Source organism: Xenopus laevis, chromosome 4L, assembly GCF_017654675.1.
Source record: "Xenopus laevis strain J_2021 chromosome 4L, Xenopus_laevis_v10.1, whole genome shotgun sequence".
NCBI classification, from domain to species: Eukaryota; Metazoa; Chordata; class Amphibia; order Anura; family Pipidae; genus Xenopus; species Xenopus laevis.
The window spans coordinates 66,624,827-66,696,915 of record NC_054377.1 but is presented as its reverse complement, the minus strand read 5'-3'; the positions used below and the strand labels follow the sequence as shown (position 1 = coordinate 66,696,915).

Here is a 72,089-nt window from a genome sequence, read left to right as displayed (position 1 = left end):
GAAGTGTTTTTTGGGCTACTTCGACCATCGAATGGGCTAGTTCGACCTTCGACTACTACTTCGACTTCGAATCGAACGATTCGAACTAAAAATCGTTCGACTATTCGACCATTCGATAATCGAAGTACTGTCTCTTTAAGAAAAACTTCGACCCCCTACTTCGGCAGCTAAAAGCTACCGAACTCAATGTTAGCCTATGGGGAAGGTCCCCATAGGCTTGCCTGCGTTTTTTTGATCGAAGGATATTCCTTCGATCGTTGGATTAAAATCCTTCGAATCGTTCGATTCGAAGGATTTAATCGTTCGATCGAACGAATAATCCTTTGATCGTTCGATCGTAGGATTAGCGCTAAATCGTTCCACTTCGATATTCGAAGTCGAACGATTTTAGTTCCTGGTCGAATATCGAGGGTTAATTAACCCTCGATATTCGACCCTTAGTAAATCTGCCCCTAAATGTCTGTTGAACACAATAGGCAATATTTTTAAATATAGTATATTTTATTTGCAATGGATTTGCCATGGCAGAAGATAAACTTGCTTTAGTGGTTGTGATCCTTATTAAAATGCGCTTGGTACAAAGGTAATATGTTTGTATGTTTTATTTAACTGTTTTAACATCAATTATGAATACTGTGACATGAAGATGAGTGAAAGCAACAATGAAGACAGATCTTTGCATTGGCAGAAGATTGTGGAATACTATTGTTACAGCAATTATTTTAAAGTAACCACATGAGGACCCTACCTCAAGCCTGGATGGAGAATGTGGGAGCAAGTGAATTGAATTAAAGGTGGACTTCTATGCTACATACAATAACTGAGGGGTGGGGGCTCTCAAATGATTCACATGTGTACTGTAGGTTTGCTTTCATTTGTACTTTTAATCACCAAATAGTTGTTTGCTTTTAAAACAGAACATTTACAAAGAAAAGGACAGTGTTTAGAACTACTGTACATAGTGGTCACATGGAGACATGTAGTGCATAAGCTGATCAGGTACTCATTCTCTCTCTATCAGATCTCTGTATGACACTTCTAAAGTGGATACACATTTCTCAGCTTTACTCCTTTCAAACAGTTCCGTAGATACAACGTCTTTTGGGAAAGTTGATATCTCTTTATGAAGCACAGCCCTGACACAAATTTTCTGGTGAGGTCCCTCTTCCCCTCTTTCAATCTTCAGATTAACATACCACCATCCATAGTTGTGGGTGTTTAAATAATATTAATGGCATTTTGTGTGCACAGTAAGGCAAGGTTTTCAAAGAAGGAGCAACGGTTCGTTTCCTCACATTTACACAATGGGAGAAAGACTTTTGGTCTTGGAAAATAAGTGATTCACTGATTAAAGGGAACCCATCACCCAAAAAAATTATTCCAAATCCTATTTTATCAGATTAGTGAAGGAAAATGAACTTTAATTACACTATATAAATTATTTGAATCTTGTTTCCTTCAGTCTGGGATTTCAAAATTATAACAAGCAGGCAGCAGCCATTTTGTGGAGACTGTTATTAAGACGAGCCTTGTATCATCTCAGAATCTTGTTTGTGCACCAGAATGAGGGACCCGATGTCCATCCACATGCCCTGGCCACACAGTTATATGGTAAAGAGAACTGGGGGAATGTGTGGAGAGCAGTGACATCTAGGAAGTGCTGAATTGAAAGTGAAAGTAATTGTCTGCCCCGCCTCTATGCCACGGGCATAGAGGAGGGGCAGACAATATTTGATTGACAGCTGAGATTTTTAAATGAGCTTACAACAGCTATGAATGCTTAAATAAAAACTAGAAATTGGATTTCATGTTTAATTTGAAAAGGACTTTTATTATACAGATTTTTGTGTCTGGGTGACAGGTCCACTTTAAGAATAGAACAACACCTTTGCAAGTGAAACCACATAATGCTTGACTTTACCATATAAAGTATGCAGGTTGGAGTATGTAACCTTCCTGGGAGTTGGACAAGTGACTTCTGCCTGGACTTGACAGTGATTGTTTATGTTGGAATCACTGCTGAGCCACTGTGGAGAGTTCCTCCGCTTCTCTGCTAAATATCAATAAATCACTTATTGTCTTTAACTCATTGTATGTGTGGTCAGTCTCAATAACTTCACAGAACTCAAAAGAACCCTTTCCAATACAGCCCTTATTTAACAGTCACAGTTAGTCTTGACCTGGATCTTGCACACAATTGTGCTCAGACCTGCCACGGTTTTTTACTAGATACTAGAAACTTTTATTAAAATGTCTTATCATCAACTCAAATTTTGTTATTTGCCACTACTGCATGTATCACAATATTAGTCATGGTCTAAATGATGTCTCACTATTTGGCAATCATGATTGTGCCTGAAGTCAACAAGGACTTTTGTCTTGATTAGTGATGGGTATTCATTCATTTTCAGTTAGACTTGGATTTAAACCAGTTAAGTCTTAGTACTGATTTGGCCTTAAAGTGGTCTTGTCCCAAAGGCTACCTGATGGCTTACTGTTAACATTAAGGATGGTGTTTTAATTATTTGCCCAGATGAAGTCATAACTCAGGTGCTAGACCTTATGTACATTTGTGACTTCTTTTTTGAGAGTTCTTTGCAGTACATTAGTTATTTTGATAATATTTGGTATTCAATACCAAATAACGTTAGTAAAAAGAGTACTAATAGATATGGGAGACTGTTTCATTCATCCAGTATTGGGATGGCCTGACAAAATTATTTTTACATGGCTGACTATTAAATATAAACAGATTATTGTACAGAATATGCTTATCTTTTATTTTACCCTCTTCATTTAGCGCCATCAGTTACCTGCTTCTTGTTATGAATCCATTTGTAGAGTGTGCTGAAAGGTTCTAATACAGAACAGAAATGGTTGTCCTTTAAAATTATATTAAATCATTACTGTTCTCAATTTATTCCCTTAAGGACTAAACGTAGAAGCTCTAAGAATCATCCTGTGTGGCTTAATACAGAGGTAAAGATGTTAATGGGAAAGAAGAGAAAGGCATTTAAAAACTACAAATCTGTAGGGACAGAAGCTGCATTTAATGAATATAAACACTGTAATAAATGTTGTAAATCAGCAATCCGGAAGGCTAAGAAAAGAAATGAAGAGTTAATTGCGGTGGAGGTGAAAACTAACCCTAAAAAGTTTTTTAAATATATTAATAGTAAAAAGATGCAGGTTGAGAGTGTTGCTCCATTAAATAATGGTATCAGTATGGTTGTAACAGATACAGATAAGGCAAATGTGTTAAATCAGTTCTTTTCTTCAGTGTATACAATAGAGGAGTCTGGGTTCACAGGCTCACTTAATAACTGCACGAATGGTTCAGCTCAATCTAGTCAGTGGCTGACTCAGGATATGATTCAAAAAGCTTTAATACAAATTAATGTAAACAAGGCTCCAGGGCCTGATGGCATACACCCCCGGGTTCTAAGAGAGCTTAGTTCAGTTTTAGACCAGCCCTTATTTCTGATTTTCTCAGATTCACTGTCATCTGGTATGGTGCCTATGGATTGGAGAAAAGCTGATGTTATTCCAATATTTAAAAAGGGATTACGATCTCAGCCTGGCAATTATAGGCCAGTAAGCTTGACATCTGTGGTGGGCAAATTATTTGAAGGCTTGTTAAGGGATCACATACAAAATTTTGTCCTAATGAATGACATTATGAGCAACAATCAGCATGGCTTTATGAAGGATAGGTCATGTCAGACGAATTTGATTGCATTTTATGATGTGGTAAGTAAGATTCTGGATAGTGGGGGGGCAGTAGATGTGATCTATTTGGATTTTGCCAAAGCGTTTGATACTGTGCCCCACAAACGACTGCTTTCTAAACTAAGGTCTGTTGGGCTTAATGAAGTCGTTTGCACATGGATAGGAAACTGGCTACAGGATCGGGTACAGAGGGTGGTTGTTAATGGGACATTCTCTACTTGGAGTAAGGTTCTTAGTGGGGTCCCCCAGGGCTCAGTATTGGGTCCACTTTTATTTAACTTGTTCATTAATGACTTAGGGGAGGGTGTTGTAAGTAATGTATCAGTGTTTGCAGATGACACAAAATTATCCAGCCCAATTAATTCCATCCAGGATGTGGCATCCTTGCAACAGGATCTTGACAAACTGGCAATCTGGGCAGCTAAGTGGTAAATGAGATTCAATGTTGATAAATGTAAAGTCATGCACCTGGGATGTAAAAATATCCAAGCCACTTATACCCTTAATGGGACTGCACTAGGCAAATCCATTATGGAAAAGGACCTTGGAGTCCTTGTAGATGATAAACTTGGCTGTAGCAAGCAATGCCAGTCAGCAGCATCAAGGGCAAATAAGGTCTTGAGCTGTATTAAAAGGGGCATAGAGTCACGGGAGGAGGGGGTCATTCTTCCACTGTATAGAGCACTTGTAAGGCCCCATCTAGAATATGCCGTACAGTTTTGGTCTCCATCACTCAAACAGGACATTATTGTATAAGAGAGGGTACAGAGAAGGGCAACTAAGCTGGTAAAAGGTATTGAAAATCTTAGCTATGAGGAAAGACTGGCCAAATTGGGGATGTTCACGCTGGAGAAGAGGCGCTTAAGGGGTGATATGATGACTATGTATAAATATATAAGGGGATCATACAACAATCTCTCTAATGCTTTATTTACCAGTAGGTCTTTCCAGCTGACACGAGGTCACCCATTCCGATTAGAAGAAAAGAGGTTCCGCCTAAATATTCGGAAGGGGTTTTTTACAGTGAGAGCTGTGAAGATGTGGAATTCTCTCCCTGAATCAGTTGTACAGGCTGATACATTAGATAGCTTTAAGAAGGGGTTGGATGGTTTTTTAGCAAGTAAGGGAATACAGGGTTATGGGAAATAGCTCATAGTCCAAGTTGATCCAGGGACTAGTCCGATTGCCATTTTGGAGTCAGGAAGGAATTTTTCCCCCTCTAAGGCAAATTGGAGAGGCTTCAGATGGGTTTTTTTGCCTTCCTCTGGATCAACTGGCAGATAGGTAGTTAATAAACAAAAAAAAAAAAAAAAAGGTTGAACTCGATGGACATGTGTCTTTTTTCAACCTTACTTACTATGTTACTATGTTACTATGTTATAAATGTCATGTAAAGAACTGTACAGTATTTGTTTTAAATTATTCAGACTTTTCTTTGTTGAAAAATATGTCTTGATACAGCTCCCCTCACCCACAATTGTAACGAGAAACGATAATTCATAAGCATTTTAAAAGGAGTGCTAGCATTACAGAGCATTCAAACATTTACACAGAGGGCAGTTCCAGTAACCCTGGCACTAATTATACCAACTGTAACAATTAATTGCCATTCCATTCCATAGTTTCTTATTTACACTTTGCAACTTTAAATTCCTACTAACCTACTGTATATTCAGCTACTGTATTCTTTTCTTTTCCAAGTGAAATTTTCACTGGCTTGCTCCAAAACCATATGCTTCTGCTTCATGATTGCATTTCTTCTTTTTTTCTGTTATATACTGTATACCCTTAACAGAGTTATTTCTTTCTCTTGTGTGCATATGGAAAAGAGGTATTTTTATACTCACCGATAAATCCTTTTCTCTTCTCCTACATTGGGGGACACAGGCACCATGGAGAAAGGACAATAAAAGGTTAAAAGTGAATCCTCCTCCTGCCCAGGGCTACATCCCCTGCCTGCTTCCCTTGGCTTCAGTTTTGTTGCATGACCAAAGAAGGGAGGACATGATTATAGGGTCCAAGGAACAACAGACCCAACTATGTAGAAGTACAACTAACCAACACTATATCAAGTGCTGTATGCAAAACAAATTCCAGGGAGGAAAGGCTTGTGTCCCCCAATGTATGAGGAGAGAAAAGGATTTATCAGTGAGTATAATTGGGGGGACACAGGCACCATGGGCATGTCCTAAAGCATCCCATGAGGGTGGGTCAAACAATTGAAGAGCTTAGACCACAGCTTCTTGAAGCACCTTTCTCTCGCACCCGGCTTTTAGTGTGCACCCTGTAAAACATTGAAAATGTATGTATGTATATAAGGAAGACCATGTGGCTGCCCTGCGGACTTGTTCTGCTGATAGCTCACTGCCCAGGATGTACTGAGGGATGTAGTAATGAGCTTGGATCTGAAATGGCAGCAGTTGGCCCTTAACCATGTAGACCCTGATGATGCTGGATTAAATCCACTTGGCCCAGGTAGTCTTAGCAGCCTTCAGACCCTTTTTTGTCCCTCTGGCAGAATGAAGAGTGAGTCAGACGTTCTGATAAGCTTGGTCACTCAAATGTAGGCTCGGAGTGACCTAACCATGTCAAGACTGCTGCTCCTTTGGATGACTGGGCTCTGGGCAAAATGAGGGCCCAATTATGTCCTGGTTCAAGTGGAACTCAGAAACCACCTTGGTCAAGAACTCTGGGACTGGATGAAGGACAGCCTTGTCGAAATTAAATATTAAGAAAGTTCAAAGTTCACCCAAAGTTTTTTATTTGTTGGTCAGCATCAGTCAGACCATTGTTTGTATCTTTTGAGCACTTTTATGTGACTCTAGAAATTTGCCAGTACACTAACAAAAGATAAGACAGTTTATCCTACTATTTTGATACTGTTTCTAGGTATCAAAATAGATATAAACAGGCATGAATTTAAGCTTCCACAAGAGAAACTAAATTGTCTGAAAGTTTAATAGATGCTGCCTTAGCAACCAGGAAGTTAAAGTTAAAATAAATTCAATGTTCGGTGGGTCATTTCCATTTCACCACATAAATCATACCTATTGGCAGAGTTTTTAATAGACGATTAATGTTCAACCCAAACTGTCACATTAGGATCCCACAAGAGGTTATCTGGCAACAATTTACAAGAATTCAAAGGTAGCTCATTGTTGCATCTTTATTCAGATGTAGCTGCAGCGGCCATTGGTGCGTAGATACCTGGCCCGTTAGTTGACATGAGCAGAAACTTATGAGTAATATTGTATTATTGGAGTTCTTCCTCATTCTGGTAGTTTTGGAAATATGGGGCAAGCAGTTATCTAATAAAAGGATACTGTGGCATACAGATAACATGGGTGTCGTTCATGTTTTGAGCAACTTATCTTTCTTAGATCTGTCCTTAGATTGTTGAGACAAGTGGTATTTAGGGCTCTTAAGAATAATGTAGCCGATGCTTTATCTCGGTTACAGTTCGATTTATTCTGGAGGATTGAAGACAACCCAGATACTTACAGTGTGCCTTGCCCAGATTACCTTTGGGGGCTTGTCCTGCCAAAGCATGTCAAATTGTAAAGAATGCCCTGTACGAAAATACTTGGAATGATTATTCTGCAATTTGGTGGAACTGTTATGTTTTCAAAGCCAACAACAATGACCTGATATAGTTGATCATAAGCTGGAAAAACCCAAGCTGACGTTTATTGTCTATTTCCCCCTGGCTCTACAATGGAGGAAGAGTCCTCCACACTCCTCTTGGATGAGACCCTCAACCTCTCGCTGTGATCTGGGAGTCTCAGCATCTGTCTTTGATTCCACTGAAAAAACTTGCTTCCTCTTCCGATTCAAGGACCTGTTCCTCGGGGGCCCCAGAAGGGGAAAGGGGTCTTTTGGGGTTGTATGGGGTCAGGACTCGGTGTGTCTGTAGTGGGTTTGAGAGCCGTTCAAACACTCTCTCCAGACCCTCTGGTGTGCGAGCATGGCTCTGTAATCCCACTAGAGACTTTCAGGGGTCCAAGTTCACCTGACACACCAGAGCTGCCATGGAGCTGGGAGGTATGGTTGCAGGGAGAAGACCAATCACGTTGCGGAGAACAGTGTGCCCCAAGGAGTCAGAGTGACACGTGTCCTGCGGGATGGATCTTCAGGATAGCGTCACAGAGCAGAGTTCGGGAAGGTGCCACATTACAGAGAGAGGTGCCATCGGTGGTAGCATCACGAGGGAGACCGAGTCTCACGAGAGTCCCAGGAAGAGTTATTGCGATAAAGGAAGTGAAGGCAGGCGGTTGCTGGGAGGGGGGATATGTGTATAAGGTATTCACTTGCCGTCCACATCGATCCACTGCCCCATCCTGCTGTGGAGGGGTTCACCGGTGCTGACCTCTGGGAAGCAGGTACCAGGAGCCCTCCAGGGTGGGAGCTGCAGCCTGCAGCCTCCATGGAGTGAGAAGGCAGGGAAGGATCGGTAGGATACTGGTGTTCTGTGGGCTGAGAGGGCATTGAATAGAAATTTGTGGCCCTGTGGTGACAGGGCTGTGAACTGTAGCCCTAATCATAGCTCCCTGTTGTCTCCTCCTTCTGAGGACACTAAAAAGAAACTGAAGCCATGGGAAACAAGCTGGGGATGTAGCCCTGGAAAGGAGGAGGAGTCACTTTTAAGTATCTGCCAATTAGAGGCCCCAAAATAAAGTTATCACATACAAATAGTCCTGTAGATCATGTCAGCTAATGAAAAATCAACACATTTACTGCATTTTTTGTGGGATAAAAACACAGAAAACTATGTTTACCTCCAAAACCATATATTTTTGGAAATACACATTCTGCCAAATCTAAAATGGGTACCCATGCCTTTCTGCTCCAAACTACTGAGTTGCAAGGCTTTCCCAAATTTGGTGGTTTTGGTGAAATCCCTGAAAATTACTACTTTTTACCTCTTTGCTCCCCACTGGAAATTTTTCTGCGGATACCCATGATTACGTACCAAGAAAAAACATCCTAAATATGATTGCATGGGATCCTCCAAACAATTTGATGCCTATTGTGCATAGGGTTACCATAGTATCTGCCATTTAACCTTGAACCTTTTAGTGTCCTTTCTCCAGCTGCAGGATCTATGTCCCCATGGTGCCTGTGTCCCCCAATCTAGGGAAGAGAAATAATTATTTCTTGGTTATCTACAAAAGTTTGAATTCTTGATACACACAATGAGACAACCACTCAAGTTTTTAAGGAGCCTAGTAAAGAGGATCTTAGCCTTACATATATGTGTAGAGGTTTTGGCTGCTGTGGATCTGTAGCTAAACTGCCCGCAATATTTTCTCAGTTCCGTTTCCCAAACCTGACGTTCTTTCCCCAGCAGATAATTAGCTGCAGTTGAAGTAGAAATGTCAGATTGATATAACAAAACAGAATCTGTTTGCCTGGAAACAAATTTCCTGCAGCAGTGTTACAGCGCCCGCTGTTACACATATCACCTTAGCATATTTTGCTAGAGGATTTATGAAAACATATTAATTAATAGAAGCAAGTCATAAAGTTTTTTCGTTCCCACCTCAATCCCCCCCACTTACCAAAAAGAGTAATAATCAGCCAGCTGCTGGCAAGATCCTTTGCACTGGAAAAAATGTTTTCCGACACATTGGCTCCTGCTGCTTCTGGCACAGCTACTGCTGCTGTATAATAGTTAATTATCACTTTTGACAAGATACATACAGTAGAGTGCATATTATTTAATTTCACATAACAAGGACATTTTTTTTCCATTTGATTTGCCAGCAGAAAAAGTAAGTAGCCATGGAAACAGTTGAACAGGTATTTTTTTAAGGAGTTGATTTCCTATAGAACTAGACCCCCTTTTTCATTGTCCTTCTTTACCGTACTACAGGTATGGGATCTGTTATCCAGAAACCCATTATCCCAAAAACTCTGAATTACAGAAAGGCCGTCTCCCATAGAATCCATTTTATCCAAAGAAACCACATTTTTAACAATGATTTCCTTTTTCTCTGTAATAATAAAACAGTATCTTGTAATTGATCCAAACTGAGATATAATTAATCCTGATTGGAAGCAAAATCAGCCTATTGGGTTTATTTAATGTTTACATGATTTTCTAGTAGACTTAAGGTATGAAATTCAAATTAAGGAAAGATCCCTTATTCAGAAAACCCCAGGTCCCAAGCATTCTGAATAACAGGTCCCATACCTGTATTTAAATTCCGCTTTTGGCCAAACAAAATAAGCATGGGAATGTAACACTGTATATAGTGTATATGTATTGCAAAATGTGCCCCTGTATGCACAATATAGATTAAATATGTTATTTCTGCATTTCTAGAATATAATCATAATGAACTGGATATACCAGTGGAATGTATTAAGCAGATGTCCAGTATCCTGGAGAAATATTCTGAAGTTAAACAGCTGGGGGCGGTTTACTGTTTAATGAACAAATCTTGCCTTGAAACAATGCCCAATGCCAAGTGAATTAGAGCTTGCCTATAATTATGCTTGATGGTTTGTTCTCACTGAATATTTTGCACACATTTATTTAGTGAATACATGAAATATCTTCAATGCCTTCCTAAAATATTGCCAGTACGACGGCCATTTGTTATATTGCTTTACAGCTTTGCATTGGGTTCGTTTATAAACATAAGTACAAACAGTTACCAACAACAACCAAAAAGCAGTTATCTTTGACTCTGTCTACACAGACAGATAGTGGCTATTATGTATGTTGCAGCATTGCTGCTATTTAGCACCCGTGTTAGTAAATTTGCACACATTTTGTGTTCACAATTCTCAAACATCTTCTTTACACTGCAATTTTTTGAAATTATTAAAAACCTAGCATGGTTCTGCAATCATTTTTTTCAATCACAAGCCTCATATCTGGGCTAGTTCTTAACCATGTAATAAAAGGCAGGGCACGTTACTGCTAAATCTTGGGCTACATAAGCACCTGCTGTGTTTTGAGGGGGGAAAAAAGAGAAAGTGTAAACTTGTACCAAGGACAATTTTGCTGAAAAACCTGAGCAGGTTTCCTCTAAAAGAAGGTTACATAGTTACATTGTTAAATTGGGTTGAAAAAAGACAAGTCCATCAAGTTCAACCCCTCCAAATGAAAACCCAGCATCCATACACACACCCCTCCCTACTTTTAATTAAATTCTATATACCCATACCTATACTAACTATAGAGCTTAGTATCACAATAGCCTTTGATATTATGTCTGTCCAAGAAATCATCCAAGCCATTCTTAAAGGCATTAACTGAATCAGCCATCACAACATCACCCGGCAGTGCATTCCACAACCTCACTGTCCTGACTGTGAAGAACCCCCTACGTTGCTTCAAATGAAAGTTCTTTTCTTCTAGTCTAAAGGGGTGGCCTCTGGTACGGTGATTTACTTTATGGGTAAAAAGGTCCCCTGCTATTTGTCTATAATGTCCTCTAATGTACTTGTAAAGTGTAATCATGTCCCCTCACAAGCGCCTTTTTTCCAGAGAAAACAACCCCAACCTTGACAGTCTACCCTCATAATTTGTCTTCCATCCCTCTAACCAATTTAGTTGCACGTCTCTGCACTCTCTCCAGCTCATTTATATCCCTCTTAAGGACTGGAGTCCAAAACTGAACTGCATACTCCAGATGAGGCCTTACCAGGGACCTATAAAGAGGCATAATTATGTTTTCATCCCTTGAGTTAATGCCCTTTTTTATGCAAGACAGAACTTTATTTGCTTTAGTAGCCACAGAATGACACTGCCCACAATTGGACAACTTGTTATCTACAAAAACTCCTAGATCCTTCTCATATAAGGAAACTCCCAGCTAGGAATGCTCCAACTTTTTGTCACAAAACAAGGAAGTAAAAAATGTTTTTCCCTTATATGCAAATTAGGATTCGATTTGGTATTCGGCTGAATCTTTCGCGAAGGATTCAGGGGTTCGGCCGAATCCAAAATAGTGGATTCGGTGCATCCCTACTCCCAACACACTGCCATTTAGTGTTGTTGGAATGAATTTTGTTTTGTTGGAATGAAAATAACTTTTGCACATAAGGTTACAGATCCAAAAGAAACTTAAAGAAATAAAACCCATAAGTTAAAATTTTTTACTTTCTTCATAAGACCTGAGAGTTCTTGCTGACTACATATTGTAATTTTGGATACTGCACCTAGGCAAGCTGAAATATATTTTCGAGAGTGCTGGCTATTTTGTGAACTATATATAAATATATATATATATATATATATATATATATATATATATATATATATATATATAACCTGCCTAATTGCTAGTTTATCCAGAGGAAGGCAAAAAAAAAGTTCTGAAGCCTCTGAAGAAATTCCTTCCTGACTCCAAGATGACAATCTGCCCTGAAGCTACTTTGTACTATGAGCTTTCTTCAATAACCCTGGATTTTCTCACTTCATAAAAAGCCATCCAACCCCTTCTTGAAGCTATTAAATGAATCGAAATGAAGTGTCGGACTGGGGTACCTGCCGCCCACCAAAAATCTCTGTCAGTGCCCTACACAGCTTTTGGTAGCCCCCTCCCCATGAACACAAGCATGAAGGGCTGTTTTAGCATATTAACCCCAGACATACCAGTTAGAAATGTCCAATCAGCATATTAACTCCAGACATCGCAGTAAGAAATGGGCAATTGGAAAATTAACCCCAAGCATGACAGTAAGAAATGACCAATCAGCATATTAACCCCAGACATGGCAGTAAGAAATGGCCAATCAGAATATTAACCCCAAGCATGACAGTAAGAAATGGCCAATCGGAATATTAAAGGAGAAGTAAAGGCATATTTAATTGGGTATGCCAAAAGTTACGCACCCCCAAGTGATTATATATACTTATGCCGGGGCCAGTACTCAGGAGAAAACTGCACTGGTCCGGGGATTCTTCCATCAAGCACCACAGAGCTATCGGTTTCCATCATCTTTCTTCAAATTTTCCGGGGCACTAGAATAAAATAGGCGACTTCTTTGTGAAAGTTTGGCTTTTCTCGCATGCGAAATGAAAGAAGAAGCCAGGAGCCGATCTCTTCGTGGTGCTCCCTGGAATAACTACGTTGTGTACTGTCACTTAAAAAAAGCAGCACATAAATAAATGTTTTTGGCTTTTAAAGAACATCAACAAAAGTCCATTTTGCAAATTTAACATATTTATGCAGTAGTGACATTTAGTGACATAGGAGAACCAATGGCTGATGCATTCTTTATTTTAATAGTTCTTTTTCTGAAACCATAAGGCAATATTATTTGTAGGCACAATCCTTGTTGCTCTTACATACACATAACTAGGAAATCTCTAGTCACATGAAGCAGTGTCGCTCAAGTTCACGTTATCACGAGTGTAATGATCTCCATATCTCATTATTAGTAGAAAGGTTACAGTAACCACTGCAGTCTTATTACATATATAATCTATAAGGAAACCAATCCTGTTGGTTCTTCTCCAAAATAAGACACTGCATTACAATTACAATTCATCCAGGTCCCTAACAATAGCATCTCAAATCCATCATATTTCCCTCAGTCCCAGCGATGCCTCGGAACAGATTGCAGTAGCCATTTTCTACGCACTTAATTAAAATTATAAATCAAAATCTGCTACTTGTGTGGATTTGCTGGTGGGGCCAGGAAGAGCAAATGAGAACAATAATTGGTCATTGCGTCGGCTTGTACTCCTGTCATTTTCTACAAGTGTTTTATGCTGAATGAATTAGCTGAAATAAAACAGCAACGGAGACAAAAAAAAAAAAAAAAACGGCCTTGGGCTGTGCCATTTTCATGCTCTTTTCAAAAGTTAGGCTTTCGGGAAGCCTCTAGAAATTCATCAAGGTTCCTTATCACCTCTGAGATTTGGACGTGACTCAAGGCCAGCTTTCCAGATTTTATTAAGTACACACGACTTTTAACAGAATCATTCACTAGCACCTGCAGTGTTTTATGCCTGTAATAAAAATGGAGGTATATCTAATTTGTAAGAAGATAATTTATGGCAGGTTGTAATTGGATTCACTTTTTAAAAATTAGCTCCGAAATTTGGCAGAGGCAGATGCATAAAGGGCGCAGTACATTTCAGCCACAATGCTAACAGTTTAATAAGTGACACAGCAAATGATTCATTCATAAACAAAGAGGGAAAGTGCACGAAACCTCAGAGGGCTTGTTATCTACATTAATACTGGCAAAAATGCAACAGAGAAAAAGACAGATAAGGCTAGATCTATTTTACTTACTGCAGCCACTTACTATGATATAATTATCATTAGAAGATATTATTGGGATACAACTCATTTATTGGCGGTTTTAAACAGTGTTAATGTGTCATTTCTGTGGTTTTAATGCTTATAATTGTTAAATGCTATTCAAATTCTCCCCTATAGCATTTTCCATTTGTCTATCTATGACCTGGCAAAGAAATCCTTTTTTTTCCAGTGACAGTTCCTGCAGCTATCAAGGATGACTGCAGGGTTGGCAATTCAGGGAGCAATATCTTACACAGGGGCGTCTCTAATTAGAAGTCTTTGTGTATGTGCCCTACATGCTTTTGCTGATATGCCACGCGCTGTGGAAGTTTAAGTACAATGCCAAGTCAGATCACTGACAGTAATAGGAGACGGCCACAATACTTTATTACTCTTAAAGGGGTTATTCACCTTTGAGTTAACTTTTAGTATGATGTAGAGCAGGGGTCCCCAACCTTTTTTACCCGTGAGTCACATTCAAAAATAAAAAGAGTTGGGGAGCAACACAAGCATGCAAAAACTTCATAGGGTTCCAAAGAAGTGCTGTAATTGGCTACTTGATGGCCCCTCTGCGACCCCCCCCCCTGCAGCCTACAAGAGGTTCTGTATGACAGTACATCTGGTTTTTATACAACCAAAACTTGCCTCCAAGCCTGGAATTCAAAAATAAGCACCTGCTTTGAGGCCACTGGGAGCAACATCCAAGGGGTTGGAGAGCAACATGTTGCTCACGAGCTACTGGTGGGGGATCACGGATGTAGAAAGTGATATTCTGAGACAATTTGCAATAGGTTTTCATTTTTTATTTGTGGTTTTTGAATTATTTAGCTTTTTATTCAGCAGCTCTCCAGTCTGAAGTGTCAGCAATCTTGTTGCTAGCAACCTTGCATTGATTTGAATGAGAACACGAAATATCAATAGGGGTGGGTTGGAACAGAAAAATGAGTAATAAAAAGTAGCAACAACAATAAGGGGCAGATTTATCAAAGGTCGAAGTTAAAAAAAAAAAAAACTTCGAATTCAAAAAGACCAATCGAATGGAGGTCAAAGTGGGCCTACTTTGAATCTTACTTAGATCGAAGTTTTTTTAACTTCGATCTCCCAAACTCCGCCAATTGCCTCTATACAGGTTCTAGGAGGTCCGGCATAGGCTTAAACAGCACTTTGGCAGCTTTTAGGGGGCAAATGGTCGAAGTTTTAAAAAGACAGTACTTCAAAAAAAAAATACACATTTTCAACTTCGAATCGAAGTTGGACTGTTTGATGGTCGAAGTACCCAAAAATGACTTTGAAATTCGAAGCTTTCAACTTCGAACCTTGACGTCGACCTTTGATAAATCTGCCCTCAAATGTGTAGCTTTAGAGAGGATTTGTTTTTAGAGGTGTCAGTGATCCCCTTTTGAAAGCTAGAAAGAGTCAGTGGAGGAAGAAGGCATATAATTCATAAACTATAACAAATAAATAATGAAGACCTATTGAAAAGTTGTTTCGAATTGGCCATTCTATACTAAAAGTGAACCTGAAGGTGAACCACAACTTTAATGAATTAGCAGCTTAATATTTTCAACCATAAAGCTCCCAACTGGAAATTGAACCTATTATCTTATAATTGCCCATTTGTGTTTCATTTACAGCACAAGCTGAAACAGCACAGTGATATCTTTGGTCACATACAAGTCAGTTTTTATACAGTTGAGGAGTCCTGTTTAATACAACAATCCCCGCCATAAAGTAAAATACAGTCTTCAAACCAAGTAACTTTTTCAGAACTGAATCATATTTATACCCACAGAACTATTTCAATGATTCAATGATTTTATAAAAGCCATTCAGATTAAAAAAAGTTTATCAATAGTATCAAATACATATTTCAGCTTAATTCAAAAGTATAAATGGCTTGGTGGCAGGATATAACTTTAGTTTGAGAATGAATGCCGGGATAGAGAGGGGGAAAAAGTCCTCCAGTCCAAGTCAGCGATGAGCAGAGAATATAGTGAATAAAGTACCCCCCTTTGTAAATAATAAGGATAATATAATTACCGAGGAGTTCCATGACCGTATAAAAGCACGAGGCTAAAGGCAGAGTGCTTTTATACAGGTCATGGAACTCCGAGGTTACTTCTAATGTCCTCATATTTTGAAACTGTGGGTACTTTTTTTATTATAATACACAAATTTCAGTGAGTCATGTGACAGAAATGACATCACTATTCACCATTTATAAGGATAACATTTACAAGATATTCATAGCTTTTGTGTATTATAAGTAGATAAACCACACCCTTCTGCATGCCATTCACTGATAAAGAACAATCATAATAAAGAAACAGTTAATATACAAGGAATTATTTTGCTTCAAAATTAAATATGATGATGATGTCAGCGTAAACATATGACAAGCCTACAAATAAATGCATATTTCTCACAAGCAAGGTTTTTAATATGCAAATTTTAAATGACAATATAAAGTTGCAATGACATAATTGTATCTTCAATAAAAATAAGTGAAAAATGCTTTATGAAAAACAATTTGCAAGTGGCAGTTCTGACACCGTTCACCTTGCAAGGATGTGCACGATATAGGGAAACAGCAGAAAAACGTGTAAGACACAGGCAGTTGTTTCAGAGCGACATTTTTGTAAAATAAAGAACTTAAAGCTCCTGAAACAGCCCTGCGTAGAATTACCTTTAAGGTATAGTATGTAAACAGTGATGTTTTATTAGACAGCATTTCTACAATATGTTTTATTTTTGGTTTTAAAAAATCCATATTACAATAAAATGAATGCAAAATGTACTTAACCCACTAATCAAAAGCAAAAAAAAAAAAAAAAATCCATGTAACGACCCATAAGCGGCATAAAAGGGTATATTATGCCTGTGTAATCAGTCTGCTCAGCTTCTGCAAGGTCTTCCAAACCTCTGGAAATGGCACAATTAAACACCGACATTTATAATTGGGGGAGGGGGAACAGGGGCACTAATCATATTTTATTAAATGAAGATATAGGATGGCTGGAAGTGTAATCCCTTTATTGTGCATTGGTTGTGAAACGTTTACAATAATGAAGTTAAATACACAACCTCCCAAATTTACAAATGAATCTTACACAAGAGAAAACCCTGGAACACTGTTCTTTATGTACACGTGCAATTTATGGCATCAAGGTAAATTAAGTCAACGGCTTGTGATAAACAGCCAAGCAAAGGAAATCGATACTGAGGTCAGTCGCAGATCTTCAAGAAAGCATTAGCAATGTAGAATCAAAGTGCAAGTTATTTGTGGGAAGTCAGAAGAGGAATGTTCCAAAGCTTCCTTTTCCATTTCTCTTAAACTGGTTCCCAACTATGGAAACAAATATCTCTTGGGATGTTAGATTGTTATCATCTGCTGTCACAATTCCCAATGTGCTCAGCCTCTTCTTGTGTAGTTGGGTTTTTCTTCTTGTGTTAGCAACCAGTTCAGTAGCAATGACCTGATTCCCTTCAGCTTCTTCACAGTCAATTGCATATTCACATTCAACCTCCTCTTTAGCAATGGTCGGATCACTTTTTTCTTCTTCTAAATGATCAGACTTCTCAATTGCATTGTCTTCTACACCCATAGCTTCATTCAGGTTTGGTTGCAGTACATTAGAACTAGCTTGTTCCTCTATCATATTGTTATCAAGATGTTCACCTGTACAAACAAATGCATAAAAAGGGCAATGAAATTTATTTTAGTATGTACAATGTGTGTTATTTGCCTATATGACTTTATAGTCAACATAAAGAAATGGCTAATGCATTGCTTCAATCAGTTCTAAAAGTGTGTAACAGAGTTCCAGACTTAACTAGCAACCGATTCATGAGTCAGTCAGTTTTAATGTCTGAATGCCAAACTGCACATTTGAGGTAGATTGGCCACATCTAAATCCATTTTTTTGGACAAAAAACATGAATAACCCCTAAGCATTGCTGTATTTAATCTAATGGCAAAGCAGATAAGAGTTCAATACTGGCAGAACCCAATACAGAAGGTCAATGAATAGATTAGGGCAGTGCTGTCCAATTTCTGTAGTACCAAGGGCCAGAATTTTTTTGGACGACATGGTGGACGGCCAATAATGGACGCCACTCCATTACCACTCCCTGCTTTTAGATCACACCCACTTTAAACCACACCGTGTCACCACCAGAACCTTTAAGACCATATCCACATTAATGGTGGTAGCACACCAAAAAACAAATGGTTTGTTCTCTCTACAGGGATATTACTCATATGTAAAACAAATGTATTATGTCATATTACAGGGCACCTGTTGGGTAAAAATTTTATCCCCAACCAAAGGTGTGGGCTAATACAACCTGCATTCCGGTAGTTTTTTGTTTTTTTTTAAAATGCCCCCCCCCCCAGGCTACCCGCACCGGGAGGGAGTTCCCGGTGCGAGCAGCCATATCCGGTCACTCACATGCAAATAATGAGCGATTCGGGACAGCTTTTCATTATGCGCATGCAAGTGACAGGAAATGGTTGGTCGCACTGGGAGCTCTCTCCTGGTGTGGGTAGCATAACGCTGGCTGGAGGCTTTTTTTTTTTTTTTTGTTAAACTACTGTTATCCCCAACTGGAATGCGGGGGATAGTTGGGGATAACATTTTTACCCAACAGGTAGGTGCCCTTTAAGACACACCCTTAAATCCATATGCCTTCTCCTCCCCTGTGGATAGCACAGCAACCCCAAGCACATGATTAAACACCTAGGGGTCCCCCTAACATTTCCAAAAGCTAACAAACCCCCATCAGACTCACATCCCACAGACAGAGCATGGCACGCACAGGCAGAGTACGGCACACACAAGGAGCATAGGGCAGGAAGAGTATGGTAAAAGCAGGAAGCTGCTACATACAATGACAGTGCTGAGTGGTGAACAGGTGAACAATGTGGGCAGTTTCAGTCTGGGTCTGAGGTGTGAACAGTACAGGGCTTTAGGGGTGTGAACAAAAGAGGTGTTATAAGTGAGAACAATGCAGGGGGGGATAAAAGGTGTGAACAATGCGGGAGTTTATGGTCCGAATTTGAGGTGTAAACACTGCAGGGGCCAGTCAGTCTCAGTACTGATACCTTTTAAAGTGTACACAAGCAGGCAGACTTTCATGTGGGGGGGGCACACAAGGGAGAGAGGGCCCTGGCCGGATGTGGCTCGCAAGCCTCCAGGTGGACAGCACTGGGCTAGGGAATTGTGTAACTGATCTGTTAAATAATGGATTTAGTTACCTTCAAGTTCCTCAGTATGAGAGTTCTTCTCAAAGTTTGGTGATGGTTTAACCAAGACAACAGCATAGCCTTCATTATTATGTATGACGTTATTCTCCATGATTATTTTTGGGATCTCGTAAACAACATCAATAAAGTCCTACAAGCAAAGAACATACATTTATTGTTGATCTGCAAAGAATCTCGTGTCTGAAAGACGTAACTTCCCTCTATGGTTCAAGTGCTTTGGCTGAAATAAAACCCTTACCTTAATAAGGATGCCATCCCTGCAGTGGTGTATGCCATTTCCAATTAAGGTGCACTTACTGCCAGGGTAGATTTCCATTCCAGCACCCTACATTACAACGATTAGAAGAGGAAAAAAAAAGTATGTAGGTAAGAGAATAGATTATAGTCTAGAAGCCATTATAGGGGATATTGGCAGTGATTTTGTTGTTTTAGATCCGACATTACCATGTCACTTACATTACGCTATTAAGTGGGTGTAAGTAGTAAGAATGAACCTGACAGATAATGAAGTAATCCTTCTGTTTATACTACTTCACAATAAAATAGACTCAGATCAAACATGAGTGTATGTAAATGAATGGTTAATACCTTTGCTCCATATAAATCACTATACTTCATCAATAACTCTGCACACTTTTTGACAGTGACTCCTGTAGTTTCACACTGCAACACACAGTTGTCCAGCTCTGTCGTCCCGCTATGGATAGCTTTGAGAATAAAGAACAAAAGAAATGTACAAGTTAAAAACGTATGAACTACTGGATAGCAACAATCAGAGGGAAACATAAGTCAATAAATGATTTGCTTTAAATCCTTGCCATTTGAGATTTCTTGTAACAATGTAAATCTGTAAGATCAGTACAAAGGCTAGAGAGAAAAGGTTTATATAGTGAAGTTATTTTAACAAAAACCATATTAGAAAAAAAAAAATAAATAAAAGCTAGCGAAATACATGTGAATTGTACATGCAACAGCCTAATACAAGGAGTAGGGAAAATCCATTTTCAACACAACCCTATTTATGACAATCAGCTCTAGCAGAGTCGGGAGACCGCGCGGTGAGGAAGAAGAAGGAAATAGCATTTGTTGGCATGTGGGGCCTGGCCGCTCGAGAGAGGGCGACTTAAAAAGCAGGAGTATATGCTCCTCTTACCGCATCAACATCTTTGCTTCCCGGCCAGAGTCTCTGCTCCCCCTTCAGGGGCCATGTTTTAATCTGGGAGGCCGCTCTGCCTGGGTAGAGCTTTTGGCCCTGGGACCGTTGGTAAACTTCCATGTTGGGGGGTTAACTTCCCTAGGCGCAGGGTGACCCTGCCCCAAGCCTAGCCCCGGGTGTCAGTGATATTTGCTGACCGGAGATTCCTCTTTGTTGGGTCTCACTTGAGACCGGCAGGTCCATCCTCCTGTGGACAGGACACTTGAAAAACTGAGGTAAAAGAGGAAGTGCTAGGGGTAAAGCAGCGGTCCAGTCATGCCCTCTTTTATCTGTCAATCAAGTGTGCTGCCTCCTGAAAGATGGAGATTTACCCCATCGGCCTGTGTCCCCCTGTCAACTCCGAAACGGATTTAATGGTGAGTACATAAATCCTATTTTATTGTGCACAAGTTGAGACTATTCTACCTCTGTGGAGCAGGAAATTAGTTATTTTCGAATTGCTGAATACCCCAGCAAATAACCTTCAAGGAACATTTTGTGCGCCTATCGATTCTACTTTAAACACTGACAGATCTCCCTCAACATTCAAACATAGGTTACAGAAAACAATATCCAATGTAGCATAGAAGCTTGCTAAAATAACATAGCAATAGGTGAAAAATACTGGCCATATGTAAGACTAAGGCCTGTGGTGACATGGGGAGGGGACACCACAGGACAGTGTCCGCGAGGGACATGGACTAGTGATGTGTGGGCCAGCCAGTAACATACAGGTCGGACAGGTGAGGATCAATCTCCACACAATCTTAACGGACCGTGGTTTATACAATGCCCCGCATCCACTTTTTATAGACTTGCAACTGTGTGCCCTGCCCCTTCCATGATGTCAGAGTGGGGCCTATATATATATATATATATATATATATATATATATATATATATATATATATATATATATATATATATATATATATATATATATATATATATATATATATATATATATATATATATATATATATATAGGTGCAGAAGGAGAATTTGCGTATTACAGTCAACCTGTACATGACTAACATCTGCCTGGAGGGTCACATGTCCCCTGATGCACATAAGCATCTGTGATAGTTGAGACAAACGATTTCTGCCAGCTGAAGGATTTTTTGATACTCCCTTCATGGATGAAAGAAATGCATTATATTCTGAAAAGCAAATAATCTTCTAGTTTTCCCCTGCAGATGACAGAATACCAGTCCTAACAGACTGTTTTGACAAGGTGTCGAACACTTGGCCCAGGACTGGAAGAAAACTTGCAACAAGGGAGCATGAGCAACCACGGAGCAAAATCAACAGAAGGATTGATCCATCAGCATATATAACCCTATAGAATAATACACTTTAAATGATCATTTACAACTACATCAAAGTCAGGTGAGATGACTGTGTGGTTGAAGTTTAATTTAATTTTCTGCTCTGTTTGTTATATTCCCTTTTCTGAGTGTGGAAATTCTGCTAACTGTACAATTCTTGTAATGGACAGAAATGTTTATAGTAAAGAAAGCTATTACATAAAATGCATATGGCCTTGCAAAACACTCACATTTTAAATGCTTTATTTTTAAAGGAACTGAAGATGCCCTTTTTTAAAAGTGCACTGGAAAATGAACTTCAATGTATAAAACTGCTATCATCAATTTAATGGATAGCAAAGAATTGTCAAACACAGACTTCCTCTGATGAACTGCAGAACGACCCAAGTGTTGTATAGGTTATTCCAGAAGCAGTGAAGTCTGCCCTAGGGATCAGCTGGCAAAAAAAAAAATTCCTACTTCAGAAAACTCTGTTTCTTCCTTTGAAGTTGTTCCATACTAATTTGCGATGTCCTCTGTAGTTAATGAAAAGGAAAATATCTACTAAATCCCCAAAAAGCATTTACTTTTTCTAACCTGGAGTAACTCAAACCAACATGAGGTTAAGATATCTCAGAATATTAAACATTCAATGTAGTTATCGTTACAATCATAATTTATACCCAAACCTGCATGAAGTCTTTATAGTCTTCTCAGTCAAGCTGTTCACAGCTGTTCACAGCTTTTGCTAATAATGGAGCGCATAACAGGGAGCAGTGGTAATGAAAAAGGGGTTTAAGAACAGCACTTTGCTCTCTGGATTTACAACAGATATTAGATTGAAAATAGAATCATTTTTATTCTCAGACCAGTGAAACTACCATTCTAAAGGGCATGTAAAATAGGACTAATGCACAGACACTTTTAGTGAGGAATGTTTAATATACTAGATTATCTCAACAGCATGAATATCATTTTCCCACAATGCATTAATCCAACAAACTGCTAAAACTTTTGGAGCAAAAATGATTTCCTCAGATTTCTATATATGTCTGATACCACTTCCAATACCATACAAAGATGACAATGGCAATTACTAAAGCTGCAACAACACATGCTTACCATAAGCTTAATGGAGAACTATCATGAAAACAAAAATGTAAAATAACATTTATATTAGGGATGCACCGAATCCAGGATTCGGTTTGGGATTCAGTCAGGATTCTGCCTTTTTCAGCAGGATTCTGCTGAATCCTTCTGACCCTCTGAACCAAATTTGCATATGCAAATTAGGGACGGGGAGGGGAATTGTGTGACTTTTTGTCACTAAACAAGGAAGTAAAAAAGGTTTTCCCTATATGCAAATTAGGATTCGGTTCGGTATTCGGCCGAATCTTTCGCGAAGGATTTGGGGGTCCGGCCGAATCCAAAATAGTGGATTCAGTGCATACCTAATTTATATAGACCTTTCTGATTAAGCTTACTTAATTTTAACAGAGAAGCACATGTGGCTATTCATTCTAACAGAAAGCCGTTTTATTCTAAGTTTTTGAAAGTTGTACTCACTGATAATTCCTTCCACTGCCTCGTGCTGTACAAACTTCACATTGGATATTTTTACATGGGCTCCGTTGCAGTCCACAAAACTATCCCCTTTGCCCTTTTTTTCTATGATAACATCATCTGGGAGGCCATATCCTGTGGATTAAAAAGAACATTGTGAAGATATTGGCACCACACCACACAGTATGCCCACCTTGTTTACATGATGAAAAAATTCTGTAATAGCAACTGAAACTAGTATTTGTTTATCCCTTTCTATTCCCTGCACTGAACCCTGGCTCTGACATTTGAAACAATGCAGCAGAAGTCGATTTTAGTTCAGGTTTGTTCTGCTGCTTTGTTCTTCGAGTCAGAACCATCACACCAAAAGATGTTTGACAATGAATAGATCAAAGGAGGACTGGAAAAAAACAAAAACAATACCACCACCCACACATCGGTTAAGGGGAGTTAACTCAAAGGCGAACAACCCCTTTAAAGAATTATATGGCACATTAATAAAGTAATGTGATTAGACTCTGTTTGCATTACCTTCTATCTCTATCGAGTCCATAATGTTGATCAGACCATATATAGTATAAAGGCCAGGACAGATTATGACAAGATCTCCCTCATAGCATGCGTTTACTGCCTCCAGAGGATCTCTGTGAAACTGCATGGCAGAAAAAAAAAAGTTTAGTTTAAAATAACCAGTTGAATCTATTTTTCATGAGAAAGATATTCTCATATACTTGACAACGAACAAGTACACAAATTGACAACTTTATAAAGGTTAATAAAAGGCCATCATTTTTTTTTCTTTATTGTTCTCAGTACTAGGTCTTACCTAGTAAACATTACCTAGATATTTGACTTGTACTGCTACTACACTGACATTCATTTGAATTGGTATGTTATTTTAATCCTGTTCAAAAATAAATAAATGAAGCAAAACAGCCACCTTATATATGTTGCCTAAATAACAACAAATCCAGCTTATTTTGAAGGGACCCAGTGAATCAGGATATAGAATGAAGTGTGTTGGCACAAATAGTAATATGTCATTGAGACAGACGTATTACAGGTTATGGACACCCAGTTTTTGGCCTCTTTACATGTAATAATTTACAGTAAATTAAAGAGCATTTCTGGCAAATTCTAGAAATTTTGTAATTACTATGAAGTATTGGTATGCACTTTATTTTTTTAGATGTTTTTGAAGTGTAATTATATTTATATTTCTAATTTATTTTATACCTTGAGGCGTGAGATGAGATGTAATTTGAATACACTGTGTGTAGTTGATTAGACAATAAAGGTTCCTTATTTCAGAATTCATTTTCAGACACATCCTTAAAGGGGTTCAGTTGTTTTCAGGTTGTTCACCAAAAATAAAGACTTTTTCCCAATCATTTTCAATTTGTCACAGTTTTTGTATTATTGAAGTGTAAATTTTGTTTTTTCACCTTCTTATATCTTTCTAAACAGTTCGGGGGGGGGGGTCACCAACTGTAACTGTTTGGAATGGTTATTTTTAGAGGCACATTTATCAAAGGTTGAATTTAGAATTCATCTGTTTTTTAAACTCCTTTAAATTCGAATATACTGGAAATTCAACTGGGGGGGATATTTAATAAAAAATTTAATATCGAAAACACGCACAAAATTTTTCCCATTGACTTATATGCACTGGCAAAAAAGTCAAATTCGAGTTCTTAAAGTATGATAAATGTCAAAATTCGAATTAAAAAAAATTTGAAATTCTAATTTTCAATTGACCCTTAATAAATCTTCCCCTTAATTGATACATTTCTTATCTTATCCCTGCTGAGCAGAATCCCTGAGTTTCATTAAAGGCAGTTGTAAGAATTGATACAATAGTTGCTAATATTCCAAAGACACTGCAGACAAATGTATCAACTAAATGTAGCTGTAACTGATGTAGCAAATTGTAACAATTCAGAATCTGCACCTGGATCACTGAGCTGCCAGACTAAAACACGAACATTCAACTTGGAAAAGCAATTGCAAAAAGTCTTTATTTTTCGTGAATAATCCGAAATCAACTCAACTGGAAGAAAAAAAAAAAAAAAGTGTTTGGATGGTGAACAACACCTTTAAGATGTATGTCAGTTTGGTTGAAAGTCATGTAGCTTTAAAGCTCTAGACAACTGAATGAAACAGATAATGTGATTTTCTGTTAACACAGATATGCAAATTATGGTCTTGAAACTTTTCTGGAAAATCCGGTACTTGGAAAAAGTAAAAAAAATATGGGCCCTATTTTGATCAGTGGAGTCTAGGCCCCCATACACGGGCCGATAAAAGCTGCCGACAGACCGAGTTGGCAACTTATTGGCCCGTGTATGGGGCCATCGGACGGGCTTCCGCGAACAATATCTTGCCGAAAGTCGCCAAACGAGCGGATGTCTACGTCTATGGCAACCCTTAAATAATAGCTATAATCTGCAAATATTTATTATTTAAGGACCCCCAAAGTACAGGTACAAATAATCTTAAAATCAAATTCTACAGAATAAGTGAACATCATCAGTATGTAAAATTGAAATCAATGCTGTGACAACTTGTGTCATGTAAGCTAAATAAGGTTTACATTATACAGTGACTGTTCCAGAGATAAACTACTGCCAGATAGGACCAATTCTCAGCAGGCCCAGATTTGTGGGAAGCTGACAAAGGCCAGTGCCTATGCTGGCATGGTGAATCCTAATTTGCTTGGCGGACATGAGGAGAAGTTGCAGGACCCTCTGTCCTAGGGGCGCCCATATCATAAATCCAGGACTTATTCTCAGCCTGCTTATAATTGTAAGCAGAGAAGCAGCCAATCCAATGGCCTCTTCTACCTCCTGTGTCTGCCTTGGTGCAGACACATGGAGCAGATTTTGGCATGGAAACGTGTATGTATTTTCATGCCAAAATCTGCTCCATGTGTCTGAACCCAGGCCAGTGGGTTGGCGGATAGTCGCCATCCGTTTATATATGGAGTGAGAATCAGCCCTTTCTGCCAGTAGCCTTTAAGCTCTGTTATTACCACTGCCATGTCTGGGCTATTCATTGCTGCCATTTTTTTTGGATAAGCATGCCTGCAATCAGAACACTTGTCCTGGTTTGCAAAATAACTCCCATCATTGGTTTCTTGTGATAGTTTTATAAACACAACAGGGAGGCTACCAAAATAGAAAAGACAGGTTGTGACCATATAGAAAGAACAATGGAATATTATGCATACCTGAAAAATTTAATTTTGCTCGACTGAGCATAGTAGACCCTTGAGTGCAAGAAATAACGTTTTACACAAGAAATTATTTTTTAGCGGAACTGGGATTTTTAAATTTTAGTTTTTTTTTAAAAAAAAGCAAAATATTAAATATTTTTGGAACAAAAAAAATATAATATAACAAATGACTTCAAATGAAAATTATTTACAAGAATTTGACAAGATTATCAATTTATCTTGCCCAGAAATCTGATTTGACATTAAAGTACAATGGAATGTTCTATTTAAAGAATCTTGGCATAAAACAATAACATTTTATTCGCTGAGGCAAGATGGGATAATTCTTATTCATCATACACAAGCGATTGCTATAAGAAAAGGTATGTGATGTGAAGGCAAACAGCAGAGGTAGGAAGAGAAATCATGCACAGGTATAAAAGAGTAAAGCACATGCTTAGAGAAACTGAAAATCATTTTGCAGAAAAAAAAAAATCCAGGTAAAGAAAACCTGTGAAATTTTGTGTAAATCACAATGTGTCACATAGCTAAACTAGTAAATACAGACATCTGCTAAAATACAGGAAAATATATTAGCACCGTGCGTTTCATTTTATTTTTGACTTTAGATCCCTTTTGAAACTTGTCGAACAAAAACATATGGCTGTTGGTTGGAAAAAAAAATTAATTTCATCATATTACAAAATGTCAAGAATTATTCTTTTGGAATCGTATTCAGAATTAGCAAGGACAATACTGCATACAATATAAAGCAAGTGCATTATTCTCTAACCCTTGATTGTAAAGACCCCTGCTCAACAAAAAGTAAAGCGTTGTGTAACTGTTGTATAGATAAGTGATGCAAGTTGCATAGATGTTTTCCATAAAATTCTGCGTGAATCTAGTAACAGCTATGAATTCTTGGATAAGTCACTTTACCTGTGTATGGGCAGATGCCATCGAGTTGCAAAATACAAATAATAATGCAGTTCTTATTAAAATTCAAGAGGAAACTAGGACACAAAAGGAAATAAATTGTGCTAGATAGCTGTATTAACCTGAATTTCCAAATCTTTGTTACTGCACTCGGGCTGAAGTCTTTCTCTTGTCAGACATTGCAGCATGGTGATGGACATACTTGTGGATACTACATGAATAACTTTCCCACCAGTGGGTCTGGGCCCTTTGGCTTGCATGTTGTATGATCCAGAGTTTCTCTGGTAACAAAAGAGATACCTGCAAGGACAAAAACAGATAAAAATCAAATGACTGCACTAAATGGGTTTGTAAAATATAAACCTATTAATAGTGTAGTAAACGGAAAAAAAAATACCTCAGAAGTGGGTTTTCAATTAGTTTTAGCTTCCTTTTCAGATTTTCCATTTCATCATCCATCTTCATACCCTCAACCATGGACACATTGTCAAGTTCAGCTTCCGAATCAGAGTCTTTATTGGATAAATTGTTTCGGAGGTTGGTGAATTGCATATAAACCGCCTCACTCTGCAAAAGAAGGCTGCGGTACTCTGCCACAAGTCCTGATGGGATACGGTCTTCAAGGATGTCATAATGCCTACAAAACAAGAATGATATATGCAGGCATTAGCCGTCTGCATTTGAGGATTTCAAATTTTCTACAAAGTGCCATTGAAAAACAGAATAGCTAAATAAAATCCTGAAAATAAAGCATTTTCAAGACAATGATAATGCATGGCTTTGAATGTTAACACTAAATAATTAATTTCTTCCTAAGCAGATGCAGGATTGTTGACCAAACAATTGCAGATATACTGTCAGATAATGGCACTGAATACATTGCTCTTTAATTGATTTAAGAGGTTGCAACTTTTCCTATTATATAGTATGACTGAGACATGATGATTGACTCAACAACCAAATGAGTTTTTGGAGAGTACCCTTGTCGGATGGGGTCACATACCAATTAAAAGTAAAAAAGTACAGCTAAAGTCTTATTGATTTACAGAAAGGAAATTAGTTCTAAAATCTTTTGAAAAGCAAATTAGATGCTAACTGAACAGAATTACTATTTGTCTAGGGGTGGAATTCAGCCATGCAACTTTCCTTTATTATATTCATCTCACCTGCTCACAGTCTACCCTCCAGTAACACAGAATGGTACACAAAAGGCTCATTTATCATGCCAGCATCCACCTCCTATCATCTTAAGAAGGTTGGAAATGTGTATGTCTCACAAATACTGTGACAAGAAAAGTTATCTTTGATACAAGAGTCCTCCTTCCTTCTGCTTTGCCATCTGTTGGACCGCGCACACATCTTTTTGATAAATGCCTTTTGTCATTTGCAGATTTAGGTTTTCCCAGCCTAATATAATTTCCAATGGGTGTTGAGAACAATGAATGGACTAAAGCTGTCAACGCAGGTTTCACTGCAGAGAAGCAAAACTACTTAAACATTAAAGCCTCTCTCTGCAAAAGAGAACAGCAGAAATGCTGCCTTCATAAATAATAGAATTACAGAAGTCAAAATATATAGCGATGAATATGGTAGCAAACCATGTTCATTGATTTCGTTAAGAGACAGGGCAAGAAATAGTATTCCCAAATACAAAGTTTTTATAATGCAATTTAAAGTGGCAACCACAGAGGTACTACATAAACTAAACTGGAAAACTGAAGCTACTCCATGTTTGATCCTGTATTGTATATATTAAAGGGATCCTGTCATCGGAAAACATGTTTTTTTTCAAAACGCATCACAATAGTGCTACTCCAGGAAAATTCTGCACTGAAATCCATTTCTCAAAAGAGCAAACAGATTTTTTTTATATTCATTTTTAAAATCGGACATGGGGCTAGACATTTGGCATCTGGCAGGCTGCTGTTTTTCCTTCTCAATGTAACTGAATGTGTCTCAGTGGTACATGGGTTTTTACTATTGAGTGTTGTTCTTAGATCTAACAGGCAGCTGTTATCTTGTGTTAGGGAGCTGATATCTGGTTACCTTCCCATTGTTCTTTTGTTTGGCTGCTGGGGGGGGGGGAAAGGGAGGGGGGTGATCTCACTCCAACTTGCAGCAGTAAAGGGTGATTGAAGTTTATCAGAGCACTAGTCACATGACTTGGGGCAGCTGGGAAACTGACAATATGTCTAGCCCCATGTCAGATTTCAAAATTGAATATAAAAATATCTGTTTGCTCTTTTGAGAAATGGATTCAGTGCAGAATTCTGCTGGAGCAGCACTATTAACGGTTTCATTTTGGAAAAAAAATTTTTTCCCATGACAGTATCCCTTTAACAGTTCCCAGATAATGTCCCTGCATAATGGGGGGGGGGGCAATGTAAACTGGTCATTGAATTAATTACATTGCAAGAACCAATCATGAAGTAGCTTACATTTCCTTGTTTGTCCTGTTTAGCTAAAAAAAATAAAAATCATAAATTTTTCATGATAATCCCAAGCCCTATTCATCGAAGTCATGTTGAAAAAGGTGCATACTGCTCCTTTAAGTGGTGCTGTCATGCCTCTTAAAGGGGCATGATAGTGCCTCTAAAAAGGACAATATGTCCCTTTAAGAGGCATGATAGCGTCTCAACAAATGTTTTCCTCCTTCTTACTGAACATATATAACTGGACACAGTGTGCAGATATAGATACACTGTACACCTGGGAATGTTATGCAAAATGTAGTATAAATTCTTATAGTTAAGTAACAACCACTTAAAATAAGCACTCAGCATTAAAAGTTTCCATCTTTACAAACTAGGAATAATTGTTGTCTTTACTGCATGCCGGATATGTTCATATTATAGAAAGTCTTGACTTTTTGACATATGGTGCTGAAATTATTCACCAAGTATCCTGAATGTAACCACTAGATTGGTGCTGTGTGGGAAACTTAATGTTATGCATCTGTCTGTTTTCAGTGCAGGTAGAATGATAATTTTAGAAAATACTGCAATATTAATATAATGTTTTTTTTTCTTGCTCTTGCATTGCCTTTCTTTTTTGTCTTCTACACATCTTAGTGCTGATAAGTTGAGCCAACGGGAGAGGTCCAGGGATCAATTTGGTGATGTTTGCAACCTTCTTGATATTTTCTCGGAAAAAAAACTTGAATCAAGTTTTTTTAATTCGAGTTTTCAGGACGATCCAAAAGTGGGAGCTGAGAAGATTCGATTTTATTAATAAATTTCGACTGGTCGAATTTCGAGTTAAAAAAAAAAAACAAAAAAAAAAAACTCACATGAATTTGAAATTCAACCGTTAATAAATGTGCCTCCCCATGTCTGCTAGCTCCTGGTTCAGTGTCCCAGAGTTGGAAATCTCTCTGTAACATACGGTAATAGCCAGAACACTACTTCCTGCTTTTCAGCTCTCTTGGTTTACACTGACTGGTTACCAGGCAGAAACCAATCAGAGAAGGGGGACACATGGGTCATACCTGTTACTTTTGAATCTGAGCTGAATGCTGAGGCTAAATTGCAAACTCACTGAACAGTTATGTCCCATGTACCCCCCCCCCCCCCATCAATTCACTAACTAGCTTATAGAGCTGCAAAGCAGGAAGTAGTGTTCCGGCTATTATGTTACACATCCAGTCACTCCAGCCTTTATACATTACATTTTTGGCTATAACTATATTAGAAACATTTTTTATTTTGCGCAGCCTATCTATTTATCCAGCTTTTATTTTTACACTGAACTGTTCCTTTAAAGGAGAATGAAAGACATGTACATAAGTTAGAAGAGCCCCCCCCCCCCAATACTGCCCCGTTTGCCTTATCTGTTCTGAACAAGCAGAGTAGCAGAGGAGGTTTGGCAGAAACCTTCTTGCTCCAATTAATCTGCTCCTCCGAGTGATTGCCGACACAGAGAATGCACAGTTAAAGGCGATTCAGACCTGGCTTCAACTACGCATGCTCCATGTCAGTAAGTGCTAAGAGAAGATTAAGTGCCTATTAAGGCTACCTATCCGCTAAGTAATTTTTGCTCTGCATTTAGTATACCGTACAACATGAAATATATAGTTTGTTAAGAGTACAATAGTGACAATTTGAAGGGAGAAAATACAATACTCTCCTTGTTAGAAGTCAGACTGAGTAACAGAAGCCTTAAGAGGGGATAGGCCAAGCCCACTATTCTAAGTAGAGCTAAAAAGCAAAGAACTGTTTTTAGGCCAACATCACAAGGGATGCTGTAATCAGGCTAAAACAGAGCCCATAAAAAATTCCATATCTTTCGGCCACCACTTCTATTAGTGATCTATTGGACACACTTTTAAATGGGTTGTTCACCTCTAAATTAACTTCTAGTATGATGTAGAGAGGGATATTCTGAGACAATTTGCAATTGGTTTTCATGTTTTATTATTTCTGAGTTATTTAGCTTTTTATTCAGCAGCTCTCCAGTTTGCAATTTCAGCCATCTGGTTGCTAGGGTCCAAATTACCCTAGCAACCAGGCATTGATTTGAATAAGAGACTGGAATGTGAATAGGGTAGGCCCGAATAGAAAGAGGAATAATGAAAAGTAGCAATAACAATACTTTTGTAGCCTTCCAGCGCAATTGTTTTTAGATGGGGTCAATGACCCCCATTTGAAAGCTGGAAAGAGTAAGAAGAAGGCAAATAATTCAAAAACTATAAAAAATAAATAATGAAAACCAACTGAAAGTTTGCTTAGATTTTGGCCATTCTATGACATACTAAAAGTTAAATTAACGGTGAACCACCGCAATAACAGCGATACATAGACCTCCGATTAGATGCTTGTTACCTCATATTAATTGCCAGAGCCACCCTGTAATACATACATTTTGGCAAAATAAAATATTGCATTTATTTTACTGCTGTAAATCTGGGAAAACCTATACCTTGTGGTTATAATGGATAATTTCGAGATTATTGAACTTGTTGGTAAATGATGCACCACCTCTTCATTAATGCAAGACTGCAAATATAGCGCAATGCCAGGTGCTGCCTTCCACATTATTCAGTGGTTATTTTGATAATTCAAATCGACATTTTATTTTTTTTTAAGAACTATTTTATTATATGCACATTTTTATCCTAAGTAAGATACTTGGGTCATTAGATATAGTTATATAGGTATAGTTATTCTGTGTGTGCAAGTTTGAAGTGTGTAATATATATATATATATATAGAATTGTCTGTGGTGTCCGCACTCCTTAGCTTGTGAACTCGAGGTGCACGATCAATAAATCATACATAGAGGTTGGAAGGAGTGTGCTGATCCTTCCAATCTCTCTCTCTCTCTCTCTCTCTCTCTCTCTCTCTCTCTCTCTCTCTCTCTCGTAAGAATATTTTGTGCAGTACAGTGACACAATATTTATGTTGATATGCAGTGCCACCCAGTGGCTGAAGATCATTACAGGATTGCCATATTTTATTTACAAGGAATAAAAAATACTGGCCTTGAAAATAGTAACATTTGAAAGGGTCCCATTAATATGGTACAGTTGCATCCTAAACTTTAGCAAGGACAAAATGTCCACATTTTGTGATAAATACACTGGGCAAAACTGTAATTGTTAAATATAAACAACCACTATATTAAAATGGTGCTAGGTTTAGAGGTCTTAAGGCTCACTATACATCATTCAAAAGAACCATTAGTCTTTTAAGCTGTGTAGGGTTATACCTATATGAATAGGTAAGATACGCACAATACTCAGTAGCACAGACTTATTTCACCAAAGATGGAACCAGTCAGCATTGGTGAATTGCTTATTGTGGTTCTCCTTGAAAGAACACCCTGGCACCATAAAGTATTAATAAGGGTTAAATCCAAAGTCCATGTTGCCCTAATCGGTTTTATCTGAAACCCTCAGGATTAAACAAAAAAAAAAAAAAAAAAAAAAAAAAAAAAACTTACAGGCGTAAACGAGGCTCCACGCATCTAACAAAGTAATCAAAATAATCTTCCTCTTCCTCGTCCCAGGGCCGCCAGATTTGCCGATAGAAAAATCTGCACAAAGAATTGCAATAATTACTTACTTATGTCCTTTAGTATGCTAGGGTCATCTACAACAAGTCAAAGTCTTCAAGTCAGTTTGTTAGGTACCGTATATACTCGTGTATAAGCCGACCCGCGTATAAGCCGAGGTACCTAATTTTACCTATGAAAACCAGAAAAACTTATTGACTCGCGTATAAGCCTAGACACAACTCAGAAAAGTCTCAGAAATATCAAACAGTCTGTTTAATGTTAAAAATCAAGCCATGATGCTTAAAACATTAATTCATCGTACAATGATAAAAAAAAACCTCTGGTAGATGAAATAGATATATTAAGAAGACAGCTGCCTTACCAGTAAATTTGCTCCAATGGGAAGGGAGAGTCAGGAAGCTGCTCCCTGTAGTAGGCGCTGATCGCCTTCAAAGGCTGCCCAGAGTTGTTAGTGGGTGGGAGGGGAAGCTGCTCTCTGCTGCTGGGCCCCTTCAAAGTTTTAAAGGAGAAGGAAAGCCAAATTTGGTAATCCTCCTTCCTGAACAGATCTTATAAAGTAGTGTAAGATCGCTAAGTTTAGAGCTCACCTAACTGTACAACCAAGGAGCTTTTCATGTCTCTTTATCGCAGCTATCGCAGCAGCTTTATCAGAAAGCAGCTGCCATCTTGCATATGGAGTACCGTAATGGCTTCACTCCCCTTATCGTCGCTAATGCGCATGTGCGAAAATTCATTCCCCTGACTTCCAGCGCATATCATTGTTGATGTTGCTCCTTATTCGGGCTCATGGCTGCTTGTCATCAGGGGAGGGAGGAACAAACTGCCTTAGAGACATGCGCAATGGAAACTAATTGCGCTTACTGCGATTCAAGACTGCCGCTGGCAGAAGCAGGTGCGCTGTTGCTCTTTCTTCGGGAGCGGGATCATTCATCGCTACCGGTAAGGCAGCTGACCCACGTATAAGCCGAGGTAGGATTTTCAAGCACATTTTGGGTGCTGAAAATCTCGGCTTATACGCGAGTATATACGGTAAATAGAAAAAAGTATTGGTGAAATATACAAGTGGGCAATTATCTGACATGGAAAACATGTGAGATTGCAAAAGGGGCACAAACATGTTCACGTATGGTTATGGACAGGTCAATTTACTTTCCTTTTGTAAACAGTAGAGGGATATTTGCTGTATTAATCAGGGTTTCAGCTAAGACTTACCATGTGAGAGAGAGAACACAATGTCACACAAACCTCATTGGCCTTTTAGTTCGTACAATATGAATGGTTAAGGCAAATGCCACAGACAGAAGCCCTTTTCATCTTATATGACATGACTAATCCCACCCTTATTTCTTTCCCCTGACCTTATCTTCTATCTACTTATGCCCACTATCCCAAACTTAAGAGCTGCACTTACCATGGTTCTACTTTTAGACATCAGCTGTGACAGTATCTAGCAAGACATGTAACACCCCCCCCCCCACCCATTTTTAATCAGTGGACAGCCTCTAAATATACAAATAACTGCCACTCCAGTTGTTAAAAGGTAAATAGTAAGGCTGCAGAATCCACATAATGATTTAGGATTCCTTCTCCTCTAACTCACTCTGTCCCCTCCCTCAGGAATTTCCTTAGGGTGTTGGCTAGTGAGCATGCTCAGTTCTTAACTCATATTACTAAACACACCTTCCAGTCTAGCAGCCAATGAAAAGATGACGTTACTGGTTCCCATAGAAACTCTGCTCTAGCTTTCTGCTCCTATTTTTCCCCTAACCTTCTCTCTAGAGCTCAGTTTAACCATTACAGTGCTCAGTCCAAGCAAGACTTTTATTATCACAGTAAGTTCTACCTGTTTAAGCCTGCATTTCAATTGCATGAACTTTACAGCTCACATGTTTGTAGATGTAAATGTCAATGATGATGTGTCAGAGGGAAAACGGCTAACCCTTAGCTGGGCCCAAAGTGCCGGAGCCATAATGAAGGCATATTAGATTATAAAGGGCTACAACAAAGGGACAAAGACTGGTCATTGTTAATCAAACCACATAACCTGCACAAAATATATGATGAAAGCTAGGTCAATAGACCCCCGGCACAGTTATATGGCATGTAACATCACAGATTCATTATCTAGAATGCTTGGCACCTAAGGGTTTCATTACTGGAGGGGTATCATGACTTAAGGCAAGCTTGTTGTGCCAACATGAATGTTAATATCAAGTGCAAGATAATGCTTAATACAGAAAAAAGGAAACTTTATTAAAGGAGGCTAACCAAATTCACAATGCAATTTATAGGTCGGTTGGCTCCTTCATACACATATTGCACCACACCCTCAACAGTCAACAGGTTCAATATTTTATTGCAAATACAGAGGAAATTTTATTAAGTGGACACTGCTAAGTAACTCACCTGACATGCTCAATAGTTAGTGCTGTCTGGTCATATAATCCAGATTCATCAAAAACAACACGGAGTTCCTGCAAAGGTACCCTCTGATCCTTCACTTCCAGCAGGTCATTGATACTTTCATGAGTGATGCTACTGACACGAGACTCACACAGGAAAGGCTCACACAGCCGCACTATGGCATTAAGGCTGGAAAATTCTACATCGGTTACCTGTGATCGTGCAGACATCAAGACAGTTTATAAAAACTTTATGCAGATATATATTATGTCTGAAAACATTTTAAATTTCCATTTCTTTTCAAATGAAAATGTTTATATAATGATAGCAATCTTAGACATTTCAGATGTTATTACATAGAGGAAAATGCCATAAAAGCAATTTGCTGGATAGGTGAAATTGTTATGGATGTGACAGACTAGAACTTCCAATGTTCTGATTTTTATAAAAAGTGAAAAAAGCCACTTAATCCAAGTTGCAGCCTATGGCAACCTGTGATTAACCTAGCTTTCCTAAGAGTTGTCCCAGGAGCATTCATAGAAATGCTGTCCCCCTGCCTGTTTATTTAGGTATTGTTATAGATTGTGTTCCAAAATACAGAGACAAATGATGCAAATATATGGGATTAAGAGTACCCCATGTGCATCACCTTTCTCTGTATTTTGTAACAGGATGCCTCAATAGACTTCAGGTCATGAATCAGATCTAAAAGGAGGACATCAAAAGACTGTGTACAGACTGCTGGTATACTTGCTGGGAATGAAGGGTGTACTGAGTGCCCATCTGGGTTCTGTACCATCTAAACTCTTTTGGATTGGATTCTATGCCTGAGAGAAAGGTGTTTCTAGCAGATGGACAGTGTTACAGTGTAGGTTAGACCAAGTGCTGGCAATATTCTTCTATAAACCCAAGCCAATCACCTAGATCAGGGGTAGGCAACCCACAGCTCCGGAGCCTCATGCAGCTCTTCATTCTGCTTGCTGAGGCTCGGTCTTCCTGCTTTGCCTGTCACTTTCTTGAGAGTGCGACCGCGGTAAGCTAACGGTTAGTTTACTGCTGTCGCACCCTCAGGAAGCCACCAGCAGGTGTGAGGCCTGTATAGACGTCCCAGGAGTGAAAGCAAGACCGAGCCGCATCAAGATGATTCATCATGGTCCTTACCGCGGTCACACACTCAAGACAAGAGACGGAAGATCAGCATGGACCTTCAGAAACAGAAGTCACATTAAACCAGGTATGTCCAAAGTGCGGACCTTTATCAAATTTACAATCGCCTCCCTCTGACCTTGTGGGACCTCCTTCTGCTAGAACATTGCCTGCTATGGGGGTTCCTATAATTCAACCAATCCCTTTTGTTGGGTTTAGGAACTTGACCCCTAGTGGCTAACTTGTTTGTTACTTCATCCCCTGATATGTTTTTCTTGCACTGTCTTTTGCTATATGTGATAAGGGGCCACTAATCTCAGAGCCTTGCACAGTTCTGTCACTTTAACATTCGGGCGGTGCAGTCCACTCTGGGCATTTTTGATTGTTTAGCACTTTTGAGACTGCACTCAGTTTTGGTTCAGGATAAGACCCTTCTGCCTTACTTGTTTATTAATTTTTGACATTTTTGGACCCAGTGCCTGAGCAACAATCCTCAACCTGCTATGCAATATCTAGTTAATCCTATATGCCTCACTTAGATCTTTGGTTATCCCCAAGGAACTGCATTAATTACTTTGTTCCTTTGTATTATGCTATGAATAATCCAACAACAGCAGCTTGATTTTAATCACTTTTCCATAACTTGCCGCTTACAGTTATCGCTTGCTTTAATCCTTTTGTTAGGCTGGTTTCCTTTCGTTTTTTACTCCCAATTTGGGTTTCTATGGTAATTAATTGGATTCCTGTTTTTGGTGCCATGTTTTGCACAGGGGGAGGGTTCTTAAGGGTCTGCACTGCTTATACTCGTTAGTTTTTTTCCCTGAGGAAGATCACTATGATGTGATGGAAACGTTGGAATTTCTTTTGTCTATTAAAATCAGTTACTCTAATTGAGCCTGTGGAGTGTGGTATCTTTTTGCTATTTTGTACACATTTTACCTGCACCCGGGCATGCTGTGTTTTTGTTTGGTGAGTGCTCCTCCATATATCTATATCAGTTAGGTGGTGCTCATGTCACCCCAGTAAACTTGTAAATTTGTATAAAATATACCTCTACAAGAACATCAAAGACATCAGTGTGCCAAATTGCCTTCCAGCCAGATGGTTCGAGGGCCTTTTCCAAGTACTCTGCTATGAATTCTTTCACCTCAGAGGGTTTACAGTCACCTTGAAGAAAAGAAAACCTTATGTAAGCTGTTTAAAGAACACTTCAAAACTGAAATGTATTCATCATATTCTGAATTTGCATTTTTACAGGATCAGACTAGTTAGTCTAATTTTACCACTAATACTGCAGCTTCTGTTGAAAAAGGAATGTGTGTGTGTGTGTGTATGCCAGATGTCATCGTGCTTTTACAGCCCTGTCTCATTATATCCATTTACAGCTTAAACCACGGAAACCATGATCTGGGCTAAATGTTTCAAATCACAATAAACACTTGACTGTTTCTCAGTCCTACTATATTAAATAGAGGATTATCTGATGAGTTTAGGTCCTAGCAAATGAAATGCCTCTGCAAATGAATAATGTTGGAATTGTATGATTTGGGGGGGGGATAAAATGTTAGAAATTGCATGCCGTGTGTGCTCTTAAAAAAAGAAACCCTTTAATTCTACAAATATATTGCACTTAATGAAAGAGCATCGGAATTTTTTTATCTTCTGTACTAATGTAGTTTATGAACTCATAAAAAAGAGAATGTGTAATAATTGCATCTACTTAAAGGTCAAGAAAAGTAAAATTGGTATTGCAGGTGGGATCGGTTATCCGGAAACCTATTATCCAGAAAGCTCCGAATTACAGGATGGACGTCTCCCATAGACTCCATTTTATCCAAATAATCCAAGCTTTTAAAATATATTTCCTTTTTCTCTGTAATAATAACATAGAAACTTGTACTTGATCAAAACTAAGATATTATTAATCTTTTTTGGAAGCAAAACCAGTCTATGGGGTTTATTTTATGATTTTCTAGTAGACTTAAAGTGATACAGACACTAAAAAATTATTATTCAAAATATTATTGTACATAAAAAGTTACCTATAGCTCTTGTTTTTCACTGATAGAGCTGCTTTTGTAAATAATTGTTACTTCAAGTTCCTAAACCTGACTGTTTTGCCAACCTGACTGTGCCTTCTTAACATGTCAGTTAGTTTCTAATGCTAACAGACTGCTGAAGCTCAAATATGGCAGCACCCTTAAAGAGGAACATGGGGGATAAGATGGGTAATGTAAAAGCATCTGTAAAAACTTGTATGGCAAAATTACAGATAGCATGCAAAGACAATATTATGATAGATGTAAAAAAAAAAAAAAAAAAAAAGGTTTAATGTCTGGCGTCAGTATCTCTTTTTAAGGTAGGACGATCCAAAATACAGAAAGATCCATTATCTGGAAAACCCTGGGTCCTTAGCATTCTAGATAGCAGGCCCCATACCAGTACCTATTGCTTATATAGGGCAGCACTCCTTGACATAAATCACTAGGATGATTTGACTGCAGGCTTTTCCTGAAGCTTGTAATTCTCTGATGGAGTCCTGCTGTACCCGATGGTGCCCCCACCTTTGCAAGTCAGGTTCAGTGAAAACCTGCAGTCCTCAGTTACACAGTCCAAAAAGAACCTCCTTGAAATGCAGAGACCATTAAAGGGCTAGTTCACTTTTAAGTTAACTTTTGGTATGTTATAGAATGGCTAATTTTCAGCAACCTTTTAATTGGCAAAAGGAAGAATAGGCACGCACTCCTGCGACACACCAGGTTGGATAAAATTTCAATCTTTATTCAATAGGTTAAAATGAAATGTTTTGTATCTAGAGATACATAATCATAGGCACAGTGCCTGTTTCTTATTCAAATCAATGCATGGTTGCTAAGGTTATTTGGACCCTAGCAACTAGATTGCTGAAATTGCAAACTGGAGAGCTGCTGAATTAAAAAAAAAACGAACTAATAAACCAAAAATAATAAAAATTAAAACCAATTGCAAATTTCTCAGAATAGCACTCTCTACAACATACTTTAGGTGAAAACCCCCTTTAAATTCCCAAATGCACATTTGAGCTGTTCTGGACCACAAGCCATTGCTGAGCTGTACAAAGATGGCAGTGGCATTCGAAACAACCATAGCAGGACTCCAGCAGCGATGTCCAAGCTTTAGAGAGAATTGTCAAAATCAAATTAACTATATAGTCCTTAAGGGTAAGGCCAGACCAGGAGATTCGGGGAGATTTTGTCGCCTGGCGACTTATCGCCACGTCTTTTGCGCGACTATCTCCCCGAACGGCCTCAGCGTCTTTTCCCCATAGGCTACAGCGCAAAATCGCCTGCGCTAATGCACACGCGGCGATGCGTTTTCAATATGGGATTTTGCGCTGTAGCCTATGGGGAAAAGACGCTGAGGACGTGGCGATAAGTCGCCAGGCGACAAAATCTCCCCGAATCTCCTCGTCTGGCCTTACCCTAAAGGTACAGAAACAAAGGCAAAATATCCTATGAGAAATACAAACACCTTGTGATTTTATCAGAGTGTCACTGTGTATGAATGAATGACTATTCCAACAATTAACAGCAAGACTGTGCAATATCTCAGGATACTTTGTGGTGAATCTCCAGTATTATAGCTAAAGTATCAGTTTTAAGGATAAAGCTGTATGGAACAAGAATACTGGCTCTGTCAAAAAAAAGTGTGTGTGGCTGGGTACACAATACAACAGAACAGAAAGGGGCATATTTATCAAGGGTTGAAGTGAAAATTAAAATTTAGAATTCGAGTTTTTGTTTGTGAAATTCGACTAGGGAATAGTTAAAATTCAATTTGAGTTTTTAAAATATTTGAATTCGATTTTCGAAGTTTATCATACACTCACCCTTTAAGAATTCGAATTAGACTACCTCCTTAAACCTGCCGAATTGCTGTTTTAGCCTATGGAGACATCCTGTTTTGGAGAAACAATTTGGAGACGTTTGCTGCCTTCCTGAAAATCGAATTTGCGGGTCCATTCCATTCACCCGAGTTTTAAAATTTCGACTTTGTTAAATTGCAGTTGCTCAAATTTCAAATTAATGGGAGTTTTAAATAACTCCCACGAACTTGAATTTCGATCGTTGATAAAGTGCCCCAAAGTGTCAGTGGTCCTACCCCTCTCTTCTGCTTTTTATGAAATAAGAATGTTTAAGTTAATGGCATCTTGACCATCTTTGTTGCATGCCAAAAGCCACACACTTCACTAAAAAAAGCTATACAAAATTCTGGATAATATATGAAAATTTAGTATAAAAGTAAGAGAAGAAACGCACTACATTTGCCCAATGTATTGTTTTACTTACGCTCACATTTGTTAAGTACAATTTGTCTGATCTGACACTTACGTAGCTTCAGGCTAAACATGCTGCTTCAAGCAGCTGCTGTTCAAACAGTTAGGAAACATTTGCAGAGGCAGGAACATTTTGTCTGAAACTACTTTCCCACTGCACTCTATTCTACAGCCTTGCAGATCTACTTTTACTGTATTAAAATGCTTTCAGGCATTTACTTTTCAGCATTTGATGTACATCTATTATCTGAACACCATTTGGACAACAGACGCACGTTCTTAGCACTGGGATGTACAATGGATTCCCACTGCAGGAATTGGAAATGAAAAGCACCTTCCCAAATGAGTAACTATGAACAATGTAAGATGAGCCTTCATCATTTTTCTTCAAACAAGCCTGTCAAATAGAAAAAGAAGTTTGGGGAACAAGTGGCTGGAAGGTAAAAAAAAAAAATGTTCAGTGCTTTTGATGTGCCAAAAAGCCTGTAAACGTAACAAAAGTTGTCATTTATTTTTATAACTTTGCAATGAACATGTAATGAAGATGATCTAAGTGTGCGGCATTCCAAATAAAGCAACAGCAGGTATATCAATTGTGCGTTTCCCAGCCACTAAAATTAAATACTGTCATGGGAAAACTTGTTTTTTTCAAAAGGCATCAGTTAATAGTTCTGCTCCAGCAGAATTCTGAACTGAAATCCATTTTTCAAAAGAGCACACAGATTTTTTTTATATTCAATTTTGAAATCTGACACGAGGCTAGACATTTTGTCAATTTTCCAGCTGCCCCAGGTCATGTGACTTGTGCCTGCACTTCAGGAGAGAAATGCTTTCTGGCAGGCTGCTGTTTTTCCTTCTCAATGTAACTGAATGTGACTCAGGGTTTTTACTATTGAGTGTTGTTCTTAGATCTACCAGGCAGCTGTTATCTTGCGTTAGGGAGCTGCTATCTGTTTACCTTCCCATTGTTCTTTTGTTTGGCTGCTGGTGGGGAAGGGAGGGGGTGATATCACTCCAACTTGCAGTACAGTAAAGAGTGATTGAAGTTTATCAGAGCACAAGTCACATGACTTGGGGCATCTGAGAAATTGACAATATGTCTAGCCCCATGTCAGATTTCAAAACTGAATATAAAAAAATCTGTTTGCTCTTTTGAGAAATTGATTTCAGTGCAGAATTCTGCTGAAGCAGCACTATTAACTGATTCATTTTGAAATTTTTTTTCCCCCATGACAGTATCCCTTTAAGGAAAAACAAGCAATATTTGACAGTTCATTCTGTGGATTGTAGAGAAAGACTATACTAAAGTCTGTGTTTTAAGGCCAACTTTATTTGGTCTGAAGTATTTTTTTCTACTCATCCTTCAACATGAGTGCTATGTGATTGCATTCTTGCACTTCCACCTGGGGATAAGTAAATTACTTATGGACTATTTATAGTTGGCTATACAGCAGTCTACTCCCCAAGAAAAAAATATATAAATAAATAAAGCAAACCTATCAGTTTCCTCCATAGCATGCAAGGAGGAACTGATTTTACAAGCCTGTAGGACTTTGCATGCTTCAGTAATATACCGTGTTTTAGTGGCTTCTCTTAGGTTATTTTATTGTGAGTGAGGTGTGGGTGGGAGACGAGCTGGGCTGCTGCAAAAAAGTGCCAGGTGATGCGCCTGCCAGAAACGCCCTGGGAGAGAAGACTGTACAGTATATTTATTTTAAAATATTGTTATTTCTTGCCTTTTGTCAATTTGCTTGTCTCAATTTGAATATGTTATATAAAACATAACTTTTTTCATACTGCAATTATACAGTAAATACAGTTGCACCCACTCACCCAACAGCAAGGGATGACCATGGAGACCAACTAAAAAGAACCTCTTTATTCAAATAGCAATAAGAGAAATAATATTATAAAAATAGTAATATAAAACAGGACCCAATATAAAAAACAAAAATCCAATATGATAATGTTCTTACCAAGCATATAGTCTTTGTAAGTCTCAAATCTTTCATAGAAAAGGAGGTTGTTGGTTTGGAATAGGTCTGGAAATAGCATGTTTCCAGCAGGAACAGTACGAGGTAAGACTTTTCCCAACCTCTTAAAGCTGCCATAATCACTCCCGCTGTCACCCTCCTCCTGGAACAAGACTAGAGGAAGAAAAAGAAAGCGTTTCAGAACATAAAATAACTCCATCCACTCTGTGGTCAGCTGCAAGTTCATTAGCGATGCAGTTTATGGTTACATCAATATTATTACTTCACTAATTGCCCATTATTCAAATTCATTCTACAGAAGTTCAAAGAAGGGAAATGATATTCACTTACGGAATCCACAAAAACCTCAGCATGGCAAATGCCATGCTGACTAGATAGTGTTATTTAAGATCAATTAATTGCAGTCATTACATTGACTTAAATTTCAACCATGATTTGAATATAGTTTGCGTGTTTGACTTAATGTGAGAAAAGTTAAAATGTAAATGATTATTTTAGCTAAATGGGACATGGTCTGTAACAGAGCTAACAAAATTGCCCTGGCTTGTTCCAGTTTTTGAGAAAGCACTGAATGAGGAACGTCAAAATGATGTTGTGGGGTGCAGGTGACAGCACATGTGGCCCCTTTTCTCTTACTTTGCACCCCCAAACAGTTCTATGCATTAGGAGTGTATTTTTTTGTTCTGTTATTCAGCAACAAGGTTATCAGGTCTTTTGGTGGGTTTATTTACAGTTTAGGTTAAAAAAAAAATTAAATGACCTACATACATACAAAGATTTTTTTTTTTAACCCGTGTCATTTTCCATCCCCAGTAATTAATAACCATTACTGAGTTTTGCCTAACTAGTTGAACACTTAATTGTCGTTGGAAATCCCAGTTGTATATCTCTATTTCAACTTACAGCCTGTTGTTAATGGTCCAAAAGGTAGAAACTTCTTTCTTAAAGAAACAGGAGATGAAACAGAATATTATGGAGGTGAACTGTTCAAGCAAGGACTGAAAGAACAGGACAAGCATAAAAAAGATGAGGTTGTAGATTTAGGGTTAAAATACCAACTTTGGTTTCTGAGTAAAGTAATGATTCTCCCATATTTTAGAGAAACATTTTTCAAAAGTTTCAGATATCCGCCATTGTCCTTAGGCAGGGGTCCCCAACCTTTTTTTTTTTTTTTTTTATGTGAGCAACATTCAAATGTAAAGAGTTTGGAAGCAACACAAGCATGACAAACGTCCCCAAATAAGGGCTGTGATTGGTTATTGGTAGTCCCTACGAGGACTGGCAGCCTACAGCGGCTCTATTTCGCAGTACATCTGGTTTTTATGCAACCAAAACTTGCCTCCAAGCCTGGATTCAAAAATGAGCACCCGCTCTGTGGCCACTGAGAGCAACATCCAAGGGGGTTGCTGAGCAACAGGTTTCTTGTGAGCCACTGGTTGGGGATAACTACCATAAGACTTTGAAATGAATTGCAATTCATTATGCACAGGGATTATTCGCTCCTCCTCTTCTCTGCAGAATCAGGAAGTGATTTAAATATCAACAAGAAGCTGTTTTAGTGCAAGAAATAACAGAAACTATTGATTATTGACTATGTAATTAAAAAAAAAGAATAAAAAAAGATGCTGGCATAAATTTCTCCATTCACAATGTTAGTGGGCATTAAATATTCCAAAAATACAGCAAACCCTACATTGCTAGCTATAAAGAACAATAAAGTGAGCTTAATCTTCCATCTGCGCATAATAAAAAAATAAGATTTCTATAATTTACCACTTGACCTTCAGGTCTCCATTTACAGGAAAGTCTCAGTACAGCTCCATGGGACAATATAATAAATTCCTTAAAACTACCAATAAAGTGCAATCCCACAGAACAAAAGGGGTTCATTGTCATGATATTAATCCATATGGTATTACTATTATGGTTCCTTTAAAGTTAAGGGGAAAAAAAAAACAAAATGTATGCATTATATTCTATACTGATCAAGATTACGATTCTGCTATTACCCAAACTATTTACAGGGATTATGTTTTTTATACATCTGAAGAACCCTTTACATGTTTTATTTTGAGTCAAGCTGCACTATTGTTTGTATTTATTGGCTTTGATAGGTTTTATTGGTTTTAAAACTTCTATTTATATACTCTTGGGTAAAGGATTTTTGTACAGAAGAGTAATGAACAAGGCAATCATAAAACAAAAATAAGAGAGAACTGTCCTTGAGTAAACTCATTCTGGATATACAGTACTTGAAGGGTAAACCTTAGTGCAGTGCAGTCCATGCACTTTAAATTCAAATATAGCTCTTTATCTATAAAAATAACTTTTAGCATGGACTATATCAAAGCAGACACATAGTGTGCCATAAGACAACAAAGCAGAGGTCATTTACAAAGTGCAGGGCAGAGTAAAAAGTGCAAAACATAAAATGTTTTTTGTGCACATGAAAGCTGAACTGCAGCAGGTCTCTGCACTCTAAAATTGTGCCCCATGAATACAGAATGGCCAGCCATCTTGTGCACCCCTGGAACTGTTTCAGCTAGCATTAGATTTCTGAAAAATGCAGCATAGTCAGACCCCATGGACGTGGCAATTTATAATTCCATTCATAATACCCTGGAGAATAGTCCCTCTGTGTCACCAGCATACGTAAAACGCTTGCCATATTTGACCACTAGGCTCAGACAGAGGGCCACACATACATAGCCAAGGAGGTCCTCATCAAAGATAATCTTCCACCCTGTCAAACATATTTCTGAAACAGCACCAGATATTGATCATGGAGGGAAATATTTTGGGAGCATATATAGCTCAAGAGGCCGCCAGCTCAAGCAATGTATAGCAGAGTCACCATGTGCACCTCTACAATGTTTTTAAAAGGTTCTAAATATATTTGAAAAGGTTCATTGAGAAGATATCTGATCATAGGCCAGGCACTAATGTTTGAAATTGTAAAGACTAATGTACAGTGCTTAACGCCTTTTTTTCTTTTCTTTTTAAGCAGTAGAATTTAAGCAAAAGCAGAGGTAGAAAGGGTTAGGGTAGCCCCAGTATTTTGCCACCCATACAATTTCAAGATGGCAGACAGCAAAACGCTTGAAAATACCCCACGCTGCTAAAATCACACTAGTCCCATTGGTGCAATCACTAGTCAGGCCACTATTGAGGATTCCTGCAGCAGTATTTAATAAACTGTAGCGGGGAGAGTTTTGGGCAATTGGAAGCAGGCTACAGTAATCTAGGCAGGATAGAATAAGAGCACGAGTGTCTTAGCTGTTGCTTGTGAAAGAAAGGGATGGATTTTGGCAATAGTGAGTTTTTTTTTACAGTGGTGTTAATATTGCAAGACAATGAAAAGGGGGGGATAATAAAGGGGGGATTAGGTACAGGTTTCCAGTTCTGTTTTTGTTGAGTTTGAGATGACAATTCATCCTGCTGAAGATTTCTAGGAGGCTGTTACAAGATTTCATTTTCAGCTCTTAATAAAGGCATTGTTAAATATATTTGGATATCATCAGAATACAGACTCTGTTTAAAGGGGTTGTTCACCTTCAAACAACTAGTTGTTTTCAGTTAGATCACCAGAAATAACGACTTTTTTCAATTACTTTCTATTTTCTATGTGTCACCGTTTTTCCAATATTGAAGCGTAGAGTGTAATTTTTCACCTTCTAAAGCAGCTCTGGGAGGGGGTCGCCGACCCTGTAGACTGTTCTAAATTGATACATTTCTAATCTTTGTCCCTGCTGAGCAGAATCTCTGGGTTTCAGTAAAGGCAGCTGTTAGAATGGATACAATGGTTAATAATACTCCAGAGATGCTGCTGAGGAATGTATCAACTAAATTTTGCAAAATTGTAACAGTTTAGAATCTGCATCTGAATAACTGAGCTGCCAGACTAAAACACCAGAGACAGGCACATTCAACTTTAAACTTAGATTTTGGAAAAACAGTAAAAAAATAAATAATGGAAAGTAATTGAAAAAAAAGTCTTTATTTCTGGGGAACAATCTGAAAACAACTAAACTGAAAAAAAATGTGTTTGGAAGGTGAACAACCCCTTTAAAGGGTAATATAAGCTTCATCTCACTGAAATGAGACCATTTCTAAATACAATCAATTCTCGTTTAAGAAATAATCGTATTGTTTAAGAAACAATCAAGTTACTCTTCAGTATCTCACTCTCCACAACCTGTAACTTTTCATGCTCTTTTCATGTTCAGCCCTACGATATCAACCATATTAAAAGAATGCTCATGTAGAGCAGTAATAATTAACTGCATGCCTGTTACTGGTGCATCCACACTGCCAATCCGGTTAATGTATTTCAACTGTAGTTATAAAGGAATACAAGTGAAATTCTAAAGCGAAACAATGTTACCTTTTCACATTCGGATCACAAAGCATTTTATATCGAGACATCAGGGGGCCCATTTACTTAGCTCGAGTGAAGTAATAGAGGAAAAAAAACTTTGAATTTGTAATGGGTTTTTTTGGCTACTTCGACCATCGAATGGGCTACTTCGACCTTCGAATCGAACGATTCGAACTAAAAATCGTTTGACTATTCGACCATTCGATAGTCGAAGTACTGTCTCTTTAACAAAAAACTTCAACCCCCTAGTTCGCCACCTAAAAGCTACCAAATTTGCTAGCTTTTTTTGGTCAAACAAAAATCGTTCGATCGATGGATTTATTCGGTCAATTGAACGAATAGTGCTAAATTCTTCGACTTCTATATTCGAAGGATTTAACTTCGACAGACTAATATCGAGGGTTAATTAACCCTTGATATTCGACCTTAAGTAAATTTCCCCCCAGATGTCAACTCTTGAGTGTGCAAGTTTATGTTTAAGGATAAGATATTGCATCACTTTTTTGGCAGTAAGAATGGCAGACAACCAAACAGACTTTGCATTCGCCTTTCAACTTTGTTCTATTTATTTTTGTCATAACAGTCAATACAAACTTGATTAGCCTTGAAATTTGCAGTAGAACTACTTATAATGGCTGGGGATAGAGTCTGCTAATACACACCAGCCTCAGAACCATAAAACAGATGCAAACTTAGAAAATGAAGCCATTACATATGGTCTTTTATTTTCTGATTTTTTTATTTATTTTTAGACAACATTCATTACAAGTGTAGCTCAGATCCACTCGCAGCACTTTGGCAGAACAGACTGGCAGTGACTAATGTTTCCCTTTCATAAAGAGGCTTAAATGGAAACATTTGTCTGGAGGAACTAACATTAATACAACAGAAAGATTCACCATTCTATTTTATTGCTAAGTTTGTCCTTGACTTCTAGTACATGAATATGCAGTTTGCATCCAGGCTATAGAAATGTCAGGAATGTAACGGAGTATAAATAGACACGAAATATTAAAATACCCCGCAGTGCGGTTAATTTGAGGAGAATGGATTTTAAACAAGAACTGCTGCCCTTATTAAAACTGGATTTAGAATGGTTATTAGATTAAAGATTGTAGATTTATATACGTGAAAATGAAATGAGTGGAAATGTTGGTATATTTCACTGAATAGTTATGTTGTTAATGCAATTCCAAGCACAATTCATTTAGTTTAATTCTAATATTGAAGGTTAAATAGTTTGCAGGCAATGGCTTCACATTCCCCTCAGGGATATTGGGGCCTGTGGCACGCTAGATTTTTAACAAATATTTTTGCAGGAATTGCCACTGATCAATTCCCACTGACTAAAATAGGAAGGGCAGCAGGCACAGCAGCACTCCTGATTATTCCCAGAAACAACTGTCAGCAATGGGGAAAGTCCCATGTGCTTTAACATAATTTGGCAGGCAAGCAACCTGCACAACATCAAAGGGTTAACATACACTCCCTCTGATGAGGAGACAGTCCCCAGGCTCCATAATGAAGATAATATACTATATAGCCACTGTCAAACATACACAGGAGGATGGCAAGAAGAATACATTTGCCATCACAAGAATGGGTTCTGTTATTTGGAAACTCATTATCCAGAAAGCTCCAAATTACACGAAGGCCATCTCCCATAGACTCCATTTTAATCAAATAATTACATTTTAAAACGGATTTCATTTTTCTCAGTAATAATAGTAACAACAGTACCATGCAATTCATCCTAAAATATAAATAATCCTCATTGGAGGCAAAACAATCCTACTGGGTTTAATTCATGTTTAAATCTTACTTTGGTAGACAAAGTATGGAGGTCCAAATTACAGAAAACCCCAGGTCCTGAGCATTCTGGATAAGAGGCCCCCATATACCTGTATACCGTCAACTGCATTTTTGTCCTTTTTTGAAATGAAAACACAAAGGTAAATTTCTTCCTTATTTTAAAAGAACAGTAACACCGAAAAATTAAAGTGTTTTAAAGTAATGAAAATATCATGTAGGGGCAGATTTATCTTGGGTTGAAGTGAATTTGAGGGAATTTTCTAAGTAAAAAAATTCAAAGTAATTTTTTCGATACTTCGACCATCGAATAGGATAGTACGACTTCGAAGTCAAATAGTTCGAATATTCGACCATTCGATTTCAATACTTCGCCAAATTAGAGCATTTTCCTAAGTTTTTTGAAGTCGAAGAAAAATCGTTTGATCGATGGATGAAATCCTTCGAATCGTTTGATTCGAAGGATTTCATCGTTCGATCGAACGATTTTACTTCGACCGCAAATGGCCAAATTCGATGTAAAAAAAATTCGACTTCAATATTCAAAATATTCCAATTCGATGGTCGGATTTCGAAGCTTTTTCTACTTCAAAATAAGACCCTTGACAAATCTGCCCCAGAAACACTACTATAGTTCATATAAACAAGCTGCTGTGTAGCAATGGTTGAATCTGAAAAAAGGCACAGGTTAAATAGTGGATAATATAACACCATTATGTTCTACAGAGCTTATCTGCTATGCAAAGTGAGCCTTTTCTCCTTTGACAGCCCACATTGCTACACGGCAGCTTATTTATATAAACAATATTTGTGTTTCTTGTTTTTCTGTGTTGTATTTTTGCGTTTCTTTGTGATTCTTGTTTTTTTTTTTATGTTACTGCTCCTTTATAAGGAGTGCTTCCATGCATGGATACCACAAAACTCAATAAAACCAGTACATAACTAGAAATCCCATCCACTAACTTCTATCTAGTAAATACAATTTCTAAAAAGCATAATTGAATGCATTGCCACTTGTGCAGTTGGAATACTGTTTTGGAAGGCTTTAACTCTTGTCAAACAAAAAAAATCATGAGGTTGAATGGGAATGTCCATGCTGGCAACTGCCCCAACTAGGGGCAAAAGGAATCCAACAGCAGGGCAAAGGATTAAGAAATATCCTAAATAAAACAGAGAAGGTTGAAACACTCCTTACTTATTGAGATGTTAACCTGTGCCTACAGTACACTGTATACTTTATAACCGAGGATACTTCTGGATGAACACAACTGTGATGGGCAACAAGTTCTTATCATATGGCTTAAAGGGGAAGTTCACCTTTCAAGTAAATTTTAGTATGTTTTAGAAATTAGCAAAGCAGAGGTAACAAAAACATTCTAGCCTAACCCACCATGTCCCAATTCATGGCAATAACTTATATAACCATATCATCACTGTTGTTACTGGTGGAGTCTAGTATATGAATAAAAGCGGCAAGCAGTTTCAGCAGTCACAAAAGTGGGACAGTAGTAAATCAGGTTCCACCCTCTGGTCAGCACGAGCTCACTCAACCTGCAGTTCCTGTGGTTTTTGGCATCACCCACAACATCCCTATTAGACAGATCTATTGTAAGCAGATTTACAGTTGGTCTACATTATTTATTTTGTATTGTTTTTAAGTTATTAGCATCTTCCTGTTGGCTCTTTTTCTAGCCTGCAGCTGGATGATAGGCCTATCAAAGCAAAAAGCAGACTGACAGCATGGCGACAGTTTTATTACTCCTTTTTCTTTCTACTATAGATTTTCTGATTTCAAAACGATTTGCTGGATTCTATGGTAAAGGGCAAGTTTATCTTTAAGTAAACTTTTAGTATATTATAGAATGCCCAATTCTAAGCAACTTTTCAATTGGTCTTCATAAAATATTTTTAATAGTCTTTTCATTATTTGACCTTTTTCCTCTGATTCTTTCCAGCCGTCACATATGAATGCTCTGTAAGGCTACACATTTATCGTTATTGCTCATTTTTATTACTCATCTTTAGGGATGCACCGTAACCACTATTTTGGATTCAGTCAAACCCCTGAATTCTTCACGAATATATGCAAATTAGGGATGGGAAGGGGAAGACATTTTTTACGTCCTTGTTTTGTGACAAAAAGTCACGTGGTTTCCCTCTCCACCACTAATTTTTATATGCAAATTAGGATTCGGTTCAGCCGAATCCGAATCCTACTGAAAAAGGGCGAATCTTGCCCAAATCCTGGATTCGGTGCAACCCTACTCATCTTTCTGTTTAGGTAGTCTTCTATTCATATTCTAGTCTCCTTCTCAAATCAATGCAAGGTTGCTGGGGTAATTTGGACCCTAGCAACCAGATTGATAACTTTTCAAACTAGAGAGCCACTGAACATAAAGCTAAATATCTCAAAAACCACAACAAATGAAAGCCAATTGCAAATTATCTCAGAATGTCACTCTCTGCATCAAACTAAAAGTTCATTCAAAGGTAAACAAACCCTTTAACCCCTCACAACCACTTTAAATTTCAACACCAAGCAGAGAGTTAATTGTAAACTGGCTCACCAGCAGATGCCTCTGTTGTCATTACAGGAGATGGATCACATCTGAGCGCATAGAACATAATACAGAGCATATTATATGAACATTACTAACACATATTGCATACAAATGTTTGGTACAATTGTTCATGGTGGAAATAATGAATTTATTTATTAAATTAGTTTTTGTAGAAATCATTATGGAGTAGTACCAGGACAGTACCTCACATGCAGCCTACCCCTAGTCCGGCAAGTGTTACCTGCAAGTGGGTGCGCTTTCTGAAGTCAAAGTGCTTTGCGCACGACCGCACACGGTTACGCCCGTGCGTCCTCGGTTGCGCGCGGTTACGCCCGTGCGTCCTCGGTTGCGCGCGGTTACGCATGTGCGTCCTCGGTTGCGCGCGGTTACGCATGTGCGTCCTCGGTTGCGCGCGGTTACGCACGCGCGTCTCCGGTTGCCTGTGCGTCCCCGGCTGGCCTGGCCAGGCCCTGGTACCACCACACTTACCCCACCCCCGGATACAGAGTAGCACTTCCGATTGTTGGCCCAGTTCTGATATTCCAGTGTAGCCGAATCGGGGTGTTAGTTCTCTGTTCACAAACAAAGGGAGTAACAGAGGAGTTGGCATTGACTGGAGCTTCCTGCTTTTCCCGTCACTATATGAAACAATTTTTTTTTTATTTTTTTTGCTACAGTTTTAGTTCGCCGACAGCTGCTTTCCCATATTACCTTGTTTAACATCCTGCAATTCCTCCGAACACCGATCGCTGTTTATACGGAAAAAATCATCCTCTTCTTGCAAAGCCGGAAATAGAGGCTCTTCTTCAGCCATGACTGGCAACTGTACAGCCGCCATACAGTCAGAGGATACCGCCTCCACTCGGCCTCTCCCGCCTCCCGTCACTTTCAAATTTACCCGATCTAGAATAACTAGATCACGTGTCTACTCTTTCATTGGCTGCTACAGTTTACGCGCTTTTATCGTTTCACAACAGCGACATCTTGTGACGGAATTTGGTGATAAGTTCTATGTGCGGCTGCAGTGCTTAGGGACATTGTATCAGGGCGCTGCTATAAAGTTCGGTTTTCGTATCAGCTGTTGCCCGGTTGTTTGTTCTCAAAACGGTGCGGCAGTGTGTTAAAAATAGAAATCATTACTGTGATATTTAACACGAGCATTCCAGCACCATATGCACAATACAGAGACTAGGTTTTCTTCAGCGTTTCTACTCATACACTGGCCTCCTTCCCTGACGGCACCTGTCGCAAAGATGCAGCTACCGTATGGTTTCTGCCAGGTCTAATTGTTAAAACCAGCCAAATTCAACTACAAAACCAGGCCAAATCTAGCCAAGAGGGCAGGGCCGGATTTACATAGCGGGCGCGACCCCTAGGCCTGATGATGTTCATCACCTCTGTCCCCTCCATTTTATTTGCGCATCATTGGGACTGAGGTGAGCAATGGGGATTGGCGCATGGGTAATTTAAAGGATTTTATCTCCTGTGCATCCCCAGTGTTTCTGAACCAATATGTGCTTGGACAAAATGCCGCCCCATAAAATCTTGCCGCCCTAGGCCCGGGCTTTTGTGTCTTTCCATAAATCCAGGCCTGCAAGAGGCACTTCAACAGTAGCCCAAAAATACCACACGTGCAGTGGAAGAAAAGTCTTAAAAATACATTTTTAAAATTTTCTCTAATTTTCCCATGAAACAAAATGGGACAGATTTGGCCATCACCAGGGGCTAGGGTTGCCACCCGGCCAGTATTTTACCGACCTAGCCAGTAAAACACCTGCCGGGACTGGTATTACAATTTTACTGGTAAATTTGTAATATCCTTAACAAAACCCCTTGGCACGCACCCAATCCGATGGAAATGTAACTTTTTCTCCTCCTTCTGGCATGTCCTACCCCATTTTGCCTCCAGAGGCGGCTTTCGGTCTGCTGCCCCCCCCCCTCCCCACGGCACTCACCTTTTCAGCGCCGGAGGGGGTTGGGGGGGTCCACGTCTTAAAGTTACCAGGAGCAGCATTTTTGCCGCCCCTGGCAACCAGGGGGGTGCTGCCGCCTAAGGCGAGTTTCTCACTGGCGGAGCCCAAAAGCTGGTAACTCCTGACTTCTACACAAGTCAGTCCCACTGCATGCTGGGTATTGTAGTCTTACATTAAACCTCGCAGTTGGCAAATTGTTAAACAAAAACTAAATTACCCAACATGCGTTGGCAGACACAGGCTTGGCACATGAGGGCAAGAAAAAACTGTAGTTGGTTTCCAAAGTACAAACTAAAGAGTAACCCAAATCCATACCTTGGCTAGTTTGTACTTTCAAAACCTGCCTGGGCTTTAAATTAGTAGCCCAATTTGGCTGGAAAACAGCCAACCAGGTGGGTGATGGTGACAGCAAAGACGGTCGGGCGGCTTTTTATGCCAGCAATGATCTGATGGTGGTGCCAGCAATGATGTGATGGTGGTGCCAGCAATGATGTGATGGTGGTGCAAGCAACAGTAAAGACGCAGGATGTGACAGCAAAGTCATGGATGCAGCACCGGTGGAGGAAAAGAGGGGGACATGGCCAATATGTGGCCCCCTCGATTCCACATGAATCTGGATGCAGACTTGAACCAAAATCTATTGCATTTGCTTACACGTCCATGTATGTTTATTTGTGAAGTGTAATCATATCATACGATAGTTGCTCAACACAAAATGTAGTGTATGTAGTTGTACAGTGTTAAAGTTGCAGAATTGCCACCCAAAGATCCTGTTGTTTGCCTATTAGGTTTGGATTTTTCAATCCTCCAAAATTATGAGACATTTTTCAAAGGCCATTATTGCATTAAAAACAGCGGCATTGGCCAGTGTGGTAGTGCCTGATCGAGTTATAGATATCACTGTGCCTTGCAATGTGACTGAACACTCAGCAGCTGCAGGGGAAGGAAGCAAGTGGCTCCCATGTGATTGCTTACAATAGTGGAAGGCCAACATCGCGTGCATTTTGGAGATTTTTTTGGGGATTTATAATGAACTGAAATATATCTAAAGCCACTGTGAAACCCAAAATAGCAATATTATTATATTAATAGCCTTTATTAATTAATATTATAGCCTTTGAGAAACGGGGTTGTTTACTTTTACAAGGATGTACACACAGGGTCAATACTAGGGACAGGCAGCTGCCTAGGACACTACTTGGGAGGAGTGCTATTCACCCCCTCAAAAAAATGACGGCATAGTACAGTCCTTGATTTATATGGTAAGGACAGGGGCCTATTTCGCATGCTGTGTAAAACATTAAATGCCAGTAAAATGGTATAAAAAGCTGTGCAAAATAAATGGTGAATTTATCAAGGAGTGTGTTTTGTTTACACCACTGGAATGCCAGATCTGATGCTGTTATTTTTACACCACTTCAGACTTCACTCAATCCATCGAAGTCAATGGGAAAAATTCAAGCAGCAAGTAATGGCGGCAAAAAAATGAACAGCATATTTCCCCATGGCATTTTTAAAGGTCTGCTTCCACTTACACTTTATAATATCAAACCCTCAAAGCGGAACTGATTTTTCATTGCCAGGACCAGTGAGCTTAAAAAAAAGATAGCATCAAAAGGGTTGTTCACCTTTGAGTTAACTTTGTTATGTTGATGTAGAGAGTGATATTCTGATACAATTTGCTATTGGTTTTCATTTTTATTATCTGGGTTTTTTTTAATTTATTTAGCTTTTTATTCAGCAGCTCTCCAATTTGCAATTTCAGCCATCTGGTTGCTATGGTTCAAAATTACCCCAGCAACCATGCATTGATTTGAATAAGACTGGATTATGATTAGGAGAGGACCTAAATAGAAAGATAAACAATAAAAAGTAGCAATAACTACATTTGTAGCCTTACTGAGTATTTGTTTTTAGATGGGGTCAGTGAACTCCATTTGATTGCTGGAAAGAGTGAAAAAAGAAGGCAAATAATAAAGAAACTATAAATAATGAAGACCAATTGAAATGTTGCTTATAATTGGTTTTTGTATAACATACTAAAAGTTAACTTACGGCTGAACAACCCCTTAAACAGCTTCAGGATGGAAATAGGTAGAACATGAATGCTTATAAGTCAAATCTATACAAAAAAAGGGGGGGGGGAGATAAGTCAAAACATTGCTTAGAATAGATACATCTATAACATCACACATTTTTATTCCATCTTACATGTACACTTTTGATGACATATAGTATATATGGGCAATATGGAGTGTTGAATGTATTTACTAAATGGGCATTTTGGCAATTTTTAACTTATTTATAATATGGAAATTGTGGCAGGTACTTGAATCCTGAGTGGAAGAAGTGTTTTTTTTAGGGGGGGGGTCATTTCCTGTTTGTCCTTTCAATGTTCACTTACTGGTTAAATTCACACTTGACATATGCTGTGCAAATAAATACTTTAAACATATGCTTTCTAGTCTTGTTCTTACTGTTAATTTAGAATTATTGCTGAACATACTAATATCCAAATAATACACAAGAGCCATGAATATCCTGTAAATTATATCCTTATAAATGTTTGGTGCTTAGTCAGGGCAGCCATCAGGGGGGGAGAGTTGTAGGGGGCCCCGAGGGTAAGGGGGGCCCGGCCACACTGCACTTTCTTGATTATCCGGGCCCCCCTGCTTTCTGAGAGCTGCTGACTTCGGGAAGTCAGGGCGGGAGCACAAAGGGAGGTATCTTCTGTCCATTACTTCCCCTTATTGGTCACTGAGTTTAAGTCCATGTTGAGCTGCTCAGGGATTGGATAGCTGAGGTTTGAACTTCTCCTCCAGCTCATCCAGTCACCATGCAGCTTTACCAGGACTTGAAATTCTGTGACCAACAAGGGAATAAAATGCTGTCACTGGAAGAAGATGCTGCCACCTGTGCTCCCCTCCTCCCTTCTGTAGTTGGCAGCTCACTGACAGCAGGTGGGCCACACTAATGAAAGTGTAACATGGCAGGGCCTCCCTACAGTTAACCTTTTGTGGTCCATGTTGTGTGGTGGGGCTCTGGGCACCAGTTTTTTTTTAAACTTCTGGAGGGGGCAAGTTTTTTTACATGGATGTTTAAGGGGGGCCCTGGCCACCAATTTTCTTATAACATGGGGGGCTGGCCACCAATTTTTTTCCCCATGTGGGGTCCTAGCCACCAATATTTTTTAAGGGGGGGGGTCCACAAAACCACAAATGTTTTTTTTTTCAATGAGGGGGCCCTGACCACAATATTTTTTTTATTAACATGTGAGAGCCCTAGCCACCAATGTTTTTTTTTTTACTGTTTGGTGGGGGGTGGACCTTTGGGGTGGGGAGGGCCAGTGGCATAGCTACCAGGGGAGCAGGGGGTGCGATTGGGCCAGGGCCCGCACCCCCTCAGGGCCCCCCGGCAGCACGTGTGCCTGGATTCCGCACAGAAAATAGCATACGGAGGGGGGCCCAGCTGCACGTCTCGCGCCAGGGCCCGCCCCCTCTAGTTACCTTACTGGGGAGGGCGGACCTGTAGGTGGGGCTTTTGGTGGGCGCAGCCCAGGGGGGCCCAGGAAATGTTGTCGTATGGGGCCCTGCGATTTCTGATGGCTGCCCTGTGCTTAGTGATGTCATTTCTGTCACATGACTCACTGAAACGTGTGTATTATAATAGATGAAGTACCCCTGTTGCACAATATGAGGATATTAGAAGTCACCTCGGAGTCCCATGACCTGTTTAATAACACTTGCCATTGGGCCTTGTGTTTTTATATGGTCATGGAACGCCTCGGCAACTCACAATATCCTTATATTTTAGGCGAGGGGGTATTTTATTCACTTTATAAAGAAATATAGCCCCTGGTGAATTGAAGTCAGCGCGCAGAAGCGTGATGTCATTGCGACGCATCTGGTGTGAAAATTCTAAATAAAAGAACGCAGAAGTCACAGGTTCAATGCCTGATTATAGGTTCAACTTGATCATGTTCCTGGGTGTTCCATAATTCCTGAAATTCTATTTACTGGACTTTTGACCCTTGGCTTTGCTCCTGCCTGTGCTCCTTGCTGCCTGCCCTCTGAATTTTGCCTGATTATTGACAGCACCTATTCTTTATCCCTTCGGCTACCATGAACTGAGTTTTACCTCAAGTGCTTCCTCCTTGGTCAGGACTTCCCCGTAATTGGAGCCGCAAGGCCCGGACAATTCAACCTTGTGTCTCTGTCCTTCTGAAAGTTGTATTTTCTCTCAAACTTCATTTTTTTAGCAACTGCAACTCATGCAGTGTTTCCCAGTATTTTTCACTATGTTTCCTTCTTAACAAGATGCAAAGTCCTTGCTAATAAAAAGCAGTCTCACAGCATGATACATCCATAATTGTCCTTTTTATTGGATTGTGCTTTTTTATTATTTATTTGGAGTTTAATTTCTTAATGTATTTATTACATCACCGTTATTTCGTTAGTTTCATTTAATTTTCATGTTGCCACCAGGTGTCTCCATAATATTTTCTATGGTTTTGTAATCTCTGAAGCTAGACTGTGTGATAAAATAGAATGTTTTCACATTACTGACTCTAGAATATATTAATTGTCAATGATGGTTGACTGATAAAATAAAATAAATAAAAAAGAAAGAAACTTGGATTTATGAATTACATTGTAAACCAGGTGTGTGTTTGAAAGAATAGATTTAGGTAAGTTTCAGTGAAGCTTTTATTTTGTTTCATGCTATTTAGAGTTTCTATTATTAGTATTATCTTCCTGTATATTCCTGTCTGTCCCTCCACTCCTCTCAGAGTCGTGTTTTTTTTTACACCAAACCCACCACATACTTTTGTTAAAATCTTTTGATGTCACTGCTCATTACCTCTAGAATTTCATCCCTGAATTCCTCAACAGGGAACACTCTCTCAATAAGTTTAAAAAAGAAACTCTGATCCTAAATTACTAGAACATTATTTAGTCTAGTCCAATCCTGGGCCAATGCCCAAAACTTGCAGTAGCCAACAACTATTGTGGTAGAGTGACCAAGGAAATGGGTAAAAAGGTGTGTTTTTCTTTTGATTTCTCTGTTTAAAGACTTTGGTGGACAGATCTTGAAAGCTGGAGTATTTTGGAAGGAACAGGCAAGCAGGGTACTCTGATCCTGTAGTCCAGCTTATGTACTGGAGCTCACTTTCCACAGGAAGGCTGTCCTGTGGGAAAGTATTTAATGCTAGAGAGACTATTAGAAAGTTCTCTATGAGCAGGGCTGGGGGTGCTGCAAAGAGCAGAGGGAGCCCGTGACCAAGTGACAGAGTCTGTCTGAGTGAGACATTGAGGAAAAGCCAAGAGGCTGAGGAATTCCCCCATAAGGAAGTATTGCGAGTACAGGGGTGACCCCAATTTATGTGTTTTTGCTGGTAGTCCACAAGGGGCCCATTGATGTGCCCAGTGGGCAGGATTTATTTTTATGATTTATGTTTTTGTATGCTGAAATGGTCACCCCTGTGTTTAAATAAAATGTCTTAAAAAGTGTCTGTGGATCCGGCAAACTTACACTATATACTTTATAATTAACAGTAGTAACATAAAGATTACAAAATACAATACAGTCGTTTAAACTTACAAAAAATAATGGACTCAACCCCTGATCTAAGTGATAAATGCTAATCAGAAATGTAGACTTATTCTCATCTCTGCCTGCAAAAAATTAAAAACAACCCCTAAAGACAAATGCAGTACAGTACCAGTAAGGGGAGGGACCCCCACCTTAACATTCAATAGATTGAACAATCTGTAAAACCATATATATTCTCAATGCAGTGTACATATACATTATATTACAAACATATGCAATAGCTGGTATCAGTATAAGATCAAATAGTCTCAAATTTCCTAAAGACGAGTTTTTGTAATGTCAAGTATTCAATAATGTCCGAAAATGATGGGTGATTGTTAGTGATGCAGGCCCCGCAACTGCTTGCACAGCTCCCACTGATAGCAGGATGTTGTCATTTTGTAGTTTAATTATCACCACATTGGACTGACACCACTGCAGTAGCCGAGGGCCATAAGTTCCCCGACAGCAAATAACTTTTTCACACTGTGAATATGGTGTACTGCAATTTTCACATCGATTTTAAATATTGGTTTGCTGCCATCCACACTGGCACAGGACTGCAGCAGCAGATCTCTGAAATGTATTTACCTTAGTTATAACAAACAGGGAATAAATGGTGGATAACAAACAAGGGTTTACAGAGTACAACAGGATTAGAGGGCCTTACAAATTAGAGTTTACAAACTAATGTTTGATCATGTGTGGGTATTTATCACTCTCGGTACTTCAAAGGAAGAAATACAACAGTCACATTCAGTAGAATTCCATCCACTCTCCCAATGGGACCTGCTATACTGAATGCCAGCTATAAGTCATCATAAGTACATGCCACAGATTGTTACCAGTGGATATGTTTGGGTAAATGATAATCACCCCAACGTTCGGTACAAACTTTTATCAAGGGGAGTTTGGCAATAAAGGCTTGTGCTGAAATGTAGGGGGTGACTGTCTTGATATTTTTGTTTATAATGAATGGAATGAGGAGAGCAATCCAAGGCAGAATAACTGCTACAATGTGATTTATTAGCAACTACAAAACAATAAATGTTTCGGGCCACACATGCCCCTTTATCAAGTGTGATTGCTCTCCTCATTCCATTGATTATATACTTATACCGAAGACTTGTGGCGAACTCTTGGAGGAAAGAAGCACTACTACATTTAAGACTTGGCAGTGCGCTGAAGTAACCTACTATAGATATTTGATATTTTTGTTGTCAGTGTGCAAAGTCTATGACCTATAATGTTTTTTATTTTCTGAATATATTTTTGCCATAATTTTTTGCATGCTTTCTGTCTGCATTTTGTTCAGAGGCATATTTCCCATTAGAAAATTGGTTAACATGCTGCTAACTATCATCTGGTTTCCCTTCTTCCATTTGCATTTAAATTACTGGAACGGCTTGATTACAAAAGCCTGATCCAGCATCTTACTCACAACTCCTTTCTTGACCCCCTGCAATCTGGCTTCCAACCATCACACTCAATTGAAACTGCACTCACCAAAGTAAACAATGATCTTCTACTGGCAAAGTCTAAAGGTCACTATTCCATACTCATCCTTCTAGATCTCTCTGCAGCCTTTGACGCAGTTGACCACACACTCCTCCTAGACATTCTTTACTCAGCTGGCATTCGTGACACTACTCTTTCATGGTTTACATCTTATCTGTCTGACCTTTCCTTTAAAGTTGCCTTCTCTAACTCTTCTTCTACTATGTTCCCTCTCTCTGTTTGAGTTCCTCAAGGCTCTGTTCTAGGCTCCCTGCTGTTCTCACTCTATACTACTTTGCTAGGAAACCTTATTCAGTTGTTTGGACTTCAGTATCACCTCTATGCTGATGACACACAAATCTGCTTGTCTACTCCAGACCTCTCTCCTTCTGTCCTTTCCCAAGTTACAGACTGTCTCTCTGCTGTCTCCTCCTGGATGTCACAGAGCCACCTGAAACTGAACTTTTCAAAAACAGAACTCATTATATTTCCTCCAAGATCTTCCCCTTTCCTTTAGATATCACTTACAGTAAACAACATTACCTTTCATTCCACCACACAGGCACGCTGCCTAGGAATTATCCTAGACTCGCATCTGTCTTTTTCACCACACATCCAAACACCTGCAAAATCTTGTCGTATTCAACTGCACAACATTGCCTGAGTATGACCATATCAAAGTTCAGAATCAACTAAAACACTTATTCAGTCTCTCATCATCTCCCGCCTTGATTACTGCAACCTACTCCCCGCAGGTATTCCAACAAATCACCTTTCACAACTCCAACCTGTTCTAAATGCTGCTGCTAGACTCATTCATCTATCTCACTGCTCAATATCAGCTGCTCCCATATGCATGTCCCTTCACTGGCTCCCAATCTCCACTAGAATCAAATTCAAACTACTCACACTTACAATTAAGGCCCTTAACAGTGAAGCCCCTCCCTAAATGTCATCTCTGATCTCCAAATACACTCCTTCACACAACCTTCGCTCTGCTTCTGACCTTCGCCTCGCTTCTCCTCTTATCACTTCTGCCCATTCTCTACAAGACTTCTCTCTGACTTCTGCTTTTCTCTGGAACTCTCTGCCTTGAGCTGTCAGACTTTCTCCTTCTTTCCAAACTTTCAAACGCTCCTTTAAGACCCACCAGTTTAAAGAAGCTTATTCAATGTACATTAATTAATCAATAATTGGTGTATCATAAATCACAAAAGTGTTTCTAAAATCCTAATGTCTGAACTGTACCCTAACCTTTAGTTTGTAACTCTAATCTGTAGGGCGCTCTAATCCTATTGTACTCTGTAACCCTTGTTTGTAATCCACCATTTATTCCCTGTTTGTTATAACCAAGGTAAAGCACTGCATATCTTGTCGGCGCTATATAAATAAATGATGATGATAACACAACACTGATTGGTCAGAGACAAAAAGATACTGTAAAATCTTGACCCCCCCCCCACACACAGAAGGCTTTGGTTGTTGGATTTATTTAGCAGGCTGCAAGGTTGCCACCTGTCCAGTTTTGACCCGGACAGCCCGGTTTTTTGTTGAAGGGCTGTCTGGGTCAAACCTGTCTGACTGGTTTTCCAAATTAGGGAAACCGTCAGTATTCCCTTTGATTGACACAGCGATCAACCCTGATGTTACGACCCTGCCCCTGATGTGTCACAACCCCGCCCCATTACATCACGGCCCCGTCCCTTCATGGAGTTAGATGGGCCAATAGGTGGCAACCCTATCTGCTCTACATGGCTGTGTTAAAAACATAGTGCCCAGGATACTCTAGAATACTCTCTGGCCTACTGTAGAGGGTGCCCTCTAATGTCAGCAGTGCTGCAGAGCAATAAACATGAACATGGTAAAATAAACATGTTCTTAAAAAGGCTGTGGCTAAACACTACAGGTACAAAGCTAAGCTGATAGCATTCCTTAATGTCTTAGATCTAACTCTACCCACCCCATACGTAATAACTGCAGTTGCCCAGATGCAGTTGCCCATAGCATCCAGGAAGATGTTTTTAAAACAGATGACCAGAGAATGCTACCTGGTTATTAGCTGATTTTGGTTGCTAGACCCCTACAGACTTTGCACATTTTATTCCATAACCCATAAATGTTGTATTACAAAACTGACCTGATTATGTGCATCCCCAATTCATATTCTAGAAGTTTCAAAGTAACTGATCAAAATGTGTTCAGGCTTTAATAATGCAGTTGCCTGGCCTGTTTAACAGTTATCAAACCATCTTTCATTGTTATGTCCTGGTGAAGATACAAGTACAGATAGCAATGCAATTTGGAGATGAAAAATCTCTTTATGATAAAATGTCGCTAGCCTTGAATAATTTGTATATGTAACCATAGCGACTCAGTTCACCCAGATTCCATTTTTTGTAGGCAAAAAAACCTTTGCTCTGAGAGAACAAGGTTTTGCAAGTCAAGAGCTTAAATCATCCTTCTCCCCAAACAATTGCCCTTCCAATAAATCCTCTTGTCCAGCCATTCATTGGCAGGGCTCATAATTGTTCATTTTGTATTTCATATGAAAATCTTGCTGTATTCAACTGCGCAACATTGCTCGAATACGACCCTATCTCAGTTCAGAATCAACTAAAACACTGATTCAGTCTCTCATCATCTCCTGCCTTGATTACTGCAACTTACTCCTCACAGGTATTCCAACAAGTCACCTTTCACAACTCCAATCTGTTCTAAACGCGGCCGCTAGACTCATTCATCTAGCTCGCCGCTCAACATCAGCTGCTCCCATATGTATGTCCCTTCACTGGCTCCCAATCTCTTCTAGAATCAAATTCAAATTACTTACACTCACATTCAAGGCCCTTAATAATGAAACCCCTCCCTATATTTCATCTCTAATCTCCAAATACACTCCTTCACGAAACCTACGCTCTGCTTCTGATCTTCGCCTCACTTCTCCTCTGGTCACTTCTGCCCATTCTCGTCTACAAGACTTCTCTCGGGCTTCTGCTTTTCTCTGGAACTCTCTGCCACAAGCTGTCAGACTTTCTCCTTCCTTCCAAAATTTCAAGCGCTCCTTAAAGACCCACCTGTTTAAAGCGGCCTATTCGTTGTACCTTAATTAATCATTGCTGTATCAAAAATGACAAAGTGTTTATATAATCATTATGTCTCAATTGTACCCTAACCTTTTAGTTTGTAAACCCTATTGTACTCTGTAATCCTTGTCTGTTAGCCACCATTTATTCCCTGTTTGCTATAACTGCAGTAAAGCACTGCGTATCTTGACAGCGCTATATAAATAAATGATGATGATATGAAATGTAAGGTTGATCACAAACAAAAGTAGAAAATACAGCATGACATAATTTTTAGAAGTTTGTCTAATATAATCATCTTGTAGAAAGGGTACTCCCAGTTAATCTTCATTTGCTCATGATCTCTTATTAAAAAAAAAGTAAAGGCACAGGCAGATTAAAGCTGGCCATAGATGTAAAGATTTTTAAAAGACCTTTCATTATCATTAGACCAAGCTTATCTTGAAACGATCGTTTAAATGTACGATTCGTCCATCAACTAAAAAGACCATTTCAAGAGATGTTGTCTAGTTGAAGCCAGGAAAACTGAGGGTAGCTGCCTACTTGGCACTGCAAACAATTGGACAATAAATAGATGTCACTGTAACCAATGAAAATTTTCTAACCTGGCCGATCAATTTTCTCGTTAGATGCGCGATCGTTCGATTCCAACAAACCTCTCGATAATTTGAAGGATTGGTTGAATTGCACAAAAATCTGTCATTCATCAAAAACAAATCTTTGTGTCTATGGGGACCTTTAGACCAATTTGGTAGCTTATCTGCCTGTGTAGGGGGTCTTCCAACGTGTCTCCCCAATCGATATCAGGCCAAAAATCGACCAGATATCAATCAGGCAGGTTTGATTTTTTTTTTTGGCAAATGAGGACTGCATCAGCTAGTTGATGTAATCAGTCTCATTTTGGTTTTTTTTTCTGAAAACTGCAGCTCGTTTCCTTTGCTAGATTTCCATTGGAACAGAGGCAGCAAGCAGACACAGTGGGCACTTCTTTGACCCATTTTACAGTTGCAGTTTTCAGTTTTTTTCAGTAGTTAGAAATGATGTGCAGGGAGAAAGGTATGTTATTCCGCGGGCTCTGCCACCACCAGGCAATGAATATTTCCAATAGAGAAATCTATAATTACTGTAAATATAAGGATTGAGTGGTCCTAACATTTAAATATAGTTTATAATTTCTCTTTAGATCAGTAAAATAAACTAATCCTGCTCCTGTTATAAAAAGCTAATCAAATGTTCTTTCTGTATTAAGACTACCTCATCACTGTATTTTAATAAGTACCTAATCACTTGAGCAGTACAGGTTGTGCGGGAGCTTATCTCTGAAAAGAGATTGCTCAGGAGCACAATGATTAAACAATGCAGCTTACTGACATATCTAGATAGCTTAAAAGACTACTTTTAATTCTCTGCACTGTAATTCAGTGCAACTTATCTTCTCATATGCATGTTACTCTGCAGCACAACTGCTGGGTTGGAATGGGTTGTTAAGCCGATTGCTGTTTTGATCTGTAGGAGATGCTTAGAAGCGTAGTTGTTTTCAGATGTACAAAGGTACTGTAGAGAGGCTTTTGATTTGGATCCTCAGTGCTATACTTCAAACAAACTTTTTTGGATTGCCTGTATAGAGCATTTTTAACCATTTTTAATCAATGCCGTTTTATTTTATTTATTTTATATTTTCCATTAGTGAAGCTGCACTATGCAAAGGACATAGGAAAATAAAAAGAACGAGACACAGTGATATTTACTGCTATCTGTACAGTATTACTTGGGTTCGCTCACCAGCTATCAGATGAAGAATAGATGCAAGGATATTTGGCATAGTATAATATGATCTAGTGGGGATGGCTGCATATCATTATTTTCTGATACACAGATGTCAGTACAGACCCCCCCCCCCACCAACTAATAATTGTAAGGAAATGTCACCTTTAATCAACTCTGCTTTGGCCTTGAAGTAGCCTTCCTGAAGTGCAGCATGCTGCTTAAACCTTGTTAATTGACAGCTGTTTGGTTACTATGGGTAGTAACCAATACACATTTCAGTTTGCAGTTATTTATTGTTCCTTTCTTTTACTATACTTCCTGTCTTTTAATATACCAGTTTTTCAACATTATATTAATGAATAGGGCTTGGGTTAAACCTACTTTTCTTTATTTTTTTTTTAATATCTGTAAAAGAGTAAAATAAAGAATGAATGGGTTGGGCTTTTGGTTTAGTCTATCCAGTTTTCTATTTTAGCAAAGATATATTTGGACTTTTTTTTTTGATGTTTAAACACTACCCATTTCTAAATAATATGGGTAAATGATACCTACATAGATACTATTTATAAGATCAATAAGAAATACTGTGTTTGCATACGAAAAACGTAACCCATATCACAGCATATTGTCAGTTTTTCTGTAAAACTTCAGAAAAGCAATTACAGTCAACTTCCTATATACTTGCCATTATGGTTAATCAGCAAGAATGGTGTAGGGCTCCTAATTACTTTATAATTATAAGACAACGCAAGAGTAATCATGACCTATTTGCATGCAGCTGTCTACAAACAATATGTTTCTCAAATATGTTACATTGGTACTTGAGAAACGCAGGAGAAATAATCAACAATTGAACAGCTGAAGTTGGGCTTGCTAACTTTCTTCTCTCAATAAGAATTTAATTCATCAGAGGCAGTGGGGTGATTATTTGCTAAGTGTAATTTTATGATATTTTTGTTACTACTTAGTTTTTAATGTGATGCTACTCTACTTCCTACCTCATTGGCATCATCTACCCTTCCTTTGCACTGTTCATGTCTTTCCCTTGTCCTGCCCACTTTGCCTTTCTTTTATTCCTTCACTTTTTATTCATTACCTATTTCTTGTTTATTGTCTTCTTCTATGCCTTCCTCTTTTTTCTCCCATTAACCCATCTTCCTCTCTTTCGCTTTTCTGCTGTCCTTAAATGTATACCTCTTGAGACTTCCTTCCCCTTGGCCCTGTTAAAATGGATTGGATTGTCCCACAAGACAAAACAGGATCAATATCCGAACAGTCCATTAACATTAACTACACTGCTTACACCTGCCATCAGAAATATTGAGAAAGGAACTAGAAATACATGCAGAATTATAGCACATTGACCAAAGAAACCTTGGGATAATTCAGTAGTTATACTTGGGCTTAAAAAATGTTTAGGGCACATCCCAAAAGCAATGCATATTGTTATCACTTTATATTGAGAATCTAAAGCCCTTTCCAATTATTTTCATATGTACTGTAGAATACAATTTGCAAATCATTAATCCACTAAACTGCATAATTTATTTGGCTGGAAGTATATGTTGAAGCAGATCTGTATTCCAGGAAAACTGACTGTTGTTGCCTGCAGATATAGATGAATTGTCCAATTAACTTTTACAGAAACACAAAAATTAAAAACCAAGGAACAATTACTCTGTGCTACATGTTCCTTAAATGTATATACAATATCTTATGGTAATATATGACACTTACAGCTTCTTATTAGAATGCAATGTGGTACATCAATTATTCAGTCCGTTTTCCCATCTTACACACTCTTAAAGGCCATTAAACCTTCAAACCAATACTGTTTCTCCATATTCAGAGCATAAATGAGAAAAAGGGTGCACATATATATATATATATATATATATATAATTATATATACATATATATATATATATATATATATATATATATATATATATATATATATATATATATATTCATACTAACGGTTTGGCAATTTATAGGGCATAATGACAAACATAGGTTATAAATTGCAAGTGTAGTTACCAAAATTGTACCCGTGCAATTGCCAGTACAACCAACCCAGTCTCTGTTTTCATTTTTTTAATAAACTTTTCAATAAGAACTGTGTGATTGCTAATGCCAACAGCACTTGTGCAATTTAGCTCCATTTCTACAAATTTGTATCTGCTACTCGCATCTTTCTGATGCTGGTCAGCCCTCCTCTAAAATCGTTCAATCAAACGACTTTTATTCGATCGTAGGATTGCCAAATTCGGTGAAAAAACTTCGAATTTGATATTCGACCCTTGATAAATCTGCCCCTTAATGTTTTACAAATTCATTCATTTGTAACTGTGCCAGTTACGATCTGAAACATTAAAATGTACCCCTTAATTTCCATGTTGAAATACTTTCTGTTTAATAAATCATCATTAGGTTTTCTGTGGAAATGTACAGTATGAGAACTACTTATACTTATACTTTTGGCAAAGGGAGATAAAGTCAGCAGCTTCTATACTGTATATATACACTGTGGCAGAAAGTAAAGTTGATCCAAAACTGAAAGGCAAAGATAGAAAATCAGATTACTATCATTAATTTCCTGATTTAATACAAGGACTGTCTGACTTATAAATTAGTCCTGTCACAAATATGTAGAAATAAATTGGAATGTAGCTAAACTGATGGGGTTTAAATCTCTAATAATAATGGATTTGTTTTAGATGTACTGCTACAACAAAGGAATGCTGCCAGTGTGTTCACACTTGCCACAGAAAGAGGCGGAATAGAATTAAAGAACTAATTTCCACAATACAGACACCTTCTAATTGTTAATCAATGGCTAAAAGAAATGTGGTTGCAAGAAAATATACTAACATTTAAAAACACAAACAGCACCTCTAGAGAGAAAGGAAGCAATTTCTTCTTTGATTTCTAAAAAATACAAGTTAATTGCGGAGTATTTTTGGGTCAAGGTAAGAGTGCTCTAATCTCTTCATTCGCACTCTATTGCCAGGCAACTTTTTGCTCTGGCGAAAGGTCGTTACTTCGCAAACTCAGTAAAGTGCAGCTTTTACTGAACGTCACTTCTTTCGCCCAAGTTGACTTTGCCACCTTAGACCAGGTGAAGTGATAAATAGAAGCTAGATCTTCCTCAATCTTCCTTCACTTACATCATATCCTGTGTGCCAAAAATGCATTAAATCTCCATTAAAACTCATTTGCCTGCAAAAGTCCTAACAAACTTTTTTGGGTAACCGGTTTTCTCCAGACATTTCATAACATATGGAACATTCATTTTAAAGTGGGCTCATGTGTAGGGCATTATATTAACTCTCTTTATTAAGGATTCCTGGACATGTATAAGAAAAAGTGGCATTTGCACAAACATTTATAATAAAGATCTCCATACAACTTTAAATTACCCGCGGTATGCAAATTGACCTAAGCTCAAAATCACTAGCGAATTTTCGCTAGGCACAAACGAACGCTAGCACATCTTCGCTAAGAAATGGTCGCACTGCCGAAGTAGCGCCAGCATTCGGCGCCCAGGATGAAACTCTGCATATTAGTGAATTGGCATAGTCGTAGCGCATTTGTGCCTGGCAAACTGGTGCGAGCTGTGCAAAGCTGGCGCTGGCGAAAATTCACCCATTAGTGAATTTACCCCCTAATTTCTTATGTGCCTCTCCCTTTGCCTGATAACTATGTCTGTTGGCTTGGAGTTGAAAATGCATTTGAGCTAAAATATAACATCCATGCCAACAATGGCAACAGCTGACGTGCATGTGAGCCGGTGTTAAAGTCTTCTACACATATCACTGTAGGCTTTGATTTGCAAGTCTTTCAGACAAGTAGTGTTTTCAAGCGATTTGTAAGTCACGAGCATTAGAGGCATGCGTCACTTTTTAATTATTAACTTTTAGTATTTTATAGAGTGGCAAATCCTAAGCAACTTTTCAATTTGCCTTCAGTATTTCTTTTTTTTTTTTAAAGTTTTTGAATTATTTGCCTTTTCAAATGGGGTCACTGATCCCATCTAAAAAAACAAATGCTCTGTAAGGCTACACATTTATTGGTAATGCTACTTTTTATTACTCGTCTTCCTATGCATGTCCTCTCCTCTTCCTATTCCATTCTCTTATTCAGATCAATACATGGTTGCTAGGGTAATTTGGACCCTAGAAACTATGAACGGGAGAGCTGCTGAATAAAAAAAAAATCTAAACCCACAAATAATTTAAAAAAAATGAAAACCAATTGCAAATTGTCTTAGAATAATATCACTCTCTACATCATACTAAAACTTAATGTAAAGGTGAACAACCCCTTTAATGATAACATTTATAATGTTGGGAGGTAATTATTCACTCCGTTTACTCACCTTTTGCTAGTTTAACAGTTTGCAGACGCTTTAATCACATTGCCTATTTAGTAACTATTTTTGTATTCTGTGTCTACATAGGGGCATAGGGTCATATGAATATATATGAAAATATATATATATATATATATATCATTTAGTTCTAAATAGGGAAAAATTCCTTAATTTTCCAGTAGTTTTTTTTTTACTTTTTGCCATTGAAAGATAAGCTTGAGTGCACCTTCATATGCTAGTGAATGCTAGTGTGCTCCTCAACTCTCTCCTAGATTGCATTGTCTCCCACATCACTTGTGTGGCTTGTACCTCTCATATTAGAAGTGGGGTGTTCCAAATGATTAGGAAAGCATATCTTTGTTTGCTATTGTTCATCCTTTTCAGCTTTACCTAACAGCACTCATTCCTTGAAAGCAGAAAACAGTAGCACTGTATGCAGATTTACTGGATTAATTGGCCAGCATGATCACATCTCATTGGCTTTATATGATAAACTCAGCACACATGTACAGCAGTGTTTGACTCAGCAGGTGGCGTGGGCTAGCTATACAGAAAGAATACGGCAAATGACACACATTGCAGAACATTGATGAAGTCGCTGCATCCTCTTTTTCTCAGGTTTGGTTGACGAGCTGCAATTCAAATAACCCTAATTATTGTACAGTTCATTGTGCAGGGCCAAGCCAGCCCTGCGCTGTAGGCAACCCGACCACTTCGGCCCCCGCCCTGCAGTGCGCAACCGGGGACGCGCGTGCGTAACCGCGCGCAACCGGGGACGCGCGTGCGTAACCGTGCGCAGCCGAGGACGCACGTGCGCAATCGAGGACGCACGTGCGCAACCAAGGACTTGCCGGACTAGGGGTAGGCTGTATGTGAGGTACGTGCCAGGCGCCCGCAAGCTACCCTAAGCATTAACCTAAATAGTTTGCTCTGATGTTTTATGATGTAGTCATTCACAAACAAATGGGCAGCTAATAATTAAGTTCTTAAGCACCTCCTCCTACATTTTTTTCAAGGGACTGAAAATATTTCCTGTCATTATTATTCTGAAATGAATATGCAAATCTTTATTGAAACCCTGGGGCAGTGAGTCATTTTGAAAAGCAAATTGACAACTTTTCCAACAGTGCAGTGTTTTCCACCAAAATTCCGCCCTAATTACGGCTGGCAACACAATTTCTGCATAATATGTCAGGGGGATTATGTCACCTCCAGCAAATACGTTAAAGCAACACTATTATCAAATATGCCGGGTGCAGGTCTGTGGCACCCATTTATGCAAGTCTCTGTGGAAACCCTGCAAATACTGGCACAGCTAGGGTGGTGGAAGCTCCAGGGTTCTATAGCATCACCGATGCTTGAATTTGTGGTTGTAAATGTGGCTTACATTGTGCCTTACTTAAACCAATTCTTATTCTTCACAATAAGTTTGCTTCTCAAAGGCATATGGAAATAACTTGGTCCCTGTCACGCCAAGCAGGAGGCGACAATTAATGAGCACTTCTCTACCCATCCATACAGTGATCTGGCTAGGTTAATTGTTTGGCATGCTGTAAAATACTAAATAAAAGAAAAATATTCAGTCAATGAAATGCCATTGCTAGTACACACTTGGCAGAAGGTATACAAAGGGTTGGTAAATTTAAGGGAAATAAGACAAACATCAACCTTTACTGTCTATATAAAACCTGCCTAACCACTAG

The 72,089-nt window shown here is 38.7% G+C and overlaps 1 protein-coding gene across 2 annotated transcripts; it reads right to left on the bottom strand.

Moving 5' to 3' along the window:
• Positions 1-16,419: 16,419 nt before the first annotated feature.
• On the bottom strand, positions 16,420-53,022 carry shcbp1.L (SHC SH2-domain binding protein 1 L homeolog). 2 transcript variants are annotated; one of them, XM_018256849.2, is made up of 13 exons: positions 52,341-52,361; positions 43,334-43,504; positions 38,094-38,209; positions 35,900-36,108; positions 33,419-33,511; positions 27,876-28,115; positions 27,601-27,778; positions 23,860-23,980; positions 23,332-23,463; positions 19,852-19,970; positions 19,502-19,588; positions 19,255-19,393; positions 16,420-17,676 (listed from the first exon to the last, which is right to left on the bottom strand). In XM_018256849.2, exons 2-13 carry the CDS (start codon positions 43,410-43,412, stop codon positions 17,288-17,290), a joined length of 1,902 nt encoding a protein of 633 aa, XP_018112338.1. In that variant the 5' UTR covers positions 43,413-43,504; positions 52,341-52,361; the 3' UTR covers positions 16,420-17,287.
• Positions 53,023-72,089: the final 19,067 nt, after the last annotated feature.

Excerpts from the sequence above, each read along its gene's own strand:
- shcbp1.L (XM_018256849.2), bottom strand. The coding sequence starts at position 43,412 with ATGCTATTTCCAGACCTATTCCAAACCAACAACCTCCTTTTCTATGAA. Across the intron at positions 36,109-38,093 it reads TCTTTGATGTTCTTGTAGAG|GTAACCGATGTAGAATTTTC; the intron begins GTATATTTTATA and ends GCACGATCACAG. Across the intron at positions 27,779-27,875 it reads ATTGAAAACCCACTTCTGAG|GTATCTCTTTTGTTACCAGA; the intron begins GTATTTTTTTTT and ends TTGTCCTTGCAG.